A 72,089-nucleotide genomic window follows, 5' to 3' on the forward strand; every position below is an offset into this window, starting at 1 on the left:
AGGTATATGGTAGGTGTATGATACCGGCGAAAGGTGCACGGTATTAGAGAGGCTAGCAAAGGTGGAAGGGTGAGAGTGCGTATAATCCATGGACTCAACATTAGTCATAAAGAACTCATATACTTATTGCAAAAATCTAGAAGTTATCAAAGCAAAGTATTACGTGCATGCTCCTAGGGGGATAGATTGGTAGGAAAATACCATCGCTTGTCCCTGACCGCCACTCATAAGGAAGAGAATCAATAAATAAATCATGGTCCGACTTCATCACATAACGGTTCACCATTCGTGCATGCTACGGGAATCACAAACTTTAACACAAGTATTCTTTAAATTCACAACTACTCAACTAGCATGACTTTAATATTATCACCTCCATATCTCAAAACAATTATCATGCTTCAATCTTTTCTTAGTATTCAACACACTCAAAAGAAAGTTTCACAAATCTTGAATACCAAGCATATTATTATTAAGCAAATTACCATGCTATTAAGAGACTCTCAAAATAATTTAAGTGAAGCATGAGAGATCAATAGTTTCTTTAAAACAAATCCACCACCGTGCTCTAAAAGATCTAAGTGAAGCACATAGAGCAAAATTATAATGCTCAAAAGATATAAGTGAAGCACATAGAGCAAAACTACTTAGCTCAAAAGATATAAGTGAAGCACATAGAGTATTCTATCAAATTTTAATTCATGTATGGCTCTCTCCAAAGGTGTGTACAGAAAGGATGATGGTGGAATAATAAGACACAAAGACACAAATAATACAAGACGCTCCAAGCAAAATACATATCATGTTGGTGAATAAAAATATAGCTCCAAGTAAATTACCGATGGAAGTGGACGAAAGAGGGGATGCCTTCCGGGGCATCCCCAAGCTTTGACTTTTTGGTGTCCTTGGATTATCTTGGGGGTGCCATGGGCATCCCCAGGCTTAGGCTCTTGCCACTCCTTGTTCCATAATCCATCAAATCCTTACCCAAAACTTGAAAACTTCACAACACAAAACTTAAAGAAGAAAACTCGTGAGCTCCGTTAGCGAAAGAAAAACAAAAGACCACTTCAAGGTACTGTAATGAACTCATTCCTTATTTATATTGGTATTAAACCTACTGTATTCCAACTTCTCTATGGATTATAAACTATTTTACTAGCCATAGATTCATCAAAATAAGCAAACAACACACGAAAAAACAGAATCTGTCAAAAACTGAACAGTCTGTAGTAATCTGTAGCTAGCGCAAGATCTGGAACCCCAAAAATTCTAAAATAAATTGCTGGACGTGAGGAATTTATCTATTAATCATCTACAAAAAGAATTAACTAAATATCTGTGGGATCGAAAGTATGTCTAGAGGGGGGTGATTAGACTACTTGACCAAATAAAAACTTAACCTTTTCCCAATTTTAGTTCTTGGCAGATTTTAGCTATTCTAGGACAAGTCAAGTAATCATCACACAATTCAAGCAAGCATGCAAAGAGTATATAGGCAGCGGAAAGTAAAGCATGCAACTTGCAAGAATGTAAGGGGAAGGGTTTGGAGAATTCAAACGCTATTGGAGACACGGATGTTTTTCCCGTGGTTCGGATAGGTGGTGCTATCCTACATCCAAGTTGATGGAGACTTCAACCCACGAAGGGTAACGGTTGCGCGAGTCCACACAGGGCTCCACCCAAGGGCAACGATTGCGCGAGTCCACGAAGGGCTCCACCCATGAAGGGTCCACGAAGAAGCAACCACCCACAAAGGGTCCACGAAGTAGCAACCTTGTCTATCCCACCATGGCCATCGCCCACGAAGGACTTGCCTCACTAGCGGTAGATCTTCACGAAGTAGGCGATCTCCTTGCCCTTAAAAACTCCTTGGTTCACTCCACAATCTTGTCGGAGGCTCCCAAGTGACACCTAGCCAATCTAGGAGACACCACTCTCCAAGAAGTAACAAATGGTGTGTAGGTAATGAACTCCTTGCTCTTGTGCTTCAAATGATAGTCTCCCCAACACTCAACTCTCTCTCATAGGATTTGGATTTGGTGGAAAGAAGATTTGAGTGGAAAGCAACTTGGGAAGGCTAGAGATCAAGATTCATATGGTAGGAATGGAATGTCTTGGTCTCAACACATGAGTAGGTGGTTTTCTCTCAGAACATATGAGTAGGAATGATGTGTGTGTTCTGATGGCTCTCTCTTAGAATGAGAAAGAGGTGGAGGGGTATATATAGCCTCCACACAAAATCCAACCGTTACACAGTTTTCCAATCTCGGTGGGATCGAATCAAAACTCGGTCTGACCGAAAATGTAAACCTAGTGACCGTTAGGAATTTCGGTGGGACTGACATGCAACTCGGTAGGACCGATTCGGTTAGGGTTTGGGCATAACGTAATCTCGGTGAGACCGATTACACAAACTCGGTGAGACCGAATTTGGTAATTAGCTAACCAGAGAGTTGGTCAGGCAGACTCGGTGGGACCGATTTGCTCTTTCGGTGGGACCGAGTGGAACTCGGTGAGACCGAAAAGTTACAAAGGGGAAACACTGAGTTTACATTGCAATCTCGGTGGGACCGATTCGCTCTTTCGGTGGGACCGAAAAGTTACGAAAGGGAAACAGAGAGATTGCAACCCCATCTCGGTGGGACCGAGAACCTTATCGGTAGAACCGAATTGCTAGGGTTTTGGCAGTGGCTAATGACAAGTGAAACTCGGTGGCGCCGGATAGGAAAAATCGGTAGGACCGAGTTTGGCTTAGAGTTTAGGTCATATGTGGATATGGGAAAGTAGTTGAGGGTTTTGGAGCATATCACTAAGCACATGAAGCAAGAGGCTCATTAAGCAACACCTCATCCCTCCTTAATAGTATTGGCTTTTCCTATGGACTCAATGTGATCTTGGATCACTAAAATATAAAATGAAGAGTCTTGAGCTTTTGAGCTTGAGCCAATCCATTGTCCTTAGCATTTTGAGGGTTCCACTTTCATATCCATGCCATGCCAATCATTGAGCTTTCCTGAAATAATCATCTTGGAATAGCATTAGCTCAATGAGCTATATGTTGTTATGAATTACCAAAACCACCTAGGGATAGTTGCACTTTCAATCTCCCCCTTTTTGGCAATTGATGACAACATATAGATCAAAGCTTCGACAAATGATAATAAGCATGAAATATATCGTCGCTTTGAGAAGTATGTGATAAGTAAGAGCTCCCCCTAAATTTTTGCATATTTAAAATTTGCTTTGGACTGCAAATGCACAAGGAGTTAGAGTCATGGGTTACTCTTCCATGTCACATACATCTTGGTGGAGCGCTCAAAATGATAAGATTGAAATACATGCACTCATCACCAAGAATAGTGAATGATCACGAATGATAGATAGAATGATAATATTTAAGCAAGCATTAAGCAAACATTAAGTGTAGCTTATGATCAAACACATGATCATCGATGTCTCACAAACATAAGGATGTAGTATCAAGCACTCAAAAGCAGAAAATGTTCGAAAAACCACCAAATAAAACAAGAGAGAAAAGCAACACACTCTCTCTCGAAGCCTATGATCTATACATCTTCTCCCCCTTTGGCAACAAGTTACCAAAAAGTTCCTAGAAAATGCATAGTGCTAAGTCGTCGCTCAGGCTTGATCTTCAGGTGGTGGTGGAGTCCGGATCACTCCAAGGATGAAGGCTTCTGTAGATGTTGAAGTAGTCGCTGGAGTTGGAGCTGAGGTAGATGCTGGAGCTGAGGCTGTAGCTGGTGCTGAAGTTGTAGCTCTGGTGTCAGCAACTGGCAGTGCAGACGACCTCGGGCCTCGTGGCACTCTAGAAAAAGCATGAGTTGTGGTTCTGCCTCTCCTCTCATTCATGTCCTCCTGGAGCTGCTCCACTATAGACTGAACTTCTGTTACCTTGACATCCAAGTCATAGAACTTCTGTTCCATGATCCTCTCTAGGCTTTGCTGATTTTTAGTGAGGTTGGCCAGACTTTGCTCAATTCTCAGCGAGGATGCAATCAAGTAACTGAGCTGCTCTTGTTTGGTCTTCAAGAAGTACTCAGATGCCTCCGCTTGAGTAGGCATCCTAGCAGCTTTTTCCTTCTTTGCCTTCTCCTTCTTTGCAAATGCTTGTGCAGACGATGGCTCATTCTCTGTCATCACAACTTCATTGTTCTCAAAATCTGGACGGATGGGCAGGTGTTCCTTATCCAACAAATATACGCCCATGCCCATCTTGGAGCTGATGAGCTCCTGAATCTGAGGGGCATATCCACAGCTTCTCTTCTGATCTGCAGCTGTCCTCTTAATGGTTTCCATAATGAGACTCATGACCTTGAATTTTTGAGGCACATCAAAAACATGAAGCAAGTTGATCGCGTGACCTCTGATTATCTTGTGATCTCCAGACTTGGGCAACAGAGTGTGCCTTAGTATCCAATTGATAGTAGGCAATCCTGAGAGCAGATAGTGCACTGAGCCAAACTTGAATGTGTCAAGAGCTTCATTGGGAATTTCCTTATACATGTTGGACATGGAGTTATGGTCCATCTTCTTCTTGGCATAGATGTCCAAGTCCTCATCTTGCTCTTCTGGGGCATTGATGATCTGTGCCCACTCAGCCACTGTAGATTGGTACCTTGTACCCTCTGACATCCATGTAATCCTTCCATCCGGATAAAAGTGAGCTGTGGAGTAGAACTGCATGATGAGTTCCTCGTTCCACTTTGTGAGCTTCTGCCCAACAAAGTCCTCTACTCCACACGCTCTGAAGCTGTCCTGAACTCCTGGGAAGTACTCCTCATTCTCTTTGATGTAGGTCCAGTCGACCCATCTCATGTCACAAACGATTGGCTTCTTGTCAAGCAAAACAGTCTCATAAAAGTCTTGCTGCTCCTTGGTGTGAAATCTGTAATCCACGGCAGTCCTTCTCCTAGAAGCATACGGGTCTGCTTCTCTCCACTTCCTCAGCCCTGAATCTCTCCTGAGCTTCATATCCTCAGCCACAGGATGAGCATCGTTGTGGCCTGGGATCTTGGGCTTGAGCTTCCGGAGGACACTCTCTTCCTCTTCTTCAATAGCTTCAGGCACTGGGGCCTTGTTCTTTTCTACAGCAGGTATACTCCTTGTGTTTCTCTTTGGAGCTGTCTTAGGCTTCGATGCAGCCTTAGGAGCTTCCTTGGGCTTGGATGCAGCTCCCCCTGACCTTATGGCATCTCCCATAAGTTTGGCTGCCTTGGGTGCTGGTGCAACAACCTCTTCTTCCTCCTCCTCTTCTACCATGATGGAGGCTCTCCCAAGCACTTTGGCTACAGTCTTCTTTACTCTCTCTTTCCTCTTCTTACCCTCAGCAGCAATGGGCTCAATGGGAGCAGGTGCAGGCTTCTCAGTTGAGGCTCTAGCCTTTGACATTGGCTGTCTGCCTGCTGGCCTCTTGATTTTCAGGCCTGGCTTTGAGCCTTGAGCTGGCTCAACTCTCTTGGAAGTGGCCTCTTCCTCTGCCACATAGTCTTCATCCTCAGAATCAGACGTTCTCTTCTTCCTTTGACGTGTGGCAGCCTTAGGCAGATTGCTGGGTGTGCTCCTGCTGCCATCATCAGAAGAACTTGAGGGGCTAGTGCCCTCACTCATCACAACTTGCTGCTCTGAGAGGTTCTGGCTGTCACTTTGATCAGACATGTTGTAAACTGACTGCTGACCCTGTGAATAGATTATAGAAGAGATAGAGTGGATGAGCATCACAAAAAGCAGAGATTTTTGCAAAAGATTAATTCAAAAACTTAGTTTTAGTTTTCCACAGAAAGCATCTCGGATCTACCGATTTTCAAACTCGGTGACACCGAAGCAGTTTTGGCACCAGGACTGGTGAACTCGGTCAGACCGAGTCACAGTTCGGTGGCGCCGAGACTGCTAGGGTTTCACAGATTCCAAAATCAGTCGCACCGATAAGTTATTCTCGGTCAGACCGAGTTTAACTTGTGCAATGGCAAAAGCCAGATCGGTGGGACCGAGTTTTTCAACTCGGTGGGTCCGAGATGGTTTCGGCGGAAACCTAACCCTAAAATTTTCGAATTAAACCTAATCTACGAGCGTTTTGACTGGATAGAAGTTTATCAATCATGGCAAGATTCATGATGATCACAATGTGCTAGGAATCAGATTGAGGAATAGCACAATGATCAAGTCCATACCCTAGTTCGGCGTGGACTTGCTACGGCGGCAACGGCGGGGCAGAAATCCGTTGACGGCGGCGAAGACCAGCGACTGGAGGCTGCTGGCGGCGAGGAGATGATCCGGAGACCTCGGGGGCAGAGCAGGCTATCGCGCGGGCGAGGAGGTTTCGGAGAAATTTCCAAAATTCTGCCCGTCACTATATATAGCCCGACTCTGTCGGTGTGACCGAGTGGAAAAACTCGGTGGCACCGAGATGCAAAACTGTGTGCAGTTATTGCAACTCGTTGTGACCGAAAAGTTCAAATCGGTTGCACCGAGATCGAAAACCTAGATCAACTTAATGAACTCGGTAGGACCGAAAATGGAGTATCGGTCAGACCGAGATTCATAAAGAGGTTTTGGAAGTTTAAGTCTATGACGAATCGGGGACTCCGAGCGCTCCTCACACAGAGTGGTTCGAATCTGACTTGATCAAATTTTGTGATGCAGCATGAATAGAGTTTGAGACGAGAAAAGCATAGATAGCTAGAGGAGGTTCTTAGGCATTCTTGTCCATCCACTTGGCAAAAGAAGATAAAGCCAAACAATCAAAGCAACAAGTGGATGTCCTCGAATGAGTAAAATATGCAATCAGCATGCTCACACAATAAGATGGCAAATGAAATATGTGGCAAAGCATGCACAACCAATTCTAGCATCTATCAAGCAATTTGCGATGACTAGGTCATCTATATATGAGTATATTGACTTAGGAGTCAAGTGAGAACACTTGATCGTAGGTCATACTCATCGTTTAAGCTCAAGTGGGGTTACCACTTTTACATAAAGCATTGTTTTGTTCACATCTTTAGAGTTGCTTTAGCTCAAGTCTTAGAGTAAAGCTCCCCCTAGATGTGATATCCCCCCTAAGAGGGATGAACTAACTTTGGGTTTTGTCGATGATGACTTCATGTAGATATTGAAGATGTGGATGCTCAATGTTGATGTAGATCTCTTGGAGCTATCCTTTTGAGTGAATTGCACTTTCAATACCTACATGGGTTAGTCCCACAAGGAACAAACAAGGATATCCATAGACATAGAGTGATGCACACAAAAGATGATGTCCATGAAAACTTTAGGTTACCTTGTCCCTTGTCTTACCAACAAGAGGGTTTGTGACTCCTTGAACTAGTGCAAGATGTGGAAGTTGATTGCACTTGTTCTTGCCAAAATGATAAGAGTGAAGTATGTTGGCGGAGTCACCCTCAAGAACTCTCTAGTTCTTCTTCTTTTGGATCCACATCATCTTGATGGGAATCCTTGGAGTTGTAGTCGTACTTGATGAAGTGGAACTTGAAGTAGTATTGGGAATCCACTTGACTAAGGTCTTAGGAGCTTCTTCAAATGCATCAATTTCCTCTTGAAGCTTGTCCTTGCCTTTTTGCTCGTAGTCTTGTGGTGGAAGATCATCTTGAGCTTGTGTCCCTTTGAAAGAAGTATACTTCTCTTGTTGAGGGACAAACTTTGTCTTGGGGTATTGATCTTCTTCCCACTCAACTCCATTGGCATTGAACTTTCGTTCAAAACCAACACCTTGATTCTTCCGGTGCATTCCTTGCTTGCGCACAATTTCCTCGAATTGCTTACTCCCGGCAAGGCTTTTGTACACTCCTTTCTCTATAATTCCCTTCAATAAGCTATTTTCTTGATCAAGTGTAACTTGGCTAAGAGAATCATTAGTGGAATCAAGAGAACTACTAGAAGCAACAATATTGGATTTAGCATGACCATTGTTACTACTAGAGGAAGAATCTTTCTTGTTAGATTTGACTTGAGGCATGTAAGTGGATAAGAGTAAACGCTTGGCAATGTAAGAAGAACTTTTCTTGTGGAGATCATCATTGATTGCCTTTAAGAACTCATGCTCTTGCTCAAGATTGAGCTTTTCAAAGCGTAGCTTCTCATGAGCCCTTAAAAGTTCTCGATGATTTTCGAAGATAGTGTCATGAGCTAACTTAAGAGTTTTTAGTTCTTTAGTTAGAGCCTCAATCTTCTCCTTATCATTGTCATTCGTTTTATCTTGATTAGCATGATTAATTGGTCTTTCATCATAGTATTCATCACTAGAGTTGTCACCAATCAAATCATCACCTAACAAGTCATCTTCATCACTGTTGAAATCAACATACTCGGGGTGTGTTACCTTAGGACCTTTGGCCATGAAGCATCTTCCAATTCCTTCATTTGGTGAGTCAAATATGTCGTAGGAGTTGGTTGACACAAGTGCTAGACCGGCAACACCTTCATCTTGAGTATCTTCGGAGTCGGAGTGATAACTTCTTTTGGAGTGGCTGTCGGAGTCGGAGCCGGAGCCGGATACCCATTCACCAACATGAGCTTGATTTCTTCGTCTTGTGTAGCTCCTTGATGATTTTTCCTTCCTTTCCGAATCCTTGCTTCTCCGTGAGTATCTTCGTTCATAACGATCATCACTACTCCTTCTCTCTCTTGGTGGTGATCCTTTGCTTCTTCTTTCTGGAGAATCTTCTCTTCTCTTATAGGGAGCCATACACTCATTGGAATAGTGTCCGGGTCTTCCACAATTGTAGCAGTTTCACTCTCGACTAGAAGATCTTTTGTCATTGTAGGACCTTGATTTGGAGCTTCTGTCTTTGCTTCTATTCTTGTAGAACTTGTTGAAGTTCTTCACCATTAAGCTCAATTCTTCATTGAAGTCTTGTTTCTCACTTGATGATGTAGGGGCTTCACATGAGGCTTTATAGGCACCACTTGATTTGTTGTGAAGTTCCTCTTTATCCTTAAGTGACATCTCATGAGCAACAATTCTTCCAATCACTTCCGTTGGCTTGAGATCTTTGTAATTGGGCATCATTTGGATCAATGTGCACACGGTATCATATTTTCCATCCAAGGCTCTTAGGATCTTCTTGATGATGAATTTATCGGTCATCTCTTCACTTCCTAAGCCGGCAATCTCATTTGTGATGAGAGCAAGCCTAGAGTACATTTCAGCGACACCTTCACCATCCTTCATCTTGAACTTGTCAAGTTGGCTTTGAAGCACATCCAACTTGGATTCCTTGACGGAGTCGGTACCTTCGTGCATATCAATCAAAGTATCCCAAATTTCCTTTGCATTCTCAAGGCGGCTGATTTTGTTGAATTCTTCGGGGAACAATCCGTTGAAGAGAATATCACAAGCTTGAGCATTGTATTGCAACATCTTCAATTCTTCCGCGGTAGCTTCACGGTTTGGTTCTCTCCCTTCAAAGAAGTCACCTTGCAAGCCAACACACACAATAGCCCAAACAGCGGGGTTATGTCCAAGAATATGCATTTTCATTTTATGCTTCCAACTAGCAAAATTAGTACCATCAAAGTAAGGACCTCTACGGTGATAATTTCCCTCGCTAGACGCCATACTCTCCTAGGCTGTGAAACCAAGGCTATGACCACAAAAAGCTATGGAGATCAAGCAAATGGAGACCAAAGCTCTGATACCACTTGTGCGATCGAAAGTATGTCTAGAGGGGGGGTGATTAGACTACTTGACTAAATAAAAACTTAACCTTTTCCCAATTTTAGTTCTTGGCAGATTTTAGCTATTCTAGGACAAGTCAAGTAATCATCACACAATTCAAGCAAGCATGCAAAGAGTATATAGGCAGCGGAAAGTAAAGCATGCAACTTGCAAGAATGTAAGGGGAAGGGTTTGGAGAATTCAAACGCTATTGGAGACATGGATGTTTTTCCCGTGGTTCGGATAGGTGGTGCTATCCTACATCCACGTTGATGGAGACTTCAACCCACGAAGGGTAACGGTTGCGCGAGTCCACACAGGGCTCCACCCAAGGGCAACGGTTGCGCGAGTCCACGAAGGGCTCCACCCACGAAGGGTCCACGAAGAAGCAACCACCCACAAAGGGTCCATGAAGTAGCAACCTTGTCTATCCCACCATGGCCATCGCCCATGAAGGACTTGCCTCACTAGCGGTAGATCTTCACGAAGTAGGCGATCTCCTTGCCCTTACAAACTCCTTGGTTCACTCCACAATCTTGTCGGAGGCTCCCAAGTGACACCTAGCCAATCTAGGAGACACCACTCTCCAAGAAGTAACAAATGGTGTGTAGGTAATGAACTCCTTGCTCTTGTGCTTCAAATGATAGTCTCCCCAACACTCAACTCTCTCTCATAGGATTTGGATTTGGTGGAAAGAAGATTTGAGTGGAAAGCAACTTGGGAAGGCTAGAGATCAAGATTCATATGGTAGGAATGGAATGTCTTGGTCTCAACACATGAGTAGGTGGTTCTCTCTCAGAACATATGAGTAGGAATGATGTGTGTGTTCTGATGGCTCTCTCTTAGAATGAGAAAGAGGTGGAGGGGTATATATAGCCTCCACACAAAATCCAACCATTACACAGTTTTCCAATCTCGGTGGGACCGAATCAAAACTCGGTCTGACCGAAAATGTAAACCTAGTGACCGTTAGGAATTTCGGTGGGACTGACATGCAACTCGGTAGGACCGATTCGGTTAGGGTTTGGGCATAACGTAATCTCGGTGAGACCGATTACACAAACTCGGTGAGACCGAATTTGGTAATTAGCTAACCAGAGAGTTGGTCAGGCAGACTCGGTGGGACCGATTTGCTCTTTCGGTGGGACCAAGTGGAACTCGGTGAGACCGAAAAGTTACAAAGGGGAAACACTGAGTTTACATTGCAATCTCGGTGGGACCGATTCGCTCTTTCGGTGGGACCGAAAAGTTATGAAAGGGAAACAGAGAGATTGAAACCCCATCTCGATGGGACCGAGAACCTTATCGGTAGAACCGAATTGCTAGGGTTTTGGCAGTGGCTAATGACAAGTGAAACTCGGTGGCGCCGGATAGGAAAAATCGGTAGGACCGAGTTTGGCTTAGAGTTTAGGTCATATGTGGATATGGGAAAGTAGTTGAGGGTTTTGGAGCATATCACTAAGCACATGAAGCAAGAGGCTCATTAAGCAACACCTCATCCCTCCTTAATAGTATTGGCTTTTCCTATGGACTCAATGTGATCTTGGATCACTAAAATATAAAATGAAGAGTCTTGAGCTTTTGAGCTTGAGCCAATCCATTGTCCTTAGCATTTTGAGGGTTCCACTTTCATATCCATGCCATGCCAATCATTGAGCTTTCCTGAAATAATCATCTTGGAATAGCATTAGCTCAATGAGCTATATGTTGTTATGAATTACCAAAACCACCTAGGGATAGTTGCACTTTCAATATCGCTCTTCAAATAAAAATTACAGCAGTTCTCGTGAGCGCTAAAGTTTCTGTTTTTTACAGCAAGTTCAACAAGACTTTCCCCAAGTCTTCCCAACGGTTCTACTTGGCACAAACACTAATTAAACACAAAAAACACAACCAAAACAGAGGCTATATAATTTATTTATTACTAAGCAGGAGCAAAAAGCAAGGAATAAAAATAAAATTGGGTTGCCTCCCAACACGCGCTATCGTTTAACGCCCTTAACTAGGCATAACAAGCGTGGATAGATCTAGGTATTGCCATATTTGGTAGGCAATCCATAAGTGGCTCTCATGATAGTTTCATATGGTAATTTTATTTTATTTCTTGGAAAGTGTTCCGTGCCCTTTTTTAATGGAAATTGAAATCTAATATTCCCTTCCTTCATATCAATAATCGCACCAACCGTACTAAGGAAAGGTCTACCAAGAATAATAGGGCAAGAAGGATTGCAATCTATATCAAGAACAATGAAATCTACGGGCTCATAATTCCTATTTGCAACAATAAGAACATCATTAATCCTTCCCATAGGTTTCTTAATGGTAGAATCCGCAAGATGCAAGTTTAGAGAGCAATCATCAAAATCGCAGAAATCTAGTAAATCACACAAAGTTTTAGGGATGGTGGAGACACTAGCACCCAAATCACACAAAGCATAAAACTCATAATATTTAATTTTAATTTTAATAGTTGGTTCCCACTCATCATAGAGTTTTCTAGGGATAGAAACTTTCAACTCAAGTTTTTCTTCATAAGATTGCATCAAGGCATCAACAATATGTTCGGTGAAGGCTTTATTTCGACTATAAGCATGTGGAGAATTTAGCACGGATTGCAACAAGGAAATACAATCAATTAAAGAGCAACTTTCATAATTAAATTCCTTGAAATCCAATATAGTGGGTTTAGCAACATCTAGATTTTTATTTCTTTCAGTCCCACTTTCATCAATTTCATCATTAAGATCTAAATACTCCGAATTTTTAGAACGCCTCCTAGGTAAAGGAAGATCATATTCAGTTTCATCAAGATTCATATTGCAAAACAAAGATTTAATAGGGCACACATCAATAACTTTTAGATCTTCATCATTATTTTCATAGGAGTTGGAGGAACACGCTTTAATAAAGGCATCTTTGGAAGCACGCATCCTAGCGATTCTTTCCTTACACTCATCAATTGAAATTCTCATGGCTTTGAGAGACTCATTGATATCATGCTTAGGTGGAATAGATCTAAGCTTTAGAGAATCAACATCAAGAGCAATTCTATCAATGTTCCTAGCCAAATCATCAATCTTAAGCAATTTTTCTTCAATCATAGCATTAAAATTCTTTTGCGAAGAAATAAATTCTTTAATATTAGATTCAAAATCAGAGGGCATCTTATTATAATTTCCATAAGAGTTATTGTAGGAATTCCCATAATTATTAGAAGGATTACTAGGATATGGCCTAGGATTAAAATTCCCTCTATAAGCATTGTTACCAAAATTATTCCTACCAACAAAATTCACATCCATAGATTCATTGTTATTCTCAATCAAAGTAGACAAAGGCATATCATTAGGATCAGAAGAAACACTCTTAGTAGCAAATAATTTCATAAGTTCATCCATCTTTCCACTCAACACATTAATTTCTTCTATCGCATGCACTTTTTTATTCGATGATCTTTTAGTGTGCCATTGAGAATAATTAACCATAATATTATCTAGGAGTTTAGTAGCATCTCCTAAAGTGATTTCCATAAAAGTGCCTCCCGCGGCCGAATCTAAAAGATTTCTAGAAGCAAAATTCAATCCGGCATAAAATTTTTGTATAATCATCCAAAAATTCAAACCATGAGTAGGGCAATTACGTATCATTAATTTCATTCTCTCCCAAGCTTGTGCAACATGTTCATGATCAAGTTGTTTAAAGTTCATAATATCGTTTCTAAGAGAGATGATCTTAGTGGGAGGAAAATACTTAGAGATAAAAGCATCTTTGCACTTGTTCCATGAATCAATACTATTCTTAGGCAAAGACGAAAACCAAGCTTTAGCACGATCTCTAAGCGAAAAAGAAATAGCTTCAATTTAATGACATCATTATCGACATCTTTTTTCTTTTGCATATCACATAAATCAACGAAGCTATTCAGATGAGTAGCGGCATCTTCACTAGGAAGGCCGGCGAATTGATCTTTCATAACAAGATTCAACAAAGCAGCATTGATTTCACAAGATTCAGTATTAGCAAGAGGAGCAATTGGAGTGCTAAGGAAATCATTATTATTGGTATTGGTGAAGTCACACAATTTGGTATTATCTTGAGCCATCGCGACAAACAAGCAATCTAACACACGAGCAAACAAAAAGCAAGCAGGCAAAAAGAGGCAAATAGAGAGGGATGATAGAGAGAGAGAGAGGGCGAATAAAATGGCAAGGGTGAAGTGGGGAGAGGAAAACGAGAGGCAAATGGCAAATAATGTAATGCGAGAGATAGGGATTGTGATGGATACTTGGTATGTTGACTTTTTGCGTAGACTCCCCCGCAACGGTGCCAGAAATCCTTCTTGCTACGTCTTGAGCTTGCGTTGGTTTTCCCCGAAGAGGAAGGGATGATGCAGCAGAGTAGCGTAAGTATTTCCCTCAGTTTTTGAGAACCAAGGTATCAATCCAGTAGGAGGCCACGCTCAAGTCCCTCGTACCTGCACAAAACGATAGCTACTCGCAACCAACACGATTAGGGGTTGTCAATCCCTGCACGGTCACTTACGAGAGTGAGATCTGATAGATAAAATATTTTTGGTATTTTTGGTATAAAGATGCAAAGTAAAAAAGTAAAGGCAAAGTAAATAGCAAAGCAAGATTAATGTGATGGAGATTGATATGATGAGAATAGACCCGGGGGCCATAGGTTTCACTAGTGGCTTCTCTCAAGAGCATAAGTATTCTATGGTGGGTGAACAAATTACTCTTGAGCAATTGACAAAATTGAGCATAGTTATGAGAATATCTAGGCATGATCATGTATATAGGCATCACGTCCATGGCAAGTAGACCGAAACGATTCTGCATCTACTACTATTACTCCACTCATCGACCGCTATCCAGCATGCATCTAGAGTATTAAGTTAAAAACAGAGTAACGCCTTAAGCAAGATGACATGATGTAGAGAGATAAATTCATGCAATATGAAATAAACCCCACCTTGTTATCCTCGATGGCAACGATGCAATACGTGCCTCGCTGCCCCTTCTGTCACTGGGAAAGGACACCGCAAGATCGAACCCAAAGCTAAGCACTTCTCCCATGGCAAGAACTACCAATCTAGTTGGCCAAACCAAACGGATAATTCGAAGAGACTTGCAAAGATAACCAATCATGCATAAAAGAATTCAGAGATGATTCAAATAGTATTCATAGATAGACTTGATCATAAACCCACAATTCATCGGTCTCAACAAACACACCGCAAAAAGAAGATTACATCGAATAGATCTCCACGAGAGAGGGGGGAACTTTGTATTGAGATTCAAAGAGAGAGAAGAAGCCATCTAGCTACTAACTATGGACCCGAAGGTCTGAGGTAAACTACTCACACTTCACCGGAGGGGCTAGGATGATGTAGAAGCCCTCCGTGATGACGGCCCTCTTCCGGCGGAGCTCCGGAACAGGCCCCAAGATGGGATCTCGTGGATACAGAAAGTTGCGGCGGTGGAATTAGGTTTTTGGCTCCTGTTCTGATCGTTTGGGGGTACGTAGGTATATATAGGAGGAAGGAGTACGTCGGTGGAGCACCGAGGGGCCCACGAGGCAGGGGGGCGCCCCCCCACCCTCGTGACCTCCTCTTTGACTCCCCGGAGTAGGGTCCAAGTCTCCTGGATCACGTTCGGTGAGAAAATCACGTTCCCAAAGATTTTATTCCGTTTGGACTCCGTTTGATATTCTGTTTCTCCGAAACACTGAAATAGGCAAAAAACAGCAATTCCGGGCTGGGCCTCCGGTTAATAGGTTAGTCCCAAAAATAATATAAAAGTGGAAAATAAAGCCCAATATAGTCCAAAATAGTAGATAATATAGCATGGAGCAATCAAAAATTATAGATACGTTGGAGACGTATCAGGCATCCCCAAGCTTAATTCCTGCTCGTCCTCGAGTAGGTAAATGATAAAAAGAGAATTTTTGATGCGGAGTGGTACTTGACATAATTTCAATGCAAATCATCTTAATTGTGGTATGAATATTCAGATTATAAAGATTCAAGACAAAAGTTTATATTGACATAAAAATAATAATACTTCAAGCATACTAACAAAGCAATTCTGGGCTAGGCCTTCGTTTAATAGGTTAGTCCCAAAAATAATATAAAAGTGGAAAATAAAGCCCAATATAGTCCAAAACAGTAGATAATATAGCATGGAGCAATCAAAAATTATAGATACGTTGGAGACGTATCACATAGCAACGAGAGGGGAGAGTGTCGTCTACGTACCCTCGTAGATTGTAAGCAGAAGCGTTATGAGAGAGCAGTTGATGTAGCCGTACGTCTTCACGATCCGACTGATCCAAGTACCGAACACACGGCACCTCCGAGTTCAGCACACGTTCAGCTCAGTGACGTCCCACGAACTCCGATCCAGCAGAGCTTCGAGGGAGAGTTCTGTCAGCACGACGTCGTGATGACGGTGATGATGATGCTACTAACGCAGGGCTTCGCCTAAGAACCGCTACGATATGACCGAGGTGGATTATGGTGGAGGGGGGCATCGCACACGGCTAAAAGATCAACTGATCAACTTGTGTGTCTATGGGGTGCCCCCCTCCCCCGTATATAAAGGAGTGGAGGAGGGGGAGAGGACGGCTCTCCTAGGCGCGCCCCAAGGGGAGTCCTACTCCCACCGGGAGTAGGACTCCAACCCTTCCAAGAGTAGGAGTAGGAGAGAGGGAAGGAGGAGAGAGGGGGAAGGAAAGGGGGGCGCCGACCCCCTCCTTGTCCAATTCGGACTAGAGGGATAGGGGACGCGCGTCCTGCCCTGGCCGCCCCTCCTCTTCTCCACTAAGGCCCAATAGGCCCATTACACTCCCCAGGGGGTTCCGGTAACCCCCCGGTACTCCGGTATTTATCCGAACTTGCCCGGAACCCTTCCGAAGTCCAAACATAGTCATCCAATATATCGGTCTTTATGTCTCGACCATTTCGAGACTCCTCGTCATGTCCGTGATCATATCCGGGACTCCGAACTACCTTTGGTACATCAAAACACATAAACTCATAATACCGATCGTCATCGAACGTTAAGCGTGCGAACCCTACGGGTTCGAGAACTATGTAGACATGACCGAGACTCGTCTCCGGTCAATAACCAATAGTTGAACCTGGATGCTCATATTGGCTCCTACATATTCTATGAAGATCTTTATCGGTCAAACCACATAACAACATACGTTGTTCCCTTTGTCATCGGTATGTTACTTGCCCGAGATTCGATCGTCGGTATCCTCATACCTAGTTCAATCTCGTTGCCGGCAAGTCTCTTTACTCATTCTGTAATGCATCATCCCGCAACTAACGCATTAGTCACAATGCTTGCAAGGCTTATAGTGTTGTGCATTACCGAGAGGGCCCAGAGATACCTCTCCGACAATCGGAGTGACAAATCCTAATCTCGATCTATGCCAACTCAACAAGCACCATCGGAGACACCTATAGAGCACCTTTATAATCACCCAGTTACGTTGTGACGTTTGGTAGCACACAAAGTGTTCCTCCGGTACTCGGGAGTTGCATAATCTCATAGTCATAGGAACATGTATAAGTCATGAAGAAAGCAATAGCAACAAACTAAACGATCATCGTGCTAAGCTAACGGATGGGTCAAGTCAATCACATCATTCTCTAATGATGTGATCCCGTTAATCAAATGACAACTCATGTCTATGGTTAGGAAACATAACCATCATTGATTCAACGAGCTAGTCAAGTAGAGGCAAACTAGTGACACTCTGTTTGTCTATGTATTCACACATGTACTAAGTTTCTGGTTAATACAATTCTAGCATGAATAATAAACATTTATCATGATATAAGGAAATATAAATAACAACTTTATTATTGCCTCTAGGGCATATTTCCTTCAGTCTCCCACTTGCACTAGAGTCAATAATCTAGATTACACAGTAATGATTCTAACACCCATGGAGTCTTGGTGTTGGTCATGTTTTGCTCGTGAGAGAGGCTTAGTCAACGGGTCTGCAACATTCAGATCTGTATTTATCTTGCAAATCTCCATCTCTCTGTGACGCCCCCGATTTGACCGTACACTAATCATACACGCAAATGTGTATGATCAAGATCAAGGAATCACGGGAAGATATCACAACACAACTCTAGACACAAATTAAAATAATACAAGCTTTATATTACAAGCCAGGGGCCTCGAGGGCTCGAATACATAAGCTCAAATACATAAGAGTCAGCGGAAGCAACAATATCTGAGTACAGACATGAGTTAAACAAGTTTTCCTTAAGAAGGCTAGCACAAAAGCATCAACGATCGAAAAGGCAAGGCCTCCTGCCTGGGAGCCTCCTAACTACTCCAGGTCGTCAGTGGTCGTCACGTAGTAGTAGGCACCCTCGGGGTAGTAGTAATCATCAGTGGTGTCGTCTGGCTCCTGGGATCTGTCATCTGGTCGCAACAATCGGGTATGGGGGAAAAGAGGTAGCAAAGCAACCGTGAGTACTCATCCAAAGTACTCGCAAGACTTACATCAGATCTAAACTAAGTATGCATCTGTATCAAAGGAAATGGGTTGTATCTGTGGACTAAACTGCAGAATGCCAGAATAGAGGAAAGGCTTAGTCCTATCGATGACTAGCATCTTCTGGAAACCACCATCTTGCAGCAACAGGAGGGAGTAGAGTAGCATAAAGTAAAGTAGCAGTAGTGTTATCAACCTCGGCCAGAGATCCTTTCTCGACTCCCTGCGAGAAAGTTATCCCAGAGCCATACTATCCATTCATCATAACCAAGCCTCATATCCATTTCTCATCTCAAGTATCCAGTTCTAGTTGTATCGATCGGGATACAACTCCAAGTGCCCGTTACCGTATGACAGGCTATCGATAGATGTTTTCTTCCCTGCAGGGGTGCACCAACTTACCCATCACGCTCGATTAACTTTGGCCGGACACACTTTCCTGGGTCATGCCCGGCCTCGGCCAAACAATACGCCGCAACCCGACCTAGGCTTAATAGAGAGGTCAACACACCGGACTAGACCTATGCCCCCAGGGGTCATGGGCCATCTCCCCGAGAACTCCTGCATGTTGCGTGGGTGGCCGGTGATCAAACCTAGATACCTCCTTCAAAAAGGCAGGTGCTTACGCAGTCCAACCCGGCGCACGCCGCTCAGTCGCTGACGTCTACTAAGCTTCGGCTGATGTATATGACGCAGAACGCCCATACTATGCCCACGTGATGGTTAGTGCTATCAGGCCAGAGGCCCCTCGGATCAAATATCCAAATCATAGTGGATTAGGAGCATGCGGTAACAAGCAGAGACTCACGAAAGATGTGACCCCGTCGCCCCGTCTTGAGTACTTGCGGCAAGGGCTAAGAATGCCCGGCCATGCCTTGTAAGTATCTCACGGGCACCTTCCAGGTCAACCCGACTCCACATCAGTCGCTATTAAGCTCGCGCGGGTACCCCTCAGGGTCGACCCGTCTTTAGTAACATGGCTCAGTGTAAATTCATAGTAATCATAGTAACTGGGTGTCTAACACCAAGGGGAAAACTCGAGGAATCACCCCCGGTGAATTCCACTCGATGTTATCATCAAGGTGAACGTAAGATGATCCACCCTCGAGGTTCACGCTTGAGGGGTGGCACGACAGAGCCGTAACAGAAGTGGTTAAGGAGGAAATCACCCTCGATGACCTCGACCGTATAGTTACACTATAGAGATCTCATCAGGAGTGATGTAAGAGGTTCCACCCTCGGCACTGGATGGTAACTCTGCAGAGTCGTACAACTAGGGGGTGATGTGCGGTGTTGGGGCCTGGACGTCGATCACGTTGACCGAGTCATCGAACATAAAGCGAGGCAACTGGGACAAGGTGGGGTCACTGATGGATCTCTAACCAACATATACTAAGCAGTTTAGGGTAAGCAGATAAGGTATGAAAGCAGGTAACAAAAACAGGCTATGCATCAGAGTAGGATCATACATAAAGCAGTAGCAGTTTAATGCAAGCATGAGAGAGAAAGAAATGGGCGATATCGGAATGCTCAAGGGGGGTTTGCTTGCCTGGTTGCTCTGGCAAGGAGGGGTCGTCGGTGACGTAGTCGATCACAGGGGCAACATCGGTCTTGGGGTCTACCGGAGGAGAAGAGGGGGGGAGAAACAGTAAATACGGGGCAAACAAGCATCACAAAATATAACAAGGCAAAACGCGGTGCCATGGGTGACCTAACGCAATACTAGGCGATACTAGCGAAGGGGGGAAACATCCGGGAAAGTTTTCGCGGAGTTAGGCATTTTTGGACAAATGAAACGAAGGGGCACGGTTGCAGGTTTGCTATGCTAGGGACGTGTGGCGGACGAACGGGTTGCGTATCCGGGTTCGTCTCGTCGTTCTGAGCAACTTTCATGTACAAAGTTTTTCCATCCGAGCCACGATTTATTTTATATTAATTTTAAAAGATTTAAATCATTTTTAGGATTTATTTAATTAATTTAATTCAACATTATCCAGAATAGTGTTTGCTGGGGTCAGCAAGACGTCAGTAGTTGACCTGGTCAACCTAACAGGTGGGTCCCACTGGTCATAGATTGTTTAGTTAACTAACAATAGTTAATTAGATTAATTAGTCATTAGGTTAATTAAGCATAATTAGTTAATTTAATGAGAATAAATTAAGTTAATTAATTAGTTGATTAATTAATTAATTATTTAAATTATTATTTATTTATTTATTTAAATATATTTTTTAAAGAAAACGTTCTGGGGCGGGGCCCCATTGTCATAGGCTCACAAGGGCCTCACGGGCTCATGGGCGCGTGGGCACGGTGGTTAGCGGGCGCGGGCGAGCCGGGGCGAGCGTGGGCGCCCATCGGGGCCGAAGCCCGGCACGGCAGGGTGAGGCCATGGCCTCAGTGAGGCTCGCCGGCCGGCAGCAGTAGGCGGAGGCGGGCGCAGGGTAACGACGCGCGGGTGTTGGGGGCGGCGGCAGGCGGGGAATGCATGCGGGAGGCAGGGGAGGGCGCAGGCGAGCAGAGGGGAGTCTGCGGGCGTGGGCCGGCTGCAGCGGACGGTGCAGCGAGCGGGGACGGAGCCCAGACGCAACGCGAGCGGCCGCCTCGCGCGGGTGTGCGCGCGTGCTGAAGGGGGGATGGAAGCAGTGCGGGGGCAGGCGGGGCGGAGTCGAGCGGGGGAAGCAGGGGCGGGCGAGTTGCGGGCGGCTGCGGCGAGCGGTGCAACAGCAGCAAAGGGGCATCGGTGAGCGCGTGTGACCGCGTAGAGCAGCGCAAGCGAGCGCGGCGAGTGAGCAGCGGGAGGCGGCAGGCGGTCGGGCGCGAGGCGCAGAGAGGAAGAGAGGCGGGGCTCACTGGGAGCGTAGGGAACGAGGCAGTGGGCGTGGGGAGGAGGACGGGGACGATGTGCGGTAGGGCGATGAGGTCCGGCGGCGGGGGTGGACGGAGGTGATGGCGTCCGGCGACGGCGTCGGGGCGCCGTGGGAGCCTAGATCCATAACGGGAAGGAGGAGGTCGAGGACGGGGTGAGGCGGCAGGAGGGGCGACGGGGCGGCTCCGATGAGCCGGCGAGGCACGAGGCCGAGCACTGGATCGGGGAGAGAGAGCGAGGAGTGGGGGGAGTGGGGACGTGGGTGTAGCAGTTAGGGTTCGGGAGTGGGGTGGGGTGGATAAGGAGGCCCGGCTGGGCCTGGTGGGCCGGCCGGTGCGGCGGTCAGCTGGGCCATTAGGCCCAGCGTGGGGGGAGGTGTTTCTTTTTTTCTTTTTATTTGTAACTTTTCTGTTTAACATTTTTAGCCTCGGTTTTGCATTTTCTTTTCGTACCAAATAAGTTTTGTTTTGAACAAAATTTGGCACATAAATCTAACACAATACCTTGAGATGGAATGAAAAATTTGGGGGTCAAGAGGAGTTGTCTAATCATTTTTAGAAATTTCAAAAGGCCAATTTTAGAAGTTGTTGGACCACTAAACAATTTCCAGGAGCACTTTCGGAATCTAAAATAGGTTGGTTCTAACATGAAAAATACCTAGGGATCATTTGCCACACTTTGAACATTTTAGTTTTCAGGTTTGGAAAATGTGAATTTTTGACTTTAGATTGGATTTGAATTTGAATTGTGATTTGGATCAAGTGAAGATTAGCAACAGTAACATGATGACATGGCACCATTAACAGGGGATTACTATAGCATGACACTAGGGGTGTTACAGTCTCCCTCCTTGACTTGATCGCGGATGGAATTGAAGTGTCTTTTGATGTGCTTGGTTCTTTTGTGAAATCTTGATTCCTTTGCCAAGGCAATTGCACCGGTATTGTCACAAAAGATTTTCATTGGACCCGATGCACTAGGTATGACACCTAGATCGGATATGAACTCCTTCGTCCAGACTCCTTCATTTGCTGCTTCCGAAGCAGCTATGTACTCCGCTTCACACGTAGATCCCGCCACGACGCTTTGCTTAGAACTGCACCAACTGACAGCTCCACTGTTGAATAAAAACACGTATCCGGTTTGTGACTTAGAGTCATCCGAATCAGTGTCAAAGCTTGCATCGATGTAACCATTTACGACGAGCTCTTTGTCACCTCCATAAATGAGAAACATATCCTTAGTCCTTTTCAGGTATTCCAGGATGTTCTTAACCGTTGTCTAGTGATCCACTCCTGGATTACTTTGGTACCTCCCAGCTAAACTTATAGCAAGGCACACATCAGGTCTGGTACACAGCATTGCATACATGATAGAGCCTATGGATGAAGCATAGGGAACACCTTTCATTTTCTCTCTATCTTATGCGGTGGTCTGGCATTGAGTCTGACTCAACTTCACACCTTGTAACACAGGCAAGAACCCTTTCTTTGCTTGATCCATTTTGAACTTCTTCAAAACTTTATCAAGGTATGCGCTTTGAGAAAGTCCAATTACTTCATCAAGTTCTACTTTCCTCCCACTCACTTCTTTCGAGAGAAACTCCTTCTCTAGAAAGGATCCATTCTTAGAAACGAATGTCTTGCCTTTGGATATATGATAGAAGGTGTACCCAACAGTCTCCTTTGGGTATCCTATGAAGACACATTTCTCCGATTTGGGTTCGAGCTTATCAGGTTGAAGCTTTTTCACATAAGCATCGCAGCCCCAAACTTTAAGAAACGACAACTTTGGTTTCTTGCCAAACCACAGTTCGTAAGGCGTCGTCTCAACGGATTTAGATGGTGCCCTATTTAATGTGAATGCAGCCATCTCTAAAGCATAACCCCAAAATGATAGCAGTAAATCAGTAAGAGACATCATAGATCGCACCATATCTAGTAAATTACGATTACGACGTTTAGACACACCATTACGCTACGGTGTTCCGGGTGGCGTGAGTTGCGAAACTATTCCGCATTGTTTCAAATGAAGACCAAACTCATAACTCAAATATTCTCCTCCACGACTAGATCGTAGAAACTTTATTTTCTTGTTACGATGATTTTCCACTTCACTCTGAAATTCTTTGAACTTTTCAAATGTTTCATACTTATGTTTCATCAAGTAGATATACCCATATTTGCTCAAATAATCTGTGAAGGTGAGAAAATAACGATACCCGCCGCGAGCCTCAACATTCATCGGACCACATACATCAGTATGTATGATTTCCAACAAATCTGTTGCTCGCTCCATAGTTCCGGAGAACGGCGTTTTAGTCATCTTGCCCATGAGGCATGGTTCGCAAGTACCAAGTGATTCATAATCAAGTGATTCCAAAAGTCCATCAGAATGGAGTTTCTTCATGCGCTTTATACCAATATGACCTAAACGGCAGTGCCACAAATAAGTTGCACTATCATTATCAACTCTGCATCTTTTGGCTTCAATATTATGAATATGTGTATCAGTACTATCGAGATTCATCAAAAATAGACCACTCTTCAAGGGTGCATGACCATAAAAGATATTACTCATATAAATAGAACAACCATTATTCTCAGATTTAAATGAATAACCGTCTCGCATCAAACAAGATCCAGATATAATGTTCATGCTCAACGCTGGCACCAAATAACAATTATTTAGGTCTAAAATTATTCCCGAAGGTAGATTTATGCCGACCGCGATCACATCGACTTTGGAACCATTTCCCACGCGTATCGTCACCTCGTCCTTAGCCAATCTTCGCTTAATCCGTAGCCCCTGTTTCGAGTTGCAGATATTAGCAACAGAACCAGTATCAAATACCCAGGTGCTACTGCGAGCATTAGTAAGGTACACATCGATAACATGTATATCACATATACCTTTCTTCACCTTGCCATCCTTCTTATCTGCCAAATACTTGGGGTAGTTCCGCTTCCAGTGACCAGTTCCTTTGTAGTAGAAGCACTCAGTCTCAGGCTTCGGTCCAGACCTGGGTTTCTTCACTTGAGCAGCAACTGGCTTGCTGTTCTTCTTGAAGTTCCCCTTCTTCCCTTTACCCTTTTTCTTGAAACTGGTGGTCTTGTTGACCATCAACACTTGATGCTCCTTCTTGATTTCTACCTCCGCAGCCTTTAGCATCGCGAAGAGCTCGGGAATTGTCTTATCCATCCCTTGCATATTATAGTTCATCACGAAGCTCTTGTAGCTTGGTGGCAGTGATTGAAGAATTCTGTCAATGACACTATCATCCGGAAGATTAACTCCTAGTTGAATCACATGATTGTTATACCCAGACATTTTGAGTATATGCTCACTGACAGAACTATTCTCTTCCATCTTGCAGTTGTAGAACTTATTGGAGACTTCATATCTCTCAATCCGGGCATTTACTTGAAATATTAACTTCAACTCCTCGAACATCTCATATGCTCCATGACGTTCAAAACGTCGTTGAAGTCCCGGTTCTAAGCCGTAAAGCATGGCACACTGAACTATCGAGTAGTCATCAGCTTTGCTCTGCCAGACGTTCATAACCTCTGGCGTTGCTCCTGCAGCGGGTTTGGCACCTAGCGGTGCTTCCAGGACGTAATTCTTCTGTGCAGCAATGAGGATAATCCTCAAGTTACGGACCCAGTCCGTGTAATTGCTACCATCATCTTTCAACTTTGCTTTCTCAAGGAACACATTAAAATTCAACGGAACAACAACACGGGCTATCTATCTACAACAACATAGACATGCAAAATACTATCAGGTACTAAGTTCATGATAAATTAAAGTTCAATTAATTATATTACTTAAGAACTCCCACTTAGACAGACATCCCTCTAATCTTCTAAGTGATCACGTGATCCATATCAACTAAATCATGTCCGATCATCACGTGAGATGGAGTAGTTTTCAATGGTGAACATCACTATGTTGATCATATCTACTATATGATTCACGCTCGACCTTTCAGTCTCAGTGTTCCGAGGCCATATCTGCATATGCTAGGCTCGTCAAGTTTAACCTGAGTATTCTGCGTGTGCAAAACTGGCTTGCACCCGTTGTATGTGAACATAGAGCTTATCACACCCGATCATCACGTGGTGTCTCGGCACCAAGAACTTTCGCAACGGTGCATACTCAGGGAGAACAATTATACCTTGAAATTTAGTGAGAGATCATCTTATAATGCAACCGTCGATCTAAGCAAAATAAGATGCATAAAAGATAAACATCACATGCAATCAATATAAGTGATATGATATGGCCATTATCATCTTGTGCCTGTGATCTCCATATCCAAAGCACCGTCATGATCACCATCATCACCGGCTTGACACCTTGATCTCCATCTAAGCATCATTGACGTCATGCCAACTATTGCCTCCGCGACTATCGCTACCACTTAGTGATGAAGTAAAGAAATTACATGGCGGTTGCATTTCATACAACAGAGCGACAACCATATGGCTCCTGCCAGTTGCTGATAATTGTGTTACAAAACATGATCATCTCATATAATAAAATTTAGCATCATGTCTTGACCATATCACATCACAACATGCCCTGCAAAAACAAGTTAGACGTCCTCTACTATGTTGTTGCAAGTTTTACGTGGCTGCTACGGGTTGAGCAAGAACCGTTCTTACCTACGAATCAAAAACGACAACGCGGTATAGTGATTGATTTTTGATCTTCAGAAAGAACCTTGTTCATTGAATCCGATTCAACTAAAGCTAGAGAAACAGACACCCACTAGCCACCTGTGTGCGAAGCACGTCGGTAGAACCAGTCTGCGTAATCGTACGCGTAATGTCGGTCTGGGCCGCTTCATCCAACAATGCCGCTGGATCAAGAATCAACTAGTGATGGCAAGCAATATGTATATACCCTCGCCCACAACTCCTTTTTGTTCTACTCGTGCATATAACATCTACGCATAAACCTGGCTCGGATGCCACTGTTGGGGAACGTAGTAATTTTCAAAAAATTCATACGCACACACAAGATCATGGTGATGCATAGCAACGAGAGGGGAGAGTGTCGTCTACGTACCCTCATATACTGTAAGTGGAAGCGTTATGAGAACGCGGTTGATGTAGTCGTACGTCTTCACGATCTGATCGATCCAAGCACCGAACGCACGGGACCTCCGAGTTCAGCACACGTTCAGCTCGGTGACGTCCCACGAACTCTGATCCAGCAGAGCTTCGAGGGAGAGTTCCGTCAACACGACGGTGTGATTACGGTGATGATGATGCTACCGACACAGGGCTTCACCTAAGCACCGCTACGATATGACCGAGGTGGATTATGGTGGAGGGGGGCACCGCACACGGCTAAAAGATCAACTGATCGACTTGTGTGTCTATGGGGTGCCCCCTCCCCCGTATATAAAGGAGTGGAGGAGGGGGGAAAGGCCGGCTCTCCTAGGCATGCCCCAAGGAGAGTCCTACTCCCACCGGGAGTAGGACTCCAACCCTTCCAAGAGTAGGAGTAGGAGAGAGGGAAGGAGGAGAGAGGGGGAAGGAAAGGGGGGGACCGACCCCCTCCTTGTCCAATTCGGACTAGAGGGATAGGGGGTGCGCGGCCTGCCCTGGCTACCCCTCCTTTCTCCACTAAGGCCCAATAGGCCCATTACACTCCCCGGGGGGTTCCGATAACCCCCGGTACTCCGGTATTTGTTCGAACTTGCCTGGAACCCTTCCGAAGTCCAAACATAGTCATCCAATATATCGATCTTTATGTCCCGACCATTTCGAGACTCCTTGTCATGTCCGTGATCATATCCGGGACTCCGAACTACGTTCAGTACATCAAAACACATAAACTCATAATACCGATCGTCACCGAACGTTAAGCGTGCGAACCCTACGGGTTCGAGAACTATGTAGACATGACCGAGACTCGTCTCCGGTCAATAACCAATAGTTGAACCTGGATGCTCATATTGGCTCCTACATATTCTATGAAGATCTTTATCGGTCAAACCATATAACAACATACGTTGTTCCCTTTGTCATCGGTATGTTACTTGCCCGAGATTCGATCGTCGGTATCCTCATACCTAGTTCAATCTCGTTGCCGGCAAGTCTCTTTACTCATTCTGTAATGCATCATCCCGCAACTAACGCATTAGTCACAATGCTTGCAAGGCTTATAGTGATGTGCATTACCGAGAGGGCCTAGAGATACCTCTCTGACAATCGGAGTGACAAATCCTAATCTCAATCTATGCCAACTCAACAAGCACCATCGGAGACACCTGTAGAGCACCTTTATAATCACCAAGTTACGTTGTAATGTTTGGTAGCACACAAAGTGTTCCTCCGGTACTCGGAGTTGCATAATCTCATAGTCATAGGAACATGTATAAGTCATGAATAAAGCAATAGCAACAAACTAAACGATCATCATGCTAAGCTAACGGATGGGTCAAGTCAATCACATCATTCTCTAATGATATGATCCCATTAATCAAATGACAACTCATGTCTATGGTTAGGAAACATAACCATCATTGATTCAACGAGCTAGTCAAGTAGAGGCAAACTAGTGACACTCTATTTGTCTATGTATTCACACATGTACTAAGTTTCCGGTTAATACAATTCTAGCATGAATAATAAACATTTATCATGATATAAGGAAATATAAATAACAACTTTGTTATTGCCTCTTGGGCATATTTCCTTCACCACCCACTTCATAGCCACTGTCGAAGACTTAACCGATATGCTCGATTAGGGCTCCGAAGACATCAACGGTATGAACGACGATGCAGATGAGGAGCATGGCCAAAACCCGCTGTTCACCAGACGCTGGACGGCCACTTCTTCGTACGACGTGTACATGGTGGATACACCTAAAGAACCTAAAAACGATGACAAAGAAGATCCAGTCGAGGATAAACCTCCTGGGACACAGCCTAAGCGCCGACGTCAGGGGCGCCGCTCTAAGTCACGTTGTGCAAAAGATAGCAATACCGGCATAGGAGAAGATAATACTCCAGACGGTGCCGGAGATAATGAAGACCCCATTGAAGAAAATTCTGAACAAGAAGAACGGGAAGATGGGCAAGTTAGCCCCGATGAACAGGCCATAAACGAAGACTCGGAGGATGGTAATTATCTTCCGCTCTCTAAGGATGAGGTGAGCTTCGACAACGAGGATTTCATCGTACCTGAGGAACCCCTCGAGCAGGAGCGCTTTAAGCGCTAGCTAATAGCCACTGCAAGGAGCCTGAAAAAGAAGCAGCAGCAGCTTCAAGCTGATCAAGATATGCTAAATGATAGATGGACTGATGTCCTGACAGCCGAGGAATACGGCCTTAAGCGCCCAGCCAAAAGTTACCCGAAGTGCAAATTGCTACCTCAGTTCGATGATGAGGCGCTGGAGCCCATACCATCATCATGCAATGGGGCTGACCGACCACCACGTGGTCGGGATAAAGCGGCAACTCAAGCCGAATACTAGCCCGTCCCACCTCATTATAAAGGCAGAGATAAAACAGCTAGTGGTCACACATATGACCTTCGGCAGGACCTGAACAACAGAGCAGGATATACCAGATCGATCTACGGATCGCGAGGATGTGCCTCGACACGTGTTAACAGCTATCTATCCGGACGTGACAAACCTAGTCATGCATGGGCCGAATGCCGCAGACGGACTCCATAGGAGCTACGTCGTGATGCGGCCCGATATAGAGGCGCCACACACCCTCTTTGCTTCACTGATGAAGTAATGGATCACGAATTCCCAGAAGGGTTTAAACCGGTAAATATCAAATCATACGATGGAAAAACTGACCCCACGGTGTGGATTGAGGACTTTATTCTCCACATTCATATGGCTCGTGGAGATGACCTCCACGCCATCAAATACCTCCTGTTAAAACTCAAAGGGCCAGCTCGGCACTGGTTGAACAGTCTGCCTAAAAATTCTATTGGCAGCTGGGAGGACTTGGAAGAAGCCTTTCTTGACAACTTCCAAGGTACATATGTCCGGCCACCAGATGCCGATGACTTAAGTCACATAGTTCAACAGCCTGGGGAGTCAGCCAGGAAATTCTGAACTAGGTTCCTAACTAAAAAGAACCAGATCATCGACTGTCCGGTTGCCGAAGCCCTAGCGGCCTTTAAACATAGCATCCGTGACAAATGGCTCGCCCGTCACCTCGGCCAGGAAAAGCCAAAGTCCATGGCAGCCCTCACGGCACTCATGACTTGCTTTTGTGCGGGTGAGGATAGTTGGCTGGCCTGTAGCAAAAATACAGCAAATGAAACGGGCACCTCTGAGGCCAAAAATAGCAGCGGCAAGCTCCGGCGTAGCAAACACAAATGCCGAAGCAATGGTGATAACACCGATGACACCACAGTCAACGCCGGGTTCAGTGGCTCCAACTCTGATCAGTGAAAGAAGCCATATAGAAGAAACAATCAGGGACCATCTAGCTTGGACCGCATACTCGATCATCCGTGCCAGATCCATGGCACCCCAGACAAACAAGCCAATCATACCAACAGAGATTGTTCGGTTTTCAAATAGGCCAGCAAATTAAACGCCGAGAACAAGGAAAAGGGATCGCAAAGCGAGGACGATGATGAGGAGCCCCGGCAACCGAACACAGGGGGACAAAAGAAGTTTCCCCCTCATGTCAAAACATGATATATGCTACACACATCCCCAAGAGGGAGCGCAAGCGCGCGCTCCGGGACGTCTATGCGATAGATCCAGTCACCCCAAAATTCAATCCATGGTCATCATGCCCGATCACTTTTGATCGTCGGGATCATCCGACCAGTATCCGTCATGGCGGTTCAGCCACACTAGTCCTCGACCCAATCATTGATGCCACCTGACGCTAGTCCTCATGGACGGCGGTAGCAACCTCAATCTGCTCTATCAGGACACAGTGCGCAAAATTAGCATTAACCCATCATGGATCAAGCCCACAAAGACTACCTTTAAAGGAGTCATACCAAGTGTAGAGGCCCGCTGTACGGGCTCAATCACCCTGGAGGTTGTCTTCGGATCGCTGGACAACTTCTGAAGCGAGGAGTTAATCTTCGATATCGTCCCCTTTCACAACGGCTACCACGCACTGCTCGGACGAACCGCATTTGCTCGATTCAACGCCGCACCACACTATGCCTATCTCAAGCTCAAGATGCCAGGACCGCGCGGCGTCATAACAGTTAATGGAAACACGGAACGCTCCCTCCGTACTGAGGAGCACACCGTTGCCTTAGCAGCAGAAGTACAGAGCGGCCTTTTCAAGCAGAACATCAATTCGGCGGCCGAGCCCCCGGACACTGTCAAGAGAGTCCGGACTACTCTGCAGCAGGACAACTCAGCTCGTCAAGAGCTCGACTAGCAATTCGGCCTCCGTCCCAGTCCCGATCAAGTAGCGGCATTCGTACCGCGCGTACATAACTACGCACTCAAGATACCATGGGCATAGACGGAGGCATAACTAGCCTGTGATCCACAATATGGCTTGACCGCTCCCGGACACACATACTCTCACATTTTCTTTTCTCCTTTTCAGGTTTTCTTTCCACAGGTTCCCCCTGGTGGCCCAATCACCGGTCCTTTCAAAGGATAAATATACCAAGATGGCATGAAGCACAGACGTATAGGGGAATTTTTAGGTGGTTTCTTCAAAAATTAATCTACCTGTTTTCAGGACCCACACACAGCTCTCTCTTGGTCGTGGCTTAGCCCGTTGCTTATTGCACTATTTGTATCAATGCACTTCAACATATTAATCAAATTATAACAGAAAAAGTCTACGGCCCAAATTCTGCGGCCTTGGATCATTACCCTTGCTCTTTTTTCTATTTTCCTTTTTCTATTGATAACCTTATCAGATAGCACCCGTACACTTTTGTACGTTCCAATTTGCCACGGGCTTCATAGCGCCCCACAACACGGCAAAAAAGTCCAAACACTTTCTACTGTTCGGCACCCCGAATTTATCACTATATGCACTAGCTCCGAATCATGTCTTTGGTCAATAGTTGGGTTGCCCGGCTCCTGTGCTTGCTACCCTATGTTCTGCTATATCGGCTAGGGTAGTAAAGGGAGAACTACTATGATTGTGCCCTAGTTTACCCGGATGAGCACCTCAGTAGAGAAAGCCGAAAACTGACTGTCATGATGCGGTGAGAGCCGGTCAGCTCTTCGGAGGTCTCAAATCATTAGAGATTTTTTCCGCATTACGCGAGGGATTGGTACTTGCCCGATCAGGTGTTTTTAGCTTCCTAGTTCGGATACTAGGGGCTGCGCCTAAATTTTTATCGTCAAACTCCTATGGCTAAGTGAGGGTGTTCAAGCCGAATAGTCTGATTGCCTGGTTCGCTGCGCTAAACACCGCCTTCAAGGACCAAACAATTTGATCAAGAGTGTTTAGATTATATCCCGAACACCTCCGTACTTCCTACGTGGGGGCAGAAGCCGACGACTGGCCAACTCTCAGATTTCACACAATACGGCCGCACAGGAGGTCAAATTTTTTAAACAAACATTATATTACATAACAAAATTTGTTTCATCATACAAGGCAGAGACAACATGAATATATTCATTCAAAAATAATGTCTTGCGCACACTGCGTCACCACAATGCAGGACCCCTCCAGGACGTCTTCAAAATACCGCTCCGGCGTGTGGTGCTCCTTACCTTCAGGTGGCCCCTCGGTCACAAGCTTGACGGCATCCATCTTCGCCCACCACACCTTGACACGGGCGAACGCCATGCACGCGCCCTCAATGCAGGCCGACCTCTTAACGATGTCCAGCTGAGGGCAGGCACCTACCAGCCGCTTCACGAGTCCGAAGTAGCTGCTGGGTATAACTTCGGTAGGCCACATCCGGATTATTAAATCCTTCATGGCCAGTTCAGCCACCCTATGCAGCTCGACCAACTGTCTTAGCTGATCGGTGAAGGGCACTGGATGCTCTGGCGCAAGGTATTGCGACCAGAACAACTTCTCCGTTGAACTCCCTTCTTCAGCTCGGAAGAACTCCGCAGCGTCAGACACACTGCGCGGCAGATCCGCAAATGCCCGTGGAGAACTCCGAATCCTGGTTAGTAAGACATACTTCTTCTTCACATACTTGCTCTGCATACTAAATGCCTTACCCGCCGCGATCTTCTTGGCCTCCTGGATCTCCTGGAGGGCACCCTGGGCTTCAACCCGGGCGGCTTCCACGCTTTGGCGAGCCTTGGCGAGTTCGGTCTCTCAAGCCGAAACATCCCACTCCAAGGTCTCACACTTCTTCACAGCATCCTGGAGCTCTTGCTGGACCTTGTACGTTCAGCCTGGCCTTAAGCTTCTTACGAGCGGCCTGCTCCTTGACAGCTTTCCCCTCGGCTTCGTCCAAGGCCTTTTTAAGGGCCTCGACCTCGATCGTCGCTCCTACACATATCATGACACTATGATCAATATACATCATTTGTTCTTTCCGAATATATAGTGAGTCATTACATACCTTGCTGGTCTTCCAGCTGCTTCCTCGCTTGGCCGAGCTCCTCCTCGGCCCGCTCCAGTCTCTGCTTTAGTCTGGAGACTTCGGCAGTGTGTGAGATCGGGGCCAGCAATGACGCCTGCTTATTCACATAAAACACATTTAGTTAGTTTCCTCCGAAATTTAATTGATCCTCTGTCCGGCCTTTCTTTCCGAACACTGGACAGTGTCTCAGGGGCTACTGTCTATATTGGGATTTTCCCTTCTGCGCCGCTTACCTCAAAACATGTCAGCAGGCCGTTTCAGGCTTCGGTCAGTCCGCTCTTGACGGACTGAACCTTCTCAATCACCGTACCCATAAGGATACGGTGTTCTTCCACAATGGAAGCGCCTCGTAGCGCTTCCAGTAGATTATCTGGCGCCTCTGGTTGGACAGAGGTCAACGACGGGACAAGCACGCCTCCTTCTCTAGAAGGAGGCTACTTGTCGGATTCCGGAGCTGTATGGGTCTTCGGATCCGTGCTCGGATGGAGGCCGAACTGAGCATGGCCCCCATCGCCAGTCTCCATGGGGGTCTGTTCCCCCATGTGTCCGGCGGCCAAGTTTTCGCCCTCCGGCGCCACCATGACAGCCTCCTGAACCTCTCCCTGGCCTGGAAAGGTCCTTTGGGACAGCACCTCGTCGTCTCCCTTGGCCTTGGGAGAGTAAGCGGTCGGCGGTGACTCGCTGGCCATCGCCGTTGAATCCAGCGAGCCTCTTGATGAGGATCGTTGGCAATTGTCGTGGGCCAGACTTCAATAACATGATTAACCATATTAATACCATAAAGTGGAGAGACCGAATAAATGGACGCGTGCGGGTTCTTAGTACTCACGATGCGTCCAGGGGCTTGTTCCGGGGGAAATCGCTCCGGACTGCTGTCGATGTCCCACGCAGAGTTATCCACGAGAGGGCCTTTCCCCCTCTTGGGCGCCTCCGCCTCCAGATTTGTGGAGGCCGCCCTCTTCTTCCTCCCCCATCAGGGGGAGAGTCGCTCTCCTCCTCCTCCTCCTCCTCCTCCTCATCTTCGGCGGCAGAGGAGTGGGTCTTGTCTTCGGATGTCGCGTTCGAAGAGCCCTTGCGGTGGGGGCCACTCCGGACCCCCTTGGCCTTCTTCTTCGGCGCCTTATAGGGCGCCGGTACCATCATCTTCGCCAGGCGCGGGATGACTGGTTCCTCGGGCAACGGAGCCGGACACCGAATCCGCTCCGCTCTCTCTGTCCATACCTGAAATAATAAAGTTTAGATATCCTCCTTGAAACAAGCAAGTAGAGGGTGCGTAAAAGGCTTACCTCGTTGGCGGAATGGGTAATGTCGTGCCCGTGGTCCGACTCTATGGTTGGCGGTGTCTCGTTGCCTTTAAAGAGCAACTTCCAGGCATCTTCGTGAGTGGTTCCGAAGAGCCTTTCCAGAGTTTGGTGCTTCTTCGGATTGAATTCCCATAAAGGGCGGCTTCGGCTTTGGCATGGAAGAATCCGGCGAACTAGCATCACCTAGATTACGTCGACGAGCTTAATGTTTTATCCACCATCCTTTGAATGCGCGTTTGCAGCGCTATTAGCTCGTCTGACGAAGACCAATTTGGACCCTTCTCAATCCAGGAGGTGAGCCGCATTGGAGCTCCGGAGTTGAATTCTGCAGTCGCGGCCCAAGTGGCGCCGCGGGGCTTTGTGATGTAGAACCACAGTTTCTGCCACTCCTTGATAGTCTCCACGAAAGTACCTTTTGGCCAGGTGACATTGGGCAGCTTGCTCACCATGGCGCCCTCGCACTCCGCGTGCTGGCCATCCACCACCTTCGGCTTCACGTTGAAGACCTTGAGCCACAGTCCAAAGTGGGGTTGGATGCGGAGGAAAGCCTCACACACGACAATGAATGCCGAGATGTTGAGGAAAGAGTTCGGGGCTAGATCATGGAAGTCTAGCCCGTAATAGAACATCAGCCCGTAGACAAAAGGGTGGAGTGGAAACCCTAGCCCGCGGACGAAATGAGGGATGAATACCACCCTCTCGTTGGGCTTCGGTGTAGGGACGACTTGCCCCTTGGTCGGAAGATGGTGGCCGATTTCTTTCGCCAGATACCCGGTCGCCCGAAGCTCAGTAATGTCCTTCTCCTTGACGGAGGAGGCCATCCACTTGCCTTGACCTCCGGATCCGGACATGGTTGAGTGCTTGCTCGAGTTGGGAAAGATGAGAACTTGGGCGCTGGAGCTCAAGAATGGAAGGGAAGAGGAAGAGAGAATGTGTGGGAGAAGAAAGAGAGTCCTTATCCCTTTATAAAGGTAGTGAATATCAAACGCCTCCCCACTCACCCTAAAACTCGCATATTTCCAAGGGCTGTGCAAACGGCACGGTTGGATTACCCACGCCCGTATTGATGAGAATATCGCAATAAGGGGACACGATCTTTGCTTTGACAAGACGTGCCAATGGAAACCGCATCTCAAAACGCGGAACGACAGACAAAAACGGTTCGATATAATGACCGGACAGACGTGATGTCATCTTGCAAAAAGTTGTCAGCAGATGGGACTCGTGAAATATTATACTCTCTATGGTTGTGTGTGTGGTACTTGTGTTGTAGGTCCAGACACGTTCGTTTCATCCGAAGACTATCTTGGAGTATTCGGAAAGGGGAAGCCGCCTTGCAATGCCGAAGACAATCTGCGCGCCGGACACCTCGTCATAGAAGCCTGGTTCAGGGGCTACTGAGGGAGTCCTGGACTAAGGAGTCTATATAAACTGGAGGGCTTAGTCTGGATCGGGATGATTATAATCATAGTCATACAGGCTAGACTTCTAGGGTTTTAGCCATTACAATCTCGTGGTAGATCAACTCTTGTAATACTTATATTCATCAAGATCAATCAAGTAGGAAGTAGGGTATTACCTCCATAGAGAGGGCCTGAACCTGGGTAAACATTGTGTCCCCTGTCTCCTGTTACCATCGACCTTAAACGCACAGTTCGGAACCGCCTACCCGAGATCCGCCGGTTTTGACACCGACAGTCGTATTGTGCAAGCCCCATGCCGTTAGGGCCCGATTATAAAATGTGTCGTGCCAGGCCCATCAGACTGGGCATGCAGGCCATCGGGCTAGCACGCCAGGACCAGCCAATGTGGCCACTTTTTTCTTGGGAGTAACAAACCCGTTGGCCCATCTGTTGTGGGATGGGTCTCCTTTAGGTGATGATCTGGGGAGCTCTTGTTCGGCGTTGTAGGCGCCCGACCGTGGAGGTGGCACCTATAGCGCGCCCTTCTGTGGGTCGTTTTTACTCTCGGCCTAGGAACATATTCGCTCCCAAAAAAACACACGCGAAATATTAGCAAAACGAGGTATCAAACTTGCGCCACACTTGCTTCTAATTGCTTAGTATAACCACTGGAGCTTCAGAGCACTAGTGAACAAATTCAACACCAAATGCTTTAGAATTATTATAACTCCGCTATTTACTACTCAACCATTTACTATACCACTGAGATTTTTGAGTTATTTGAAAATTATTTGAAAAATGTCATTTTTTCTAATAAAAAGCAGTTCGTTAAATTTCAAAAACAGTTCACGAATTTCAAAAAAGTTCATCAAAAATGAAAAAAGTTCATTGGATTTGAAAAAAGTTTGCTGATTTTGAAAAAAATTCATCGCATTTGAAAAGAGTTCACTGATTTTGAAAAGAAAGTTCAAGTTCATTCTATTTGAAAAAAAAGTTCATCGTATTTGAAAGAAAAAGTTCATCCAATTTTGAAAAGTTCATCAAATCTGAAAAAAATTCATCTAATTTTAAATAAGTTGATCTATTTTAAGAAAAAGTTCATCACATATTAAAATAAGTTCATCAATTTACACAAAAGGTCATCGTTTTTGAGATAAAACAAGAAATTTTAAAATAAATAATAAAGAATAAAACCGTCTGTAAACCAAATCGCAAACCGGGAAAAACCAGTGTCAGGAGCTTCCAGAAGCTTCCAAAACTGGGGCTTCCACGAACGTTAAGAATGTAAATAAAAGGAGATAAATGACATATCTTTTTTTGAGAAATCTCACCACTTTATTAAATAATAGAAATGTTCAAAGCTACACGGCGTTGGTCATGGGGAGTTCCCAACCAAACATGCCGACCAACTCCTAAGTTACAAGCGAATTTGGCAAGATTGTGAGCCTCGAAATTATGATTTCTATGCTCAGAAACATAAACAACCGAATTGGAAAAACTTCTCCGAAGTGATATTTCATGTACAATGGCCGAGTGCGCCCCACCTGATCCTTCGTTTATATCCTGTACCACTCCTTTGCAAGCCGAGGCAATCATCATGTTTTTCACCTGAAGATCCTCTGCGAGAGCAAGAGCCTCCCTACACGCTAGTGTCTCCAAAGTTGTCGGATCCGTTATGCCATGATAAACAGCCGCTGAGGAGCCCAAATATGCTTCCGTGTGGTCTCGACACACCGCTGAAGCAGCCCCGCCTCGTCTGTGACGCCCAACAGCCCCGTCTACATTGATCTTCATAACACCCAACGGTGATGGACGCCAATTAGCTCCTCCTTGCGGTACTGCTGCCTGCACTTGCCTCTCCTTAGGCTTCTCCAATTGTTGCAACTCATTGATGTACGAGTTGACAAACGAATTAGTATGTAGTGGAGATTGAAAGATGCCTTCATGGATTGCCTTCCTTCTGGCGTACCAAATCGCCCACAACGTCACAACCATTCTATTGAAAGACTGCTGATCAAGATTGTCATGCATCCTAAACAGCCAATTCTTGGCGCTGGGCTCCTCGATCGCCGCCATGTGTGCCACCAAGCCCGGTTCAGATAAAGCCCAAGTGCAGCAGGCCGACGTGCATGACACAAGGGCGTGCCTCCATGAATCAGGAGACCCGCACAGCGGACATTCGTCCCGTGTTGCCATATTCCTTTTGTTCAAGATGTCCGTCGTTGGGAGAGAATGACGGGCTAGACGCCATAGAAAAATTCTGACCTTCGAAGGCACCATCATGGACCAAAGAGAGGACCAGTCCCGCTCTTCTCTATCATTGCTTGAGGACCCACTTCTCCCTTCAAGACAGTTTTCCCGAGAGATTTTTGTGTTGATCATAAACTTGTAGGCCGAGCTCACCGTAAAGATTCCCTTCTTCTCCGGGTGCCATGCCCAAAAATCCTCAATATTGCTCGTGCATACAGGAATCTGCAGAATCGCCTCTGCGTCAGTTGGCAAGAACACAGTTCGGACGAGATTGTCGTTCCACGACCCCGTTGCTGGAAGAAGCAGCTCCGAAACCAACTGTGGTGGGTCTTGGACCTGAGATACAATTGGCCGTAATGACCCCTCCTTGGGTATCCAGTTGTGATCCCATATGCTCGTGGTCTGACCGTTGCCAATCCTCCGGATTATGCCCTGCTTAAGGATGTCTCGCCCCTCTAGTATAGCTCGCCAAATCTGAGAAGGGCGTGAGCCCAACTCTGCCGTGAGGAACTCCGTATTTGGGTAGTAAGACGCTTTGAGGATCCTGGCGCTCAACGATGTAGGATCATGCAGCACCCTCCACGCCTGTCTAGCTAACAGTGCCAGATTAAAAGGCTCAAGGTCTTTGAAACCCATACCTCCCAAGTATTTTGGCCTTGTCATTACCTCCCATGATACCCAAGCCGGTTTTCTTTGCCCATCCTTGTAGCCCCACCAGAACTTGCTGATGATAGAATTTATATGTTCACAGAGGCCTCTGGGGAGCTTAAAACATGACATGGAATACACCAGAATAGCTTGTGCAACCGACTTGATTAGTACCTCCTTACCCCCAGCTGATAGGCACTTGCCCATCCATTCTTTCACCTTGTCCCACACCCTTTCGCTCAAGTGTTTGAAGGTGCTCCTTTTTGCATGTCCAACATCAGTGGGCATGCCAAGATATCTGTCAGTTAAAGACTCATTAGGAACCTGGAGACAACCCTTAACTGCATCTCTAACGATCTGTGGGCATCCTTTGCTAAAGAAAATAGATGATTTTTCCTTATTTATCCGTTGTCCCGAGGCCATACAGTAAATATCCAAAAGGTGTGATACTTCTTCTACTCCATCAACACTCGCCTTGAAAAACAACAGGCTATCATCCGCAAATAAAAGATGGTTCACCGACGGAGCCGATGGAGCCACCTTAATGCCGCTGAGCTGGGATGATACAATCTGAGATTTTAACAGGCACAAAAGGCCCTCTGCTGCCAACAGGAAAAGGTATGGAGAGATGGGGTCTCCCTGACGAATACCTCTGGATGGTGTAAATTCTTCTGATTTGCACCCATTAAACATAACTGAGAAAGAAACTGTTCTGACCATGTTCATTACAATGGAGACCCATGGTTCTGCAAAGCCCAGTTTCCTCATGATAGCTTCCAAGTAATTCCACTCCACTCGATCATACGCCTTCATCATATCAAGCTTGAGAGCACAGTAGTTATTGGTCTTGGACTTATTCCTCTTCATAAAGTGTAAACACTCATACGCTGAGATTATGTTATTGGTAATAAGCCGGCCCGGCACAAAAGCTGATTGCTCTTCAGAAATAACATCAGGTAGTATTATCTTCAAACGATTAGCTAGAACCTTTGAGGCTATCTTGTAAAAGACATTGCATAAGCTGATCGGTCGAAATTGAGATAGAAGAGTCGGATTTGATACCTTAGGGATTAATACCAAAACAGTGTCATTTACGCACTCGGGGCTTTCCTCCCCTCGGACTATGCTCAGTACAGCTCGAGTCACCACCACTCCACAGATATCCCAGTGCCTCTGGAAGAAGTGCGTCGGGAACCCGTCCGGTCCTGGAGCCTTGGTCGGGAACATCTGAAAAAGTGCCTTTTTGACTTCATCCTCCTTGTATGGCGCCATTAGCGTTTCATTCATCGCAGCTGTCACCTTGGAGGGGACATGTTGCAGCACATCCTCTAAACCCTCCACACCCTCCGAGGTGTATAAAGTTTTATAAAAATCAAGGGCCATCTGCTGCATTTCTGTCAACTCCTCCGTGAGCTGCCCATCTTGCTTCTCCAAAGCTTTTATCAAGTTCTTGCGGCGCCTATTTGAAGCTCGGAGATGGAAAAAGTGCGTGTTCCTATCCCCCTCCGACAGCCATGCCACCCGAGACCGTTGGCGCCACATTATTTCTTCCTGAAGATAAAGCTCGATTGATCGTTTGTTTTGATCTCAACGTGACTAGGAGCAGACCTTGCTAGATCACTCCTAAGCCGCTCTAAGTCTTTCTTCAACCTCCTTATTTCTGATTTTACACTCCCAAAAGTAGACTTGCTCCACTCGCCCAAGTTATTGGAGAGGGATTGTAGATTAGCTCGGACTTCGGCCGCCGTTAGATTAGGACCGTTCGCCTCCCATACATGCTGGACCGTGGGGATCAAATCAGGATGCGTGTCCCACATGCATATTTGTACACATGTGATGGGGTAGCCTGGTGGTCCAAGCGCTACCCTCGCAACCAAGTGGTCGCTTGTTACCTTTTTGTGTTCTAAAAACATGTTAATAGAGACCTCAGGCACCCCCTATATGGGCCGGCCAACACGGGGCGCTGCAGGCGCCAGTTTGCGAGATGCACACAAACGGGCGCCTGCAGCGCTAAATAGGAAACGCCGATGATCTGCCTTGTCTCAAATAAAATGTCATTTTGCACGTGCCTTGGAATTGAGCCCGATATGCAGAGCCTGCAGTGTACTGCCACTTGCAGTTAAGTTCCATTTGATCTCGTCTTGAATCCCATGTCTAAATTGAGCGATCGGTAAACCATGGTGTTATAGGGAAAGTTATCATCTGTCCTCCAAAGCTCTGCAGAATCTCCTCTAAATTTATGTCCGGTCAGGGGATAGGTGTGGCCGTCGATTTGTACAGATTATTTCTAAGTCCCGTCGCCTCGCCAAAATTGTGGATAATTTCCATCGAGGCCTCAATCTCTTGCTGAACTGGATTTGCGAAGATGGTTGCAATCGTCGGCCTTAGTGTCCCTTCATGGCAGCGGCTGGATCATCTCAGGTTCAGCTGCAGCGTGCAGCAAGCGGTGCAGGGGATCTATGGAGCGTGTTGCATTCGTGACTTGCTAGAACACGTGGTTCATCTGCTCCCCGCTTAGATAGGAGTGTTTTCCTTGTTTTTTTTATTTATTTGAAACGGCTTGATATGCTTCTGAATATCTCTTTGAGCAGATACATTTTCCAACGGTGTAATTACTGTCACGGAAAGCCGGTAAGACTAGAGAGCCACAAACATAGCAAGCACGGTCTCAGTCTTCTGTTATACAAGCACACATAAATCTACACGGCAGGTGGAGACAGTGCACATGTTCTTATTCAGAGCGGGACAATTCACAGGATGAAGATACAGGGAGCACCATTCATCACACTAGCACATAGCATGGCATGCTTGTTTCACCGTCTCCATGATCTTTTGTAGTTTCACTTCTTTGGCGTATCCGCATAATTCCAGGTGAATTTCGCAAATGAAGTATATTGCCTTCCACCCGCAACATCTTCTTCGCGTATCTCGTTGCTGATCTCTTTGAGGTCATCTTCCGTGAGCCTCACCTTCAAGGAGTCAATGTTGGAGTCTAGATTCTTTATCTTAGTAGTCCCTGAGAAATTGTACAGCATATTTGTCAGTGATACAATGCTAGTCTACTGGAAAAATGATCTTCGCCATTGATGTACTTGTTTGCAACTTGGAAGCAGCGAAAGAGGTCCTTTTGTGGATAAATTAGGCCATTGTTCCGAGGCATCAAAATGTTTCACAGTTCAGCTTAATGCCAGTTCAAAATTAACACCATGGCACAAACTGTAGAGCAAAAGATCAGATTTCAAAGATGGTATTCATATTACCATGAAATTCTATGTTTGTCTGCCAAAGATAGCTAGATTGCAGCTGGAATATCTCTCTGTATCTCGTATACTTCACTATGATTTCTTAAACCACACATTTCACTTCTATCAGAAAGCAGATGCAAGCAAGACGATCTTCAGTTTTTTTACCTATTATGTGAATTTATAACTCCAAGAAATCATTGCACGTGTTTAACACTATGTGACATCAATGAAATGAGAAGGACATGGCATTAAACCTGGTATCGGAACCACATCATCCCCTTGATGCAGAACCCAAGATAAAGCTAGCTGAGCAGGGCTGCACTGGTGCTTCTTGGCCAGTTCTTCCATTTTCAGATAAAGTTGCTTGTTCTTCTCCAGGTTTTCAGCCGAAAAACGTGGATGGCCTTTCTAAAAAAAACAATTATACAGAGAAAGGGGTTCAGGCCTAAATATATATTAACTAAAAAGAAATGGCTAGTGCAGAAACCAATTAGGTTGGTTGTATCAGTACCAGACTAGATTCAGCAGACACTTGTTGTGTCACTCCCCTTCCACCGAAAAACCCACGAGCAATCGGGCTGTAGGGAACAATTCCAATCCCTAGCTCTCTGAGGTCCATACAACACATGGTCAATCAATCAGGACGATCGATCATGGAAGCACACTGAGTTAGAGTTTGAAATGCCGAAATTCACCTGCAGAGAGGCACGATCTCGGGCTCGATGTCGCGAGCCCACAGAGACCACTCCATCTGCACGGCGGAGATGGGGTGCACGGCGTGAGCACGCCTGATGGTGTCCGGGCTCGCCTCCGATAACCCAATGTACTTGACCTTCCCCTCCTCCACAAGCTTCTTGAGCTCACCAATCTAGAGCAAATAAATTCAGCCCAGTAATCAGAGCAAGGAATCACACCAATCAAACACAAACACAGGGATTCTCAGTAGTATGAAATTAGCTCCTCCTTTTTCTAAAAAAATTGTATGAAATTAACAGGAAGAAAGAGGTGGCGGTGAGAAGAGACCGACCGTGTCCTCGATGGGGATGGTGGTGTCGATGCGGTGCTGGTAGTAGAGGTCGATGTGGTGGACACCGAGGCGGTGCAGGCTGGCCTCGCAGCAGGCGCGCACGTACTCCGGGCGGCCGCAGATGGTGCTCTTGCCCTGGGCATCCCGCTGAATCCCAAACTTGGTGGCCACCTGCACCTGCTCCCGCGGCAGCTGCTTCAGCGCCTGGGACGGCCAATCTCTCCACACTTAGTCTCTTTTTTGGCAGGCAAAGGAAAGGAAGGAAGGGAAGGCGGAAGAAAGAGAAACAACCTTGCCGAGGAGGATCTCGTTGGCGTGGGGCCCGTAGACGTCGGAGGTGTCGAAGAAGGTGACGCCGCGGTAGAAGGCGTGCGTGATGACGGCGACGCCGGCGTCGTCCTCGACCGGGGAGTTGTAGGAGCCTGTGAGGCCCATGCACCCGAACCCCAGCTTGGACACCTTGGTTGTTGGATCATTCGATTCGATTCGATTCAGTGCGAGACCGGCCGGGCAGAAGATACATAAATAAATCGAGGGTTGCGAGAGGGCAAGGGGAAGATCACCTCCAGTCCTTGGGTGCCGAGGCTGACGCGGGGAATAGGTGAGGTTTGCGCCATGGCGCCCCGAAGCTCGCAGCCGCAGCGGCAGGGGAAGGCAAGTCACGAGACGGAAGCGCAGGCGTGAATGTTGCCAGTAGGCAGTCAGTAGCGAACCGTCCAGTAAGATCAGTGACTCGCTATATGTAATCGGAACGAGCGGCTGTCCGAGCTTCGAGCAGGTACTGATATTATTATCATAATCATCTTTTCGTGGGTGATGCACGGTAAGTATGTACTCCCTCAATTTCACAATATAGTGTTTTTTCTATCCACGTGCTTTAATTTTGACCGTAAATTTAATTATCAAGATCGATTGCGGCGGAAGCAAAAATTATATCAATGAATTCGTATTCGAAAGAAGTTTTCAATTATATAATTTTTTCTCCCACCGCAGTTGGTCTCGTTGGTTAAATATATGGTTAAAGTTGGACCTCAAGAAGCGCGGACGCACTATATTTTAGAATGGAGGGAGTACGTACTGCTGTTGCGACCGGCGCGGCGCATCCTCACCTGTGAGATATGTTTCAACACTATACCAGCGCCTAAGAGCAACTTTAATGGGGCCACCCATTTCGTTTGTGGTCACCCGTTTGGATCGGTGCGAACACAAAAGGCGGCCCAACGCATTGATCTAAAAGGACGCGTGTCCGTTTTTCGTCCGCGGGCGACCCATTCCCGGCTTATTTTTAAGTCAGATTTACGTTGGCGCGGACATGCGACGGACACGCGCGCTCGTCTACTCCTCTTCCCGGCCTGCTGGTCTGTGGCACATTGACCTCTCGTCTCACCCTGCGGCCAACAAGCAACCCTCCCGCCTCCTCCGTCGCCGACGCCACCGTCTATTTTTTCCGGCGACTCTTCCAGCTGCTGCCGTCTCCACATCCGCCCAGCAACGCCGCCCCTTCCCCCGTCGCCCTCTGCCATCGTTTTGCCGCCGGGGAGCAAACTACTTTCCACCACCGCTTCCCCCACCGCACAGTCGCCCACGACCAAGAAGTCGCCTCGCCGCCCCTGCCACATCCGACCGGCACGCTCGTCGGACGCCGTCACACTCGTCGGACGCCGGCAGGGCAGCTAGCTTGTCTGTGGGCGTTGCGACTCCCTTCGCCGGCCGTCTCCAACGTCGACGCCCGCAAGTTGTTCGACAGTTTGCCAAGGTACGAAATGGACTCCGCCGACGAGTTCTTTTTCCACAGTTTCCTTTGCGACTCTGACGATTCGTCGTCCGACGAGGAGGAGAAGATATTGGCTGTCGTGTTGGTCCATCACCACCTCAACAACCAGCAGTCGTTATTCCGTGGCTCCATTCCGGGCCACCTTCCGGCGTTGAATCGCAACCGAGAGAGTGGACATTTCCTTCTCTGGAAGGACTACTTTGATACAACAAACCCGTTGTTCAAACATCACAAATTCCGCCGCCGGTTCCGTATGAGTAGGCATGTTTTAACCGTATTAGAGAGGGAGTGGTCGGCTATGATGACTACTTCGAGTGCAAAGAGGATGCCGTCGGCAAGATTGGTTTCTTCTCTTATCAGAAATGCACTGTCGCCATCTGAATGCTTGCATACGGAGTGCCCGGTGATCTCATTGACGTGTACGTCCGTATGAGCGAGTCTACATGCCTAGAGTCCCTGTATAAGTTCTGCAAGGCTGTTATTGCTGTGTTTGGCCCTGAGTACTTGAGAGAGCCGATAGCTGAAGATACAACCCGTTTGTTGGCGATGAATGCCAGCAGGGGCTTCCCGGGGATGCTTGGCAGCATAGACTACATGCACTGGGAGTGGAAGAACTGCCCTTCTGCTTGGCAAGGGCAGTATAAGAGACATGTCAGGGCTTGCACTGTCATACTAGAGGTCGTGGCATCTCAAGATCTCTGGATCTGGCACACTTTCTTTGGCATGGCTGGATCACACAATGGTATCAACGTGCTTCAGTGCTCGCCAGTGTTTGCTAGGCTTGCAGAAGGCAACAGCCCACCGGTGAACTTTACTGTCGACGGCCACAACTACGACAAAGGGTACTATCTGGGTGACGGTATCTATCATCAGTGGACCACTATTGTCAAGACAATACCCAACCCTGTCGTAAAGAAAAGGAAAAGTTTTGCCCAAGAGCAAGAGAGTGCTAAAAAGGATGTCGAGCATGTCTTTGGTGTTTTGCAATCTCGATGGGGCATCGTTCGGTATCCTGCTAATACTTGGAGCACGCAGAAACTGTGGGAGGTGATGACTGCTTGTGTGATCATGCACAATATAATCGTAGAAGAGGAACGTCCGGAACGTCTGTACGATCAATGCTTTCAGTTTCAGGGTGAGAATGTTGTGCCTGAGCATGGAGTAGCGGCAACATTTGAGCAGTTCACTCAATTTCATGAAGACATGCGTGACTAGGAAACTCACATGCAACTGTAAAATGATTTGGTTGAGCATATATGGGCTCATGTTGGCAACCAATAGATGTATCTTCTTTTATTCGTTTGCAAAACTATGTGAAACATTTTTATTTGTATTTGACTTGTAAAATTATATTATTTATTTGGATGGCCAGATTATTTGGCTTGTTAACATTTTCATTTGACAATATGTTGAATGCAAATAATGTAAAATTGGACAGCCAGCCGGCCACGCTGGCACATATGAGTCGACGGGTTGGGCGTGTTGCCAACTCATATCAAAAACATAACGGACGCCGGGCGGGTGACCGACATAAACAAATAAAAAACGGTCAAAATCATCATCTGTTTGAGTCGATCAGTTGAAGTTGCTCTAAATACTACACTTGGCATGTGATAGATGAGACGGTTAAAATGACGTGCAAGGGCACAGCGGTGACTCGCTTTAGCACATAACAACAAGATTCTCAAGTCATCCATAAACGTGTTGCCAAATGCTAGTGACGAATGCAGAAATGGCTCCTGAAGTTTGGTACCCACTACTGTGGCATGAGCTGCCAAATTGGTGAAAGATATCTCTAAAAAAAAATTGGTGAAAGAGATAGAACTAAGCGCCCTCTTCTTGCTCGGATGCCAAATCCATCCAACCAATAAAATACTGCCATTTTTCTTTCTTTCTCGGCCACATGCAAACTCACGCGAAGTGTCTCATACAAACAGGACATCAGTTTTCTACTGCGCTTTGATGGAAATATTAGCACTTTTCCGACTAATCTAATTCACGGGTAAGCAGTAAACATGGTAAATACGATATGCATCTTATACCAATCCTTAAGCATGTGAGCATGTACAATATATAGAATCGAAACATCTATGAACAGTATAAATACGGCAAGCACATGTATGAATAAATGAGGGATGAACAGATCATACCTTCCAGTTGGCCAGGCCAACGCGGCGGCGGCGGCAGCAGCCTCGGCGTCGTCCGTGGCCTTCTTCTTAGCGCCGGCATCTTCGACCATGGTGTCGATGCAGGGGAAGTAGTGAAAGCAGAGGCGGACGGAGAAGGCGACGAATCGGGAGCAATCCCGTCGAGACGCTCCCCAAAAACCTTATTGCCGTTCTCCCAGGCAGGATTTCGAATGACAGGGTTCCGGAGGCACCTGCTCTTCCGACCAACCATGCACGTGATCATCGAGATGGGATCGCCGGAAGCAGCACAGAGAGAGAAACAGTAGATGACGGCTAGGGTTGTGCGAGAGGAGTGAGTAAACTGAGTTAGGGTTCATTCCACTGGCCAGCGCCTTCTTATATAGGACGTCGGGTAGATGGGCCTGGGCTCAGGCCCATGACCGAGTTCGCGAACAGCCCACGATCCAACGTCTCGAACAGTAGCACTTCCATAAGCAACTCGTTAATTAATCTGAGATTAATTAACTATTCCTGACCGGCAAAAATAAGTGTAACGCCCCGGATGTAACATTCCATAATTGTAACTCCAACTCTTGTCATGTCCGGCTAAGCTATATGTTATATCCTTCGTGGTTGGGTTTTGTCTTCGTTTTGCATTTTGTTCATGTCATGCGTTTCATCTCATGTCATCATGTGCATCTCATTTGCATTCGTGTTCGTCTCATGCATCCGATCATTTTCCCCGTTGTCCGTTTCGGAATCCAACACTCCCACATGCACCCGTTGCACCCCTCAGATCTCGTTTCATGAGCGGGAGAAAAATGTTCTCGGAATGGGCAGAGATTTGTCGAGTGGCCTTGGTACACCACCGGTAGGCCGCCTGTCAAATTTCGTTCCATTTGAAGGCCGTTTGATGCCGCAATAACCCCTCTTTCTTTGCAGCCCAGCACCCCTCCACAACAGCCCACTAACCCATCTAAACCCCCCATGCTCTTCGTCGTTGGATCACGATCGTGTGGGCGAAAACCGCACCTTATTTGGACTCTCCTAGCTCTCCCTACCTATAAATAGACCATCTTCCCTGAAATTCGCGTCAAAACCCTAGCTCCACCCTCCTCCTCCGCGCCGAACACGTCCGAACGGCGCCGGACGCGTCCGCTGCCGCGCCCGGATGAACCAGGAAGCGCCACGTGGCCCTCCGCCGCCCGCAGCCACCGTGGCCCGCCGGGCCCGAAGCCGGCCCGTCGAGCCCGCGCGCCTCCCGCCGTCCGCGCCGCCGTCCTCCGCGCCGGCCGCCGACCACCGCGTCCCCGTGCCCGTCGCCGCGTCGCCGTCCTCCGCCTCACCGCCCGCACCCACTCCAGCTAGACCCGGCCGCAGGTCGACCGGATTCGGTGCCCCCCTTGCCGGAGCGCCCCTCTCCGGCCCGTCTCCGGGCACATCTCCGGCGAACTCCGATATGGCCTCGGTTCGCGTGCGAGGAACCCTAGATCTCGCGGGGTAAAATTCTTCCAAGTCCCCGAAATTCCTATTTCATGTGCCCATGTTTGACCTGCCATATCTCCATGCTCGTAGCTCCGATTTGCGCATATGATATATCAAAATGTTCGCCACGTGATGCTCTTCGTGTTAGTGTCATTTGCATGCATGTTACTATCCATATTGATGACTTAATTTTCGTTGTAAAAGTGCTATATGATGTTGTCTGCTGGAATCCATCATAACTTGCTGATTTGTCGTTTTCATAGCATTTTTTGTGTACATCCTTTGAGCATCATGTCTACACGTTTTAGGAGCAACTTCATGCCATCTTTACAGTGGTGCAAGCCTTGTATTTTTATGAGCTCTGTGGTGACTAGCACAAGCATGCAAAGTAGGCCACATGATGTTGCTGATTTCAGACACTCAGTTTTCTGCCAAGTCTTTTCCTGTTGCAATATGTTGCTATGTTGACTTCTTGCCACAAGTAGATCCATGCATATTTTGATGAAGTTCAGTAATAGTGTTTTGAAGATATGGTTATGCTCTATCCATTCATGAGTCTGGTCGTAATTATGGGATAGCGTAGCTTATCATTACCATGCTCTACTTTTGCTAAATATTATTGCTGGCAGATTGTTAACATGAAGTTCATTCTTGCCATGTGTTTTGTTAGTGATCCATGCACCCTATGAACTTTCTCTTGCCATGTTTAGCTTCATAAATGTGTCTTCTTACTGTTGGTTACCTTGTGATGCCATGAATTGCTTTGTGGTGAGTGGCATGAGCTTGCAAAGTTGCTATCATGAATCTGTTTCTGCCATGCTATGTTTTTCTTCTGAAACTGTTCATATCACTTGCCATGTTTGCATTGATACTACCATCTATTATGTGCATCTTTGGCTAAAGTTCAGTAAGGGAGTTTTATTCATTGCCTTTAGTACTAGCATGCCATGCTCTTGCTTGCCATGTTATGATCCTGTAGCATGTTGTTTGCTAGCTCTAAACATTGCTACCTGATGTTGTTTATGCCATGTTTAGTATTTTCACTAAGTTTGTGAAACTGTTGCCATTTGCATTTTTGCCATGCTGTTTTAGGCTTGTTCTAGTGAGTTCTAGCAGGAGCTCAGTGTTCATGATTCGTAGAGCTTCACATGTACTTCACTGCCATGTGCTTTGTTGCTATGTTGGAGTGTTGTAGCATAGTTTTTTGATGCATCTTAAGTGCTATGATGTTGTTAAGCGCAGTTTTGCATCGTTCTTGTTTTGCTTGTCATTTGCAAACCGTGCATCCATTTTCGGTGATCCGTATATCGATTTTGACCGAAATCACTCAATCTTTCCAGTGGCATGCTTGGTTTGCCAAGTTGATGCCATGATCATCTTTTCCCTTCTGGAGTACCCATATGCATTGCACATCATACCTTGCATTCCATGTCATGTCTTGCATCATGTTTCTTGTGCATTGCACTATGATTGATTGTTGTTCCGCTGCTTGTGTTCTTGCTTTGGGTAGAGCCAGGAGACGAGTTCGTGAACGAGGATCCTGTTGAGTATGTTTACGAGGAGCAAGTTTTCAACAACCCTGAGAACTTTGCAGGCAAGATGATCATTACCCTCGATATCACTTCTATCTTTGCTTGCTAGTTGTTCGCTCTATCGCTATGTCGCGCTACCTACCACTTTTTTATCATGCCTCCCATATTGCCATGTCAAGCCTCTAACCCACCTTCCTAGCAAACCATTGTTTGGCTATGTTACTGCTTTTGCTCAGCCCCTTTTATAGCGTTGCTAGTTGCAGGTGCAGAGCAGGTTGTTCCATGTTTGGAACATGGATAAGTTTGGATATCACAATATCTCTTATTCAATTAATGCATCTATATAATTAGCAAAGGGTGGAAGGCTTGGCCTTTTGCTCGGTGTTTTGTTCCACTCTTGTCGTGCTAGTTTCCTTCATACCGGTGTTATGTTCCTTGATTTTGCGTTCCTTACGCGGTTGGGGTTATGGGACCCCCTTGACAGTTCGCTTTGAATAAAATTCCTCTAGCAAGGCCCAACCTTGGTTTTACCATTTGCCTAATAACAACTAAAATTTTGCCTAGGGAGTAATTAACCCGAGGATTATCTTAATTCAACCCCCACGGGTCAGTGCTCCTCTGAGTGTTGGTCCGAACCGGGCAGCCTACGGGGTCACCTCAGGGAAACTCGAGGGTTAGTTTTACTCGTAGCTTGTCCCACCCGGTGTGCCCTGAGAACGAGATATGTGCAGCTCCTATCGGGATTTGTCGGCACATCGGGCGGCCTTGCTGGTCTTGTTTTACCATTGCCGAAATGTCTTGTAACCGGGATTTCGAGGATGATCGGGTTATTCCGGGAGAAGGAATATCTTTCGTTGATCGTGAGAGCTTGTGATGGGCTAAGTTGGGACACCCCTGCAGGGTATAAACTTTCAAGAGACGTGCCCGCGGTTATGTGGTAGATGGGAATTTGTTAATATTCAGCTGTAGAGAACTTGACACTTGACTTAATTAAAATGCGCCAACCGCGTGTGTAACCATGATGGTCTCTTTTCGGCTGAGTCCGGGAAGTGAACACAGTTGGGTTATGTATGAACGTAAGTAGTTCAAGATCACTTCTTGATCACTTCTAGCTTCACGACCGTTGCGTAGTTTCTCTTCGTACTCTTGTACTCGTATGTTAGCCACCATCTTTGCTTAGCGCTTGCTGCAATTCCACCTTATAACCACATCCTACCCATAAGCTTAAATAGTCTTGATCTCGCGGGTTTTGAGATTGCTGAGTCCTCGTGACTCACAAATATTACCAAAACAGTTGTAGGTGCCGATGATACCGGTGCAGGTGATACCACCGAACTCAAGTGGGAGTTCGACGAAGACCTTGGGCGTCACTATGTTTCGTTTTCGGATGATCAGTAATGGTGCCCAGTTGGGATGATCGGGATTTAGCATTTGGGGTTGTCTTCTTTTCATTTGGATTCATCCATAGTCGGACTATGTGTGTACTCTGAATGATGTATGAATTATTTGATCATTGTGTGACATGGCAATTGTAAGCCAACTATTTACTCCTCCTTGTTCATTACATGGGATTGTGTGAAGATGACCCTTCTTGCGACAAGACCAAAATGTGGTTATGCCTCTAAGTCGTGCCCCGACACGTGGGAGATATAGCCGCATCTTGGGCATTACAAGTTGGTAATCAGAGCCATCCCCGACTTAGGAGCCCCCTGCTTGATCGAATCACTGACGTTGTTGAGTATAAAACAAAACTGTTTTGAGTCTTAGGATTATATATATCGGAGAGTAGGATTCTTTTTACTACTCACCCCCTTGTCGCTCTGGTGAGGTCTCCTGACGTAGATGTTTTGTCTTTCCTCTCCTCATTTTCACTAAAAATATTAGGATCACGCGGGTATCTTGGGATCGTTCCGATATTCTTGTGATGAGAACATTGTTCTTGGTGCCTCCTGACATTTAGGGGTTGTGGCAGTGTCCTGGGGAGTTGAGCTCTGAGGTGTTGTCGTCACAATTTTATCGTTGCAGTTCTGGAATACCTAAGTTCGCCGACATCGAAAATCTCTTTTATGCAATTAGTGGTGAGATAACCTCGACGCCACCTAGTACTAGGGACAGAGTTCGGGAGCATTGCCATAGCTAGCATAACAGATGCTTTTCGAAGGCTGAGGTACATGATTTCCGGAGTTTTCTTAGTTATGTGTTGATGGATGGATACAGTTGGAGCGTAGGGCTTGTTAATTGTGTGATATATATTGTGCCTCCCTGAATCCCCAACACCAGATTGCATAACCAGAAAGTTTCAGGAGTTAATATGTGGGAATTCAAGTAGCTCTAGTTATTCTTCCGGCAGATATTTGGTATGGGATTGGGTGATCCTTATCACTTATTTGTTCCAGTCGTACCTTATCAGTTTTGAAGAAGTTCAAAATAGATCGGGCAAAGAAAGGGTTCTTGCCTGTGTTACAAGGTGTGAAGTTGAGTCAGACTCAATGCCCGATCACCACAGAAGATAGAGAGAAAATGAAAGTCATTCCCTATGCTTCAGCCATAGGTTCTATCATGTATGCAATGCTGTGTACCAGACGTGATGTGTACCTTGCTATTAGTTTAGCAGGGAGGTACCAAAGTAATCCAGGAGTGGATCACTAGACAGCGGTCAAGAACATCCTGAAATACCTGAAAAGGACTAAGGATATGTTTCTCGTTTATGGAGGTAACAAATAGCTCGTCGTAAACGGTTACGTCGATGCAAACTTTGACACTGATCTGGATGACTCTAAGTCACAAAACGGATACATATTTTTATTAAATGGTGGAACTGTCAGTTGGTGCAGTTCCAAACAAAGCGTTGTGGCGGGATCTACGTGTGAAGCGGAGTACATAGCTGCTTTGGAAGCAGCAAATGAAGGAGTCTGGATGAAGGAGTTCATATCCGATCTAGGTGTCATACCTAGTGCATCCGGTCCAATGAAAATCTTTTGTGACAATACTGGTGCAATTGCCTTGGCAAAGGAATCCAGATTCCACAAGAGAACCAAGCACATCAAGAGACGCTTTAATTCCATCCGCGATCAAGTCAAGGAGGGAGACATAGAGATTTGCAAGATACATACGGATCTGAATGTTGCAGACCCGTTGACTAAGCCTCTCTCACGATCAAAACATGATCATCACCAAGACTCCATGGGTGTTAGAATCATTACAATATAATCTTGATTCTTGACTCTAGTGCAAGTGGGAGACTGAACGAAATATGCCCTAGAGGCAATAATAAAGTTGTTATTTATATGTCCTTATATCATGATAAATGTTTATTATTCATGCTAGAATTGTATTAACCGGAAACTTAATACATGTGTGAATACATAGACAAACAGAGTGTCACTAGTATGCCTCTACTTGACTAGCTCGTTGAATCAATGATGGTTATGTTTCCTGACCATATACATGAGTTGTCATTTGATTAACGGGATCACATCATTAGAGAATGATGTGATTGACTTGACCCATCTGTTAGCTTAGCACGATGATCGTTTAGTTTGTTGCTACTGCTTTCTCCATAACTTATACATGTTCCTATGACTATGAGATCATGCAACTCCCGAATACCGGAGGAACACTTTGTGTGCTATCAAATGTCACAACGTAACTGGGTGACTATAAAGATGCTCTACAGGTGTCTCCGATGGTATTGTTGAGTTGGCATAGATCGAGATTAGGATTTGTCACTCCGAGTATCGGAGAGGTATCTCTGGGCCCTCTCGGTAATGCACATCACTATAAGCCTTGCAAGCAATGGGACTAATGAGTTAGTTGCGGGATGATGCATTACGGAACGAGTAAAGAGACTTGCCGATAACGAAATTGAACTAGGTATTGAGATACCGACGATCGAATCTCAGGCAAGTAACATACCGACGACAAAGGGAACAACGTATGTTGTTATGCGGTTTGACCGATAAAGATCTTCGTAGAATATGTGGGAGCCAATATGAACATCCAGGTTCCGCTATTGGTTATTGACCGTAGACGTGTCTCGGTCATGTCTACATAGTTCTCGAACCCGTAGGGTCGGCACGCTTAACATTCAGTGACGACCGACATTATGTGTTCATGTGTTTTGATGTACCGAAGGTAGTCCGGAGTCCCGGATATGATCATGGACATGACGAGGAGTCTCGAAATGGTCAAGACATAAAGATTGATATATTGGACGGCTATATTCGGACACTAGAAGTGTTCCGGGTGATTTCGGAGAAAACCGGAGTGCCGGAGGGTTACCGGAACCCCCCCCCCCGGGAATGTTGAGCCTTCATGGGCCATAGGGAAGAGGGGAGGCAGCCCAAAAGGGGCAGCCGCGCCCCCTCCCTATAGGGAGTCCATATTGGACTAGGGAAGGGGGCGCCCCCCTTTCCTTCTCCTCTTCCTCTCCCTTCCTTCCTTCCTTCAGGATTCCTCCTCCCTTGGCGCGCCACTAGGGCCGGCCGGCCTCCCCCCTTGCTCCTTTATATACGGGGGCAGGGGGCACCCTAGGACACACAAGTTGATTGTTTCCAGCCGTGTGTGGTGCCCCCCTCCACCATAATCCACCTCGGTCATATTGTAGCAGTGCTTAGGCGAAGCCCTATTCCGGTAGCATCATCATCACCGTCATCACGCCGTCGTGCTGACGAAGCTCTCCCTCGACACTCTGCTGGATCGTGAGTTCGTGGGACATCACCGAGCCGAACGTGTGCAGATCGCGGAGGTGCCGTACTTTCGGTACTAGGATCGGTCGATCATGAAGACGTACGACTACATCAACCGCGTTGTCATAACACTTCCGCTTACAGTCTATGAAGGTACGTAGACAACACTCTCCCCTCTTGTTGATATGCATCACCATGATCTTGCGTGTGCGTAGGATTTTTTTGAAATTACTGAGTTTCCCAATAGTGGCATCCGAGACAGGTTTATGCGTAGATGTTATATGCATGAGTAGAACACGAAGGAGTTGTGGGTGTGGGTATATACATATTGCTTGCCATCACTAGTTAATTCTTGATTCAGCAGTATTGTTGGATGAAGAGGCCCAGACCAACATTACGCGTACGCTTACGCGAGGCTGGTTCTACCGACGTGCTTCGCACACAGGTGGCTGGAGGGTGTCAGTTTCTCCAACTTTAGTTGGATCGGATTCAATGAACACGGTTCCTTCTGAAGATCAAAAAGCAGTCACTATACTGCGTTGTGGTTTTTGATGCGTAGGTAAGAACGGTTCTTGCTCAGCCCGTAGTAGCCACGTAAAACTTGCAACAACAAAGTAGAGGACCTCTAACTTGTTTTTGCAGGGCATGTTGTGATGTGATATGGTCAAGACATGATGCTAAATTTTATTGTATGAGATGATCATGTTTTGTGACACAGTTATCGGCAACTGGCAGGAGCCATATGGTTCTCGCTTTATGATACGTCTCCAACGTATCTATAATTTTTGATTGTTCCATGCTATTATATTATCCATCTAGATGTTTTATATGCATTTATATGATATTTTATATGATTTTTGGGACTAACCTATTAACCTAGAGCCCAGTGCCAGTTTATGTTTTTTCCTTGTTTTTGAGTTTTACAGAAAAGGAATACCAAACGGAGTCCAATTGATGTGACAATTTTCGATGATTTTTTATGGACCAAAAGAAGCCCCCGGAGTAAAAGAGTTGGTCCAGAAGAGTCCCGGGCCGTTCACGAGGGTGGGGGCGCGCCCTACCCCCCGGGCGCGCCGCCCTATCTCATAGACGACTCAAACACCTCCCTGACTTGTTGCTGACGCCAAAAATTTCTATAAATACTAAAACCTCCAGAAAATAACCTAGATCGGGAGTTCCACCGCCACAAGCTTCCGTAGCCACCGAAAACCAATCTAGACCCATTCTAGCACCCTGCCGAAGGGGGGAATCCCTCTCCGGTGGCCATCTTCATAATCCCGGCACTCTCCATGACGAGGAGGGAGTAGTTCACCCTCGGGGCTGAGGGTATGTACCAGTAGCTATGTGTTTGATCTCTCTCTCTCTCTCTCTCTGTCTCTCTCGTGTTCTTGATTCGCACGATCTTGATGTATCATGAGCTTTGCTATTATAGTTGGATCTTATTATGTTTCTTCCCCTCTACTCTCTTGTAATGGATTGAGTTTTCCCTTTGAAGTTATCTTATCGGATTGAGTCTTTAAGGATTTGAGAACACTTGATGTATGTCTTGCATGTGCTTATTTGTGGTGGCAATGGGATATTCACGTGATCCACTTGATGTATGTTTTGGTGATCAACTTGCGAGTTCCGTGACCTCGTGAACTTATGCATAGGGGTTGGCACACGTTTTCATCTTGACTCTCCGATAGAAACGTTGGGGCACTCTTTGAAGTTCTTTGTGTTGGTTGAATAGATGAATCTGAGATTGTGTGGTGCATATCGTATAATCATACCCATGAATACATGAGGTGACATCGGAGTATCTAGGTGACATTAGGGTTTTGGTTGATTTGTGTCTTAAGGTGTTATTCTAGTATGAACTCTAGGATAGATTGAACAGAAAGAATAGCTTCGTGTTATTTTACTATAGACTCTTGAATAGATCGATCAGAAATAATAACTTTGAGGTGGTTTCGTACCCTACAATAATCTCTTCGTTTGTTCTGCGCTATTAGTGACTTTGGAGTGACTCTTTGTTGCATGTTGAGGGATTGTTATATGATCCAATTATGTTATTATTGTTGAGAGAACTTGCACTAGTGAAAGTATGAACCCTAGGCCTTGTTTCAATGCATTGCAATACCGTTTTCACTCACTTTTATCATTAGCTACCTTGCTGTTTTTATATTTTCAGATTACAAAAACCTATATCTACTATCCATATTGCACTTGTATCACCATCTCTTCACCAAACTAGTGCACCTATACAATTTACCATTGTATTGGGTGTGTTGGGGACACAAGAGACTCTTTGTTATTTAGTTGTAGGGTTTTTTGAGAGAGACCACCTTCATCCTACGCCTCCCACGGATTGATAAACCTTAGGTCATCCACTTGAGGGAAATTTGCTATTGTCCGACAAACCTCTGCACTTGGAGGCCCAACAACGTCTACAAGAAGAAGGTTGTGTAGTAGACATCAAGCCCTTTTCTGGCGCCGTTGCCGGGGAGGTTAACACTTGAAGGTATATCTTTAGATCTTGCAATCGAATCTTTTTGTTTCTTGTTTTATCACTAGTCTAGTCTATAAAAGAAAACTACAAAAAATGGAATTGAGGGTGCCTCATATGCTTCATCTTTTTAATATCTTTCTGAAAATAAGGATTCTGATAATTGTGCCAAAATGCTAGAAGAAGAATGCATTAAAATGTTTGGCACTAAATCTTTGAATGATGAGCATGATTGCAATGTTGTTAGTACGAACTCTTTGAATATCCATAGTACTAATGATGATTGCCCTAGTCATGATGAAAATGTCTCTTATAAGCATGTCAATTTTTGTGTAGTGCATAGAGTTTGCAAGTACACACCAAATAGGGAAGATAGATTTTGCAAGAGGCATAAGTATTTAGAAACTAATTGTTGCAAGAAAGGCTAGATGTTTGTGCTGAAAATTTAAATTTTCTTAGCCATCCTTGTGAACTTTGCAATGAACATGGTCATTTAAATATCCAATGCAAACTGTTTCATGATCGAATCGTGTCCAAAAATTGTGATCACCTGATTTCCCTTGCACATCATAATGAACTTAGTTTGCTTGTGGGTTGTGAAGAAATGAAACGTATAACTAAGGATCTTCCAAAATTTGTCCTTGATAAAGTTCTTGATTTTGATCTAGAGGAAATTTATATGTATTGTGCGGTGAATTGCATTGAAAAATCCTTATATTGCCAATTACATAAAGACAAGGAAACAAATAGAAGATGAAGAGAATACTAATGAAAGGGAAGAGACTTCCCAATATCCTCCTATTATTTCTTATGATGAATCAGGTAACGAGGAGGAGCCTTCTATTCAACCAATCTCATTAATAAGGAGCTCCCAAAAGAGGATTAAACCCACACATAATGTGAAGAAGAAAAAGAAAATATGGAGAAGCAAAGGTAAAAAGGTATCCCTCCCAAATGATGTTGCTCCTATTACTCATTGTGATGATGATAATTGCTATACTATTGGTGCTATCCATACTATTAATGATGAGAGTGATTATTCTTATGATATGAAAAGGCCCAAGCTCGGGGATGCTATGTTTGATGAGAATGACATGTTTGGTAATTTATTTTCTGCAATTAATGTTTGTCCCAAGCTTGGGGATGCTATGTTTAATGAAGATGATATTTTTAGTCTCCCTAGTTTTGATGAGCAAATTTATTATGATGATAGCATGCCTCCTATTTATGATGATTATATTGACGAAAGTTGGTTTGGAAGAGTGTCAACTTTAGGAAGTAATGATCCCACTATTTTGGAGGATGTTGAATCTTATTGTGATAATTATAAAAGTGGATTTGGATAGGTCATGACTTTATTTAGTAATGATTCTACAATCTTGGAAGAGGTTTCAATTGATTATGATGAGAACAAAGTTGCTACTTATGATAATTATTGTGATGATACTTATGTTATAAAAAGTAGTGATGATTATATTTACAAAACTTGTCGTGATTATGATTACCCTTTTCTGAAGATTACTCTTTTAATGTGGAAACAATTTATAGCATTCGAGTTTCTTATCATACTCCCACTATTCCGAATGAGAAGAATTTTGCTTATGTGGAGAGTAGTAAATTTTCTATGCTTGGGGATCAAGAAAATAATGCTTTGTGTGATGGTTATATTGTTTAATTCATTCATGATTCTACTGAATTTTTTTATGAGGGAGGAATATATGCTTGTAGGAATTGCAATAATATCAAGTTTCCTCTCTATGTGCTTAAAATCTTGAAGTTATGCTTGTTTTACTTTCCTATGCAAGTTGATTTTTGTTCCCACAAGTTGTTTGCTCACAAAATACGTATGCATAGGAAGTGGGTTAGACTTAAATGTGCTAGTCATATTCTTCATGATGCTCTCCTTATGTTTCAATTCTTATCTTTTATGTGAACATCATTGAAATTATCATGCCTAGCTAAAAAGGCAATAAAGAAAAGCGCTTGTTGGGAGACAACCCAACATTTAATCCTACTGTTTTTGTGTGTCATCATGATTAAGCTACTGTAGTAATCATGTTTTGTAGCTTTTGTTTCAATAAAGTGCCAAGTAAAGCCTTTATGATCTTCTTGGGTGATTGTTGTTTGATCTTGTTGATAAAAACAAAAAGTATGCGTTCAAGAAAATACTTTTCATTTTTTACCAGAGAGTGAAAAATTACCAATTATTACTGCAGTAGATCATTATACAAATTGTCTTGGTCGTCCTAATTTTTCAGAATGTTTGGAGTTATAGAAGTATTCGAAATCTCCAGATTACTACAGACTGTTCTGTTTTTGACAGATTCTGTTTTCATTGAGTTGTTTGGTTGTTTTGGTGAATCTATGAGTAGTATCGGAGGGTATGAACCATAGAGAAGTTGGAATACATTAGATATTACACCAAGATGAATTTAGAATGAGTTCACAGCAGTATCTAAGTGGTGATTTATTTTCTTATACTAACGGAACTTACGAGTTTTCTGTTAAATTTTGTGTTGTGAAGTTTTCAAGTTTTGGGTAAAGATTCGATGGACTATGGAATAAGAGTGGCAAGAGCCAAAGCTTGGGGATGCCCAAGGCACCCCAAGGTAATATTCAAGGACAACCAGGAGCCTAAGCTTGGGGATGCCCCGGATGGCATCCCCTCTTTCGTCTTCGTTCATCGGTAACCTTACTTGGAGCTATATTTTTATTCATCACACGATATGTGTTTTGCTTGGAGCGTCATTTTATTTTATTTGGTTTTGCTTGTTGTTTGAATAAAATACCAAGATCTGAAATTCTTAAATGTTAGAGAGTCTTCACATAGTTGCATAATTATTCGACTACTCATGGATCTTCACTTATATCTTTCGGAGTAGTTTGTCATTTGCTCTAGTGCTTCACTTATATCCTTTTAGAGCACGGCGGTGGTTTTATTTTGAAGAAATAGATGAACTCTCATGCTTCACTTATATTATTTTGAGAGTCTTAAACAACATGGTAATTTGCTTATGTTATGAATTTAGTCCTAATATGATGGGCATCCAAGAGGGATATAATAAAAACTTTCATATAAAGTGCATTGAATACTATGAGAAGTTTGATTCATTATGATTGTTTTGAGATATGAGGATGGTAATATTAGATTCATGCTAGTGATTAGTTGTGAATTTGAGAGATACTTGTGTTAAAGTTTGTGATTCCTGTAGCATGCACGTATGGTGAACCGTTATGTGATGAAGTCGGAGCATGATTTATTTTTTGATTGTCTTCCTTATGAGTGGCGGTCGGGGACGAGCGATGATCTTTTCCTACCAATCTATCCCCCTAAGAGCACGTGCGTAGTACTTCGTTTCGATAATTAATAGATTTTTGCAATAAGTATGTGAGTTCTTTATGACTAACGTTGATTCCATGGATTATACGCACTCTCACCCTTCCACCATTGCTAGCCTCTCTTGTGCCGCGCAACTTTCGTCGGTACCATAACACCCACCAATACCTCCCTCAAAACAGCCACCATACCTACCTATTATGGCATTTCCACAGCCATTCCGAGATATATTGCCATGCAACTTTCCACCGTTCTGTTTAGTATGACACGCTCCATCATTGTCATATTGCTTTGCATGATCATGTAGTTGACATCGTATTTGTGGCAAAGCCACCATTCATAATTCTTTCATACATGTCACTCTTGATTCATTGCACATCCTTGGTACACCGCCGGAGGCATTCATGTAGAGTCATATCTTGTTCTAAGTATCTAGTTGTAATTCTTGAGTTGTAAGTAAATAAAAGTGTGATGGTCATCATTATTAGAGCATTGTCCCATGTGAGGACAGGATGATGGAGACTATGATTCCCCCACAAGTCAGGATGAGACTCCGGACGAAAAAAAAGATAAAAAGAGGCCATAAAAAGAAGAGAAGGCCCAAAAAAACAAAAAAAAACAAAAAAATGAGAGAAAAAGAGAGAAGGGGCAATGCTACTATCCTTTTACCTCACTTGTGCTTCAAGTAGCACCATGATCTTCAAGATAGAGAGTCTCCTATGTTGTCACTTTCATATACTAGTGGGAATCTTTCATTATAGAACTTGGCTTGTATATTCCAATGATGGGCTTCCACAAAATGCCCTAGGTCTTCATGAGCAAGCGAGTTGGATGCACACCCACTTAGTTTCTTTTTGAGCTTTCGTACACTTATAGCCCTAGTGCATCCGTTGCATGGCAATCCCTACTCTCTCACATTGATATCTATTGATGGGCATCTACATAGCCCGTTGATACGCCTAGTTGATGTGAGACTATCTTCTCCTTTTTGTCTTCTCCACAACCACCATTCTATTCCACCTATAGTGCTATGTCCATGGCTCATGCTCATGTATTGCGTGAAGATTTAATAAGTTTGAGAATATCAAAAGTATGAAACAATTGCTTGGCTTGTCATTGGGGTTGTGCATGATTTAAATATTTTGTGTGATGAAGATAGATCATAGCCAGACTAAATGATTTTGTAGGGATAGCTTTCTTTGGCCATGTTATTTTGAGAAGACATGATTACTTTATTAGTATGCTCGAAGTATTATTATTTCTATACCAGTATTAAACTTTTGTCTTGAATCTTTCGGATCTGAATATTCATGCCACAATAAATAAAATTACATTCAAAATTATGTTAGGTAGCATTCCACATCAAAATTCTGTTTTTATCATTTACCTACTCGAGGACGAGCAGGAATTAAGCTTGGGGATGCTTGATATGTCTCCAATGTATCTATAATTTTTGATTGTTCCATGCTATTATATTATCCATCCAGGATGTTTTATATGCATTTATATGGTATTTATATGATTTTTGGGACTGACCTATTAACCTAGAGCCCAGTGCCAGTTTCTGTTTTTTCCTTGTTTTTGAGCTTAAGGAAAAGGAATACCAAACGGAGTCCAATTGACGTGCCGATTTTTGATGATTTTTTATGGACCAAAAGAAGCCCCGGAGTAAAATAGTTGGGCTAGAAGAGTCCCGGGCCGTCCACGGGGGTAGGGGCGCGCCCTACTCCCCGGGCATGCCGCCCTATCTCGTGGACGACTCGGGCACCTCCCTGACTTGTTCCCGACGCCAAAAATTCCTATAAATACTGGAACCTCCAAAAAATAACCCAGATCAGGAGTTCCGCCACCGCAAGCCTCTGTAGCCACCAAAAACCAATCTAGACCCGTTCCGGCACCCCGCCGGAGGGGGGGAATCCCTCTCCGGTGGCCATCTTCATCATCCTGGTGCTCTCCATGACGAGGAGGGAGTAGTTCACCCTCGGGACTGAGGGTATGTACCAGTAGCTATGTGTTTGATCTCTCTCTCTCTCTCTCTCTCTCTCGTGTTCATGATTCGCACGATCTTGATGTATCGCAAGCTTTGCTATTATAGTTGGATCTTATGATATTTATCCCCCTCTACTCTCTTGTAATGATTGAGTTTTCCCTTTGAAGTTATCTTATCGGATTGAGTCTTTAAGGATTCAAGAACACTTGATGTATGTCTTGCATGTGCTTATCTGTGATGACAATGGGATATTCATGTGATCCACTTGATGTATGTTTTGGTGATCAACTTGCGAGTTCCATGACCTTGTGAACTTATGCATAGGGGTTGGCACATGTTTCTGTCTCGACTCTCTGGTAGAAACTGTGGGGCACTCTTTTAAGTTCTTTGTGTTTGTTGAATAGATGAATCTGAGATTGTGTGATGCATATCGTATAATCATACCCACGAATACTTGAGGTGACATTGGAGTATCTAGGTGACATTAGCGTTTTTGTTGATTTGTGTCTTAAGGTGTTATTCTAGTACAAACTCTAGGATAGGTTGAACGGAAAGAATAGCTTCGTGTTATTTTACTACGGACTCTTGAATAGATCGATCAGAAAGGATAACTTTGAGGTGGTTTCGTACCCTACAATAATCTCTTCGTTTGTTCTCCGCTATTAGTGACTTTGGAGTGACCCTTTGTTGCAAGTTGAGGGATTGTTATATGATCCAATTATGTTGTTATTGTTGAGAGAACTTGTAGTAGTGAAAGTATGAACTCTAGGCCTTGTTTCAACGCATTGCAATACCATTTTCGCTCACTTTTATCATTAGTTACCTTGCTGTTTTTATATTTTCAGATTACAAAAACCTATATCTACCATCCATATTGCACTTGTATCACCATCTCTTCGCCAAACTAGTGCACCTATACAATTTACCATTGTATTGGGTGTGTTGGGGACACAAGAGACTCTTTGTTATTTGGTTGCAGTGTTGTTTGAGAGAGACCATCTTCATCCTATGCCTCCCACGGATTGATAAAACTTAGGTCATCCACTTGAGGGAAATTTGCTACTTTCCTACAAACCTCTGTAGTTGGAGGCCCAACAACGTCTACAAGAAGAACGTTGTGTAGTAGACATCACTTCATTGTATGAAATGCAATCGCCATGTAATTGCTTTACTTTATCACTAAGCGGTAGCGATAGTCGTAGAAGCAATAGTTGGCGAGACGACAACAACGCTTCGATGGAGATCAAGGTGTCAAGCCGGCGATGATGGTGATCATGATGGTGATTTGGATATGGAGATCAAAGGCACAAGATGATGATGGCCATATCATATCACTTATATTGATTGCATGTGATGTTTATCCTTTATGCATCTTATTTTGCTTAGTTCGGCGGTAGCACTATAAGATGATCTCTCACTAAATTTCAAGGTATAAGTGTTCTCCCTGAGTATGCACCATTGCTACAGTTCGTCGTGACGAGACACCACGTGATGATCGGGTGTGATAAGCTCTACGTTCACATACAATGGGTGCAAGCCAGTTTTGCACATGCAGAATACTCGGGTTAAACTTGACGCGCCTAGCATATACAGATATGGCCTCAGAACACTGAGACCGAAAGGTCGAGCGTGAATCATATTGTAGATATGATCAACATAGTGATGTTCACCATTGAAAACTACTCCATCTCACGTGATGATCGGACATGGTTTAGTTGATATGGATCACGTGATCACTTAGATGATCAGAGAGATATCTATCTAAGTGGGAGTTCTTAAGTAATTTGATTAATTGAACTTTAATTTATCATGAACTTAGTACCTGATAGTATTTTGCATTTCTATGTTGTTGTAGATGGATGGCCCGTGTTGTTGTTCCGTTGAATTTTAATGTGTTCCTAGAGAAAGCTAAGTTGAAAGATGATGGTAGCAACTACATGGACTGGGTCCGTAACTTGAGGATTATCCTCATTGCTGCACAGAAGAATTACGTCCTGGAAGCACCGCTAGGTGACAAACCCGTTGCAGGAGCAACGCCAGATGTTATGAACACCTGGCAGAGCAAAGCTGATGACTACTCGATAGTTCAGTGTGCCATGCTTTACGGCTTAGAACCGAGACTTCAACGATGTTTTGAACGTCATGGAGCATATGAGATGTTCCAGGAGTTGAAGTTAATATTTTAAGCAAATGCTCGGATTGAGAGGTATGAAGTCTCCAATAAGTTCTATAGCTGCAAGATGGAGGAGAATAGTTCTGTCACTAAACATATACTCAGAATGTCTAGGTACCACAATCACTTGACTCAGCTAGGAGTTAATCTTCCTGGCAATAGTGTCATTGACAGAGTTCTTCAATCACTGCCACCAAGCTACAAGAGCTTCGTGATGAACTATAGTACGCAAGGGATGTATAAGACGATTCCTGAGCTCTTCGCAATGCTAAAGGCTGCGGAGGTAGAAATCAAGAAGGAGCATCAAGTGTTGATGGTCAACAAGACCACCAGTTTCAATAAAAAGGGTAAAGGGAAGAAGGGGAACTTCAAGAAGAACAGCAAGCCAGTTGCTGCTCAAGTGAAAAAACCCAAGTCTAGACCTAAGCCTGAGACTGAGTGCTTCTACTGCAAAGGGACTGGTCACTGGAAGTGGAACTGCCCTAAGTATTTGGCGGAGAAGAAGGATGGCAAAGTGAAAGGTATATTTGATATACATGTTATCGATGTGTACCTTACTAATGCTCGCAGTAGTGCCTTGGTATTTGATACTGGTTCAGTTGCTAACATTTGCAACTCGAAACAGGGGCTACGGATTAAGCGAAGATTGGCTAAGGACGAGGTGACGATGCGCATGGGAAATGGTTCCAAAGTCGATGTGATCGCCATCGGCACGCTACCTCTACATGTACCTTCAGGATTAGTTTTAGACCTAAATAATTGCTATTTGGTGCCAGTGTTGAGCATGAACATTATATCTGGATCTTGTTTAATGCAAGACGATTATTCATTTAAATCAGAGAATGATGGTTGTTCTATTTATATGAGTAATATCTTTTATGGTCATGCACCCTTGATGAGTGGTCTATTTTTACTAAATCTTGATAGTAGTGATACACATGTTCATAGTATTGAAGCCAAAAGATGCAGAGTTGATAATGATAGTGCAACTTATTTGTGGCACTGCTGTTTGGTTCATATTGGTGTAAAGCGCATGAAGAAACTCCATTCTGATGGACTTCTGGAATCACTTGATTATGAATCACTTGGTACTTGCGAACCATGCCTCATGGGCAAGCTGACTAAAACTCTGTTCTCCGGAACAATGGAGCGAGCAACAGAGTTATTGGAAATCATACATACTGATGTATATGGTCCAATGAACATTGAGGCTCGCGGCGGATATCATCATTTTCTCACCTTCACAGATGATTTGAGCAGATATGGGTATATCAACTTAATGAAACATAAGTCTGAAACATTTGAAAAGTTCAAAGAATTTCAGAGTGAAGTGGAAAATCATCGTAACAAGAAAATAAAGTTTCTGCGATCTGATCGTGGAGGAGAATATTTGAGTTACGAGTTTGGTCTTCATTTGAAACAATGCAGAATAGTTTCGCAACTCACGCCACCTGGAACACCACAGTGTAATGGTGTGTCCGAATGTCGTAATCGTACTTTACTAGATATGGTGCAATCTATGATGTCTCTTACTAATTTACCGCTATCATTTTGGGGTTATGCTTTAAAGACAGCTGCATTCATGTTAAATAGGGCACCATCTAAATCCGTTGAGACGACACCTTATGAACTGTGGTTTGGCAAGAAACCCAAATTGTCGTTTCTTAAAGTTTGGGGTGCGATGCTTATGTGAAAAAGGTTCAACCTGATAAGCTCGAACCCAAATCGGAGAAATGTGTCTTCATAGGATACCCAAAAGAGACCATTGGGTACACCTTCTATCACAGATCCGAAGGCAAGATATTCGTTGCTAAGAATGGATCCTTTCTAGAGAAGGAGTTTCTCTCGAAAGAATTGAGTGGGAGGGAAGTAGAACTTGATGAGGTAATTGTACCTGCTCCCTTGTTGGAAAGTAGTTCATCACTAAAATCAGGTCCAGTGATTCCTACACCAGTAAGCGAGGAAGCTAATGATGATCATGAAACTTCAGATCAAGTTACTACCGAACCTCTTAGGTCAACCAGAGTAAGATCCGCACCGGAGTTACAGTAATCCTGTTCTGGAAGTCATGTTACTTGACCATGACGAACCTACGAACTATGAGGAAGCGATGACCAGATTCTGCAAAATGGCTTGAGGCCATGAAATCTGAGATGGGATCCATGTATGAGAACAAGTGTGGACTTTGGTTGACTTGCCCAATGATCGGCAAGCCATCAAGAATAAATGGATCTTCAAGAATAAGACTTACGCTGACGGTAATGTTACTGTCTACAAAGGTCGACTTGTTGCGAAAGGTTTTCGACAAGCTCAAGGAGTTGACTACGATGAGACATTCTCACCCCTAGCGATGCTTAAGTCCGTCTGAATCATGTTAGCAATTGCTGCATTTTATGATTATGAAATTTGGCAAATGGATGTAAAGACTGCATTCCTGAATGGATTTTCTGGAAGAAGAGTTGTATATGATGCAACCTGAAGGTTTTATCGATCCAAAGGATGCTAACAAAGTGTGCAAACTCCAGCGATCCATTTATGGACTGGTGCAAGCATCTCGGAGTTGGAATAAACGTTTTGATAGTGTGATCAAAGCATATGGTTTTATACAGACTTTTGGAGAAGCCTGCATTTACAAGAAAGTGAGTGGGAGCTCCGTAGCATTTCTGATATTATATGTAGATGACATATTGTTAATCGGAAATGATACTGAATTTCTGAATAGCATAAAAGGATACTTGAATAAGAATTTTTCAATGAAAGACCTCGGTGAAGCTGCTTATATATTGGGCATCAAGATCTATAGAGATAGATCAAGACACTTAATTGGAGTTTCACAAAGCACATACCTTGATAAAGTTTTGAAGAAGTTCAAAATAGATCAGGCAAAGAAAGGGTTCTTGCATGTGTTACAAGGTGTGAAGTTGAGTCAGACTCAATGCCCGACCACCACAGAAGATAGAGAGAAAATGAAAGTCATTCCCTATGCTTCAGCCATAGGTTCTATCATGTATGCAATGTTGTGTACCAGACCTGATGTGTACCTTGCTATTAGTTTAGCAGGGAGGTACCAAAGTAATCCAGGAGTGGATCACTAGACAGCGGTCAAGAACATCCTGAAATACCTGAAAAGGACTAAGGATATGTTTCTCGTTTATGGAGGTAACAAAGAGCTCGTCATAAACAGTTACGTTGTTGCAAACTTTGACACTGATCCGGATGACTCTAAGTCACAAACCGGATACGTATTTTTATTAAATGGTGGAACTGTCAGTTGGTGCAGTTCCAAACAAAGCGTCGTGGCGGGATCTACGTGTGAAGCGGAGTACATAGCTGCTTCGGAAGCAGCAAATGAAGGAGTCTGGATGAAGGAGTTCATATCCAATCTAGGTGTCATACCTAGTGCATCCGGTCCAATGAAAATCTTTTGTGACAATACTGGTGCAATTGCCTTGGCAAAGGAATCCAGATTCCACAAGAGAACCAAGCACATCAAGAGACGCTTTAATTCCATCCACGATCAAGTCAAGGAGGGAGACATAGAGATTTGCAAGATACATACGGATCTGAATGTTGCAGACCCGTTGACTAAGCCTCTCTCACGATCAAAACATGATCATCACCAAGACTCCATGGGTGTTAGAATCATTACAATATAATCTTGATTCTTGACTCTAATGCAAGTGGGAGACTGAACGAAATATGCCCTAGAGGCAATAATAAAGTTGTTATTTATATTTCCTTATATCATGATAAATGTTTATTATTCATACTAGAATTGTATTAACCGGAAACTTAGTACATGTGTGAATACATCGACAAACAAAGTGTCACTAGTATGCCTCTACTTGACTAGCTCATTGAATCAATGAGACTTATGTTTCCTGACCATAGACATGAGTTGTCATTTGATTAATGGGATCACATCATTAGAGAATGATGTGATTGACTTGACCCATCCGTTAGCTTAGCACGATGATCATTTAGTTTGTTGCTATTGCTTTCTCCATAACTTATACATGTTCCTATGACTATGCTATCAAACATCACAACGTAACTTGGTGACTACAAAGATGCTCTACAGGTGTCTCCGATGGTATTTGTTGAGTTGGCATAGATCGAGATTAGGATTTGTCACTCCGAGTATCGGAGAGGTATCTCTGGGCCCTCTCGGTAATGCACATCAATATAAGCCTTGCAAGCAATGTGACTAATGAGTTAGTTGTGGGATGATGCATTACGGAATGAGTAAAGAGACTTGTCGGTAACGAGATTGAACTAGGTATTGAGATACCGGCGATCGAATCTCGGGCAAATAACATACCGATGACAAAGGGAACAACGTATGATGTTATGCGGTTTGACCGATAAAGATCTTCGTAGAATATGTGGGATCCAATATGAACATCCAGGTTCCGCTATTGGTTATTGACCGGAGACGTGTCTCGGTAATGTCTACATAGTTATCGCACCCGTAGGGTCCACACGCTTAACGTTCGGTGACGATCCGTATTATGATTTTATGTGTTTTGATGTCCCGAAGGTAGTTCAGAGTCCCAGATATGATCACAGACATGACGAGGAGTCTCGAAATGGTCGAGACATAAATATTGATATATTGGACTACTATATTCGGACACCGGAAGTGTTTTGGGTGATTTCAGAGAAAACTGGAGTGCCGGAGGGTTACCGGACCCCCCCCCCCCCCGCGCACGGGAAAGTTGGGCCTTCATGGGCCATAGGGAAGAGGGGAGGCAGCCCACAAGGGGCAGCCGCACCCCCTCACTATAGGGAGTCTGAATTGGACTAGGGAAGGGGGCGTGCCCCCCTTTCCTTCTACTCTTCCTCTCCCTTCCTTCCTTCCCCTTCTCCTCCTAGTAGGACTAGGAAAGGAGGAATCCTACTCCTACTAGGAGGAGGATTCGTCCTCCCTTGACGCGCCACTAGGTCCGGCCGCCCCCCTTGCTCCTTTATATACGGGGCAGGGGGCACCCTAGGACACACAAGTTGATTGTTTCCAGCCGTGTGCGGTGCCCCCCTCCACCATAATCCACCTCGGTTATATCGTAGCAGTGCTTAGGCGAAGCCTTGTTCCGGTATGTAGTGACCAGACCTCAGACAGTCTGATCTCTGTGCTTCAATGTCATCCCTGGATCAGTAATGCTGACATGCACAATACTTGAAGGATTTATAACAGAGTAGCAATCACACACTTATTACATCGAATGTCTGCAAAGAGAACTTATTGCAAATAAAATATGGCTTAAGGCCATCTAATAATGATAACAGTGGAAGGCTTGGAATATAAGTGAGTCCATCAACTCCAATGGCATCACTGAGTATAGACCACGACCTAAGGCACCTTACTCGTTGTCTGAAAAATCTGCAACATGAACGTTGTAGCCCGAGAACGGGTCAGGACATGGAATATGCTAGCAATGTAACACATAGAGAGTAATGAATAGAAATAGGCTATTCTACATGCATATATGGCTGGTGGAAAGCTCTATGGTTACAGTTTTGCGTAAAGCCAATTTTCCCCTGTTGAAAGGGTTAGGCTTCTTCCTAGAGCTTCCATTGCCATTTCCATTCTGGGCTTCAGGACATTCATTGGCATAATGTCCAGTCTTCTGACACTTATAACAAGTGACTTGGCTCAGGTCTCTCTTGGCTGGGGTTGATGGGTTGGTACGGTTCTGACCGTTGCTTCCCCCATTCCCATTACCATTCTTGGGGCCATTATGATTATGCGAATTCCCTCCTCCATGGGTATGCTGAAAATGTCCTCCCGCTTTTGGGGTAAAATGTGGCTTCTGTTGAGCTCCTGAATTGTACTTCCCTTGTCCATACTTCCTTTTGTGGTTCTCAATCTACTGCTGCTTCCCTTCAATCATAAGAGCATGATCTACCAACTCCTAGTAGTTGTTGAAAGTTGCTACCATCAACTGCATGCTTAGCTCATCATTCAGTCCTTCCAGAAACTTCCCCTGCTTAGCTGCATCCGTAGCAACGTCATCCGGGGCATAACGTGCTAACTTACTGAAGTCATCCACATATTGGCCAATTGTCCGTCCTCCTTGGCGCAAGTTGTGAAACTCACGCTTCTTCATGGCCATAGCTCCTGCTGAAACATGGGCAGTACAGAAAGCCTGCTGAAATTGGTCCCATGTCACCATGGCTATAGGGTAGGTGATAGTGTAATTCTCCCACCATGATGTTGCTGGTCCATCCAACTGATGCGCGGCAAAACGCACCTTCTCAGCGTCAGTACATCCTGTAGTGGTTAACTCCCTTCCAATCTTGCGGAGCCAATCATCTGCTACTATAGGCTCGGTGCTACTGGAGAACACCGGCGGATTTAGTCTAAGGAAACGGGTTAAGTGATCAACAGGTGGTGGTGGTGGTGGGTTGTTGTTGTTGTTGTTGTTGTTGTTGTTGTTTCCTTGGTTCTGAACTAACAAACTGCATCAGGGTATTCTACTGCTGAATCAACTGACTGAGCTCCGGTGGGAATGCAAATCCGGGGTCACGTCTCGGAGGCATCTGAGGGTTTAGAAAAGATGAGAGCATAGAATAGATTGAGGTCTGGAGAGAAACACTACCCATATGCACATGAGGCAAAGGCAAACAAAATCACTTCATTCAATCAAGCAAGGCATATAATCGGTCTAACTATCATTATAAAAGTGCTCGGACTACTCTATTTACATGGTGGAATACTACTACTGATATGGTGGTCTACTAAAAATATCCCTCGGTTGCAGACTCCATGATATCTGCTCCAGCTTCGTCTTCAAAGTCATCATCGCTCAGGTCAGAGTCGGTGTCGTCGATGATGATGTAGTCCTCCGGGCGAATCTCCTTGGGTTCTTCGTCTTCTTCTACTGGTGTGGGGTCTCCCATGAATATTCCGATCTTCTTAGTCAGGTCGTCATTCTTCTCCACTAATACTTCGATTTCCTCCTCATAATCTTCACGTGTAGCCTTGAGTTCTTCCTCCAGTTCTGTGATTCTTGTCATCACCTTCTTCAGATCTATCATGCCTGCGCACATCTGGTTCTCCTGGCGTCGAATGTGCTGGTTTAACTCCTGGATAAAAGCTGCGATTGATCTATCCTTCCTGGTGCTGATCATCTCCCATTGCTTATCTCGGCGCCCACAAATCTGGTAGATAGTATCCTTGAGATCATTGTGGTAAACTTCTCCAATACGTCCCATGGTGATGTGGGCTGCCATGCTCTTTCCTAGACTCCAGGTTGGTGCATCAAAGGAAACCTCTATAGGCTCAATGACTAGCGCGAATGTCCTTCCTGGAACTTGAACTTGGATCATCCAGCGCTCCTCCTTGGGTAAAGTGGCGTTGTAGGTCCCGGTGAAGCTTGGTACTCCGATGTTCAGGTACTTAGTGACTTCCTTCAGGTGGCGACCAAAGGGTGTATCTTCATCCGGTTGCGTGAACTTGTTCCTTGCATCCGCCATCCTAAAAGAGTAGAAAAGATGAGGAGTCGGAAATGAGAAGAGAGTAGTAATCTAGGGCTTTATCTTAGTGGTCGTGTCCTACAGTCAGCGTGTGCTCTGATACCATCTTGTAGCGACCAAACCTCAAACAGTCTAATCTCTGTGCTTCAGTGTCATCCCTGGATCAGTAATGCTGACACGCACAGTACTTGAAGGATTTATAACAGAGTAGCAATCACACACTTATTACATCGAATGTCTCCAAAGAGAACTTATTGCAAATAAAATATGGCTTAAGGCCATCTAATAATGATAAAAGCGGAAGGCTTGGAAGATAAGTGAGTCCATCAACTCCAACGGCATCACTGAGTATAGAACCACGACCTAAGGCACCTTACTCGTCGTCTGAAAAATCTGCAACATGAACGTTGCAGCCCGAGAACGGGTCAACACATGGAATATGCTGGCAATGTAACACATAGAGAGTAATGAACAGAAATAGGCTATTCTACATGCATATATGGCTGG

At 44.9% G+C, this 72,089-nt stretch overlaps 1 protein-coding gene across 1 annotated transcript; it reads right to left on the minus strand.

The window, feature by feature from the left end:
* Positions 1–40,876: 40,876 nt before the first annotated feature.
* Positions 40,877–43,243, minus strand: LOC125544130 (putative aldo-keto reductase 1). Its single transcript, XM_048707711.2, has 7 exons — positions 43,074–43,243; positions 42,802–42,969; positions 42,511–42,714; positions 42,179–42,351; positions 41,995–42,091; positions 41,738–41,891; positions 40,877–41,254 (listed from the first exon to the last, which is right to left on the minus strand). Exons 1-7 carry the CDS (start codon positions 43,125–43,127, stop codon positions 41,079–41,081), a joined length of 1,026 nt encoding a protein of 341 aa, XP_048563668.1. The 5' UTR covers positions 43,128–43,243; the 3' UTR covers positions 40,877–41,078.
* Positions 43,244–72,089: the final 28,846 nt, after the last annotated feature.

Source organism: Triticum urartu, chromosome 3A (genome assembly GCF_056163025.1).
Source record: "Triticum urartu cultivar PI428250 chromosome 3A, HENAU_Tu73, whole genome shotgun sequence".
NCBI classification, from domain to species: Eukaryota; Viridiplantae; Streptophyta; class Magnoliopsida; order Poales; family Poaceae; genus Triticum; species Triticum urartu.

Bases quoted from the DNA above. Each gene is read 5' to 3' on its own strand.
- LOC125544130 (XM_048707711.2), bottom strand. From the start codon at position 43,127: ATGGCGCAAACCTCACCTATTCCCCGCGTCAGCCTCGGCACCCAAGGA. The intron at 42,970-43,073 runs GTGATCTTCCCC...CCAACAACCAAG, and splicing joins TCGGCACCCAAGGACTGGAG to GTGTCCAAGCTGGGGTTCGG. The intron at 41,892-41,994 runs GTACTGATACAA...TGTTTTTTTTAG, and splicing joins TGTCTGCTGAATCTAGTCTG to AAAGGCCATCCACGTTTTTC.